Source organism: Oryctolagus cuniculus, chromosome 8 (assembly GCF_964237555.1).
Source record: "Oryctolagus cuniculus chromosome 8, mOryCun1.1, whole genome shotgun sequence".
Lineage (NCBI taxonomy): Eukaryota > Metazoa > Chordata > Mammalia > Lagomorpha > Leporidae > Oryctolagus > Oryctolagus cuniculus.
In genome coordinates this window covers 2,261,220-2,332,444 of record NC_091439.1, presented here as the reverse complement: position 1 = coordinate 2,332,444, position 71,225 = coordinate 2,261,220, and the positions used below count along the sequence as shown (strand labels likewise).

Genomic DNA, 71,225 nt, shown 5'->3' with positions numbered 1-71,225 from the left:
CAGGATTAATGCCCTCCTCCAGAGCCTGGGTTAGGTCTCCTGAAACTGGATGGAGTCCCGTGGGAATGCATTGAGTCTTGGGGAATGCATTAGTGACCGTGGGAAGCAGCTGTTAGAAAGCAAGCTTGGCCCTGCTGCCAGTCTCTTGTCCCCTCTCCCCTCCACCCCCACCCATCCCAGGGTTGCCCACCAGCGTGTCAGAGCAGAAAGGCTCTCGCTAGACTCCAGGCAAACGCCAGCGTCACGCTCTTCGGCACCCAGAACCGTGACCTAAACACACCTCTTGTCCTTGTAGTTTCTCAGTCTGTGCTATTCAGTTATAGCGAGAGAAGATGCACTCAGCCACAGCGCCTTGCACCTGTCCCTGGGACATCACAGGCAGGAGTCGGGGCTTCTGTGCCCTTCTCTCTCCACCACGTGCCAGATCAGGAGACTTAAACTTGCAAGGAATCCAGGTCGGTGCTCCCTCCCCAGCTGCCTCCTTACAACCATGCACCATTGTGGGGGTTCTGGGAGAATGGGCAGAGGAGGAGGAGGAGGAGGAGGAATGGCATGGAAAGCAGGGAGCACCCACAGCCCAGGAGCTGGGGGCTCCAGCGGGGTAGGATCAGAAAGAGTGCTACATTCAGAGCTGCATTCGGGGTGGCCTCTGTAGGCCTGCCTGTTGCAGGCCGAGTCCCACACACTCAGAGCTTGCTCTGTGCGTCCAGGAGGGCTCCCCGTTCTCCTTCAGCTCCCCCAGTCCGCTCTTGCTTCTTGTATCCAGTGTGGTTCACCTGCACTGGCCCCGTAGCCTGGGGGGAGCGCCCCAGCCTCACCTCCATGCCCATCTGCATCTTTTCCTCCCACGACGCAGGAAGCAGCTCCCCAAGAGAGCAATGGCAGAGAGGCTCTGCAGACAGCTGCGAGCAGGTGTAGGGAAACCAAAAAGGTGTGGCGAGCAGCTGCCACCAGCCATCCGGGAAGGTGGGGGCAGAAGGAGCAGGCGGTGGCACCAAGGAGAGCTGGGCTTGGGGAGGGAGATGGCCAGGGCCACAGCTGCCCCTGGTGCAGCCTCTGCACCCCAGGAGACAAGAGAACAGGCAGAAGAGCCATGGTCTCCCCAGGCAGAGCAACGGCCAGGAGCCTCAGGAGAAGTGGTCACAAATCCAGGCAGCAGGAGGAAGCGGATACATACATGCCTTACACATAAGGTAATTGGCCAAGAACCCAAGCTGAAAGGGATCCTGGAAAAGAGAGTTGCTGGGAAGATTTCTGGCCACCCCAATGGAAGGAGAACGGAGAGGATGGGAAACAAATTCGAAGTTATCACTGCAGGTGGATTAACAGGTCATCATGGCAGCGGCTTTGCTACGGAAGCCAGCCCTCTCCAGCTCACTTGCGTTGTCTTCCCATGGAAGATGCACACGCCGACCACCTGCTGGTGCCACGTGCATGGATGTCCCAGCCTCCAGAGCTGCACGAATGACAGTTCACCTGCCTCAGGGGCTCAGTTGTTAGCAACAGAAGTCAGGCTAAGCCAGGCAGCAAGGGGACACAGCTGCTCAGTGAGGGAGTGGGTCCACCTGTCCTTGGAGTGGCACCTGCTGCATGTGGGTTGCTTTGCCTGGCCCCTGAAGGGGTTGTGAGTGGCCTGGGGGGAGGGTGGGAGGCTCTGAGAGCGTGAAAGTCATGCCCTCGGTCCCCTGAGGAGCTGGCGATCTATTTGGGGAAATTAGTGTCAGTGGCATGCATGCAATATGTAGGGCACATTAAGCAGCACGGATTAGCACAGCAGGAGTGCAGGTCCCCAGGGCACTCTGCTGCGGGCACGTGGGCCCAGAGGACTTCCTGGAAGTAATGATGAGTGATGCACCAGCAGAAACTCCTGGGTAGCTGGAAAGGCAGGACACCTGCCTGGGGACCTCTGGCCGGTTGGGCAGGTGCAGCCTGGCCTGTGGGATGGGGTCAGATTCATTCTTTTCCATGCTTGTTGGATCAACAACTAAGAGTGGTGCATATCTGTCTTTCCCCCTGGCGACTCCCACTCCTCACTCAGCCGTTATTTGCTTCTGGAAGTTTCTCCTGACCCCTCGAGTCTTGTTTCCCCGTGCTTCTGTCACCCTTGTTGCGTTGTACTATTGCCACCTGCTTGATGGTCTATGTGACTCTCCAAAGACTGGGGCTGAGTTTTGCTCACTACCTGTTGTATTGGTAGTGCCAGATCTATACCAGGTATTCAGTACCTTTTTCCTGTATCAGTCTATGAATACACCCCTCCTATTTGTTTCTCCTGTCTATGCCTCTATAAAATCCATAAGCCTCAGGTCTATTCAGTGTCTTACTGACTTCCTGGTCTCCAACCTCTCTGCCTTTCACTCCCTTTATGCTGCTGCTCTTCTGTCCAAAGCCTTCAGACGTCATCCCAGGCCTTCCGTGAGTTTGCTGTTCGTTCCTGGGCCCTGTATTCCAGTCCAGAGAATCTCCTGGCCACTGCCATCCTGATCCTCCCTCCCCTTTATGGGTTTCCATCATGTTCCCATACAAGCTAGCTCCTTTGTTTTCTGTTTTTACTTTTTTTATCTAAGGGAGAGAGAGAGAGAGAGAGAGGTCTTCCACTCTCTAGTTGGCTGCAACAGCCAGATCTGCGCCAATCCGAAGCCAGGAGTCAGGAGCTTCTTCCGGGTCTCCCACATGGGTTCAGGGGCCCAAGGACTTGGGCCATCTTCCATTGCTTTCCCAGGCCATAACAGAGAGGTGGATCGGAAGTGGAGGAGCTGGGTCTCGAACCAGTGCCCATGTGAGATGCTGACACTGCAGGTGAAAGATTAACCTACTGCACCACGGCGCTGGCCCCGGAACTCAATTTGAATCTTCCGTGTGGGTGGCCGAGACCCAGATACATGAGCCATCACATGCTATCTCCCTGGATATTCCATAAGAAGAAGCTAGAATTTGGAGTGAAGCTGTGGCTGGACCCCAGACCCTTCCTATCTCGAGTGTGTGTGTCCCAGGTGGCATCTTAGCTGTTGTGCCCAATGTCTGCCCCTAGCGACTGGGACTGATAATATCTATGTCATCTTCACACTAGTCTAGTCATGATGTCTGTGGGTAGCCTTCGAAGCAATGTACACCTAAGAACTTAATCCTTACAACTGACTCCTGTTCAGAACAGGACCTGGAGCAGAGAGAAGTCACATGTCTTCCCCAGTGTTGCAGAGCTGGGGAGGGGCAGGGCCAGAGTTTGCCACCTGCAGGCTGGTTCCAGGTCTGGGCTCCCAGCCTTGCTGCTGTGCTGTGAGTGAAGGGGCTTGGCATGGGACGCAGCTGCCCGGGAGCTGAGCCTGGGGGTCAGGTGCACCAGAATGTGATTCTTCCATGGCGGAGCTGTTGACCTTGAGCGGGTCTCTCATCTATGAGTTAGCCATCGAAAACACTGGCCTTTGGCTAATACGCATCTCAGAGACTGGTGCTTTGTGCTGTACATTGGTTTACATGCTTACACACATTAGATGCTCAATGCTTGCTATGTAAATGAGCGGATGATCTTTTCCTGGTGACTCGTTTAAAGAATCAGGTCAAGACTGATGAGTTGAAATGGGCATGAGGATTTTGATGCTGGAAACAATGCCCTCAGCTGGAAGCACGGTGATGCCAATGGACAACGGACAAAGCCAACTACAAGCTGTCTCCACTGCTCTGTCTGCTGTTCCCACTGGGAGACTCATGAGGAACCCTCCTCATCCTGGTGAGGCAGGGTCCTCAGATCCATCAGAGAGCTGGGACTGAAGGGGTCAGAGTCTTTCCAGACTTTTCCAGACTCAGCAAGATCTTTGGGATCTTTGCTTAGCTAGATACAGCCTGACATGAGGGCTTTTCAGAAAGTCCTTGGAAAATGTAATTGAAAGTATGTGTTTATTGTGGTTCAAGAATTTTTTTAACATCTATGCATAGTTTTTGTATAATATGTATTTTGCACGTATTACAAAATATTTGCACAAAGACACTTTTGTGTACCAAAAGAGCTCCTGCATTTTCATTCTACTTTTCCATAAGTTTTCTGAAGTATCCTTAGGAAGTTCTGGAAAGATCCAGGGCTTTGGAGAAAGCTCGTTGGAGCCCTGACTCAGTGTTAACAGGATTATTCCGGGCAAAGCCCATGGAGGCAAGGGGGTCTTTTCTCCCCTCATTTGTGAAATGTCATGGGGGCCAGTGGGACATCTCACAGGAGTGTACCCGGGAAACCTTTTCAGCCCTCCGTGGCTTATCCCTATTGCCTCTGGATTAATAAGGGGGGTCTCTCAGGGGTGTAAGTCTCTCCTGCAGGGAACGGAGCTCCTACAGCAGTGGAGTGAAAGCCTTGTTCACATCCATGCTGGAAGGAGGCGTAGGTGTTGGCAAGCCCAGCCACTCTCTGGCTCCCACTGAGCCATGGTTCTTGTCCTATCTGCACTATTATTGGTGCCATGTTTTCATTTAGCCTTTTCGCTTGAACATGTATAGAAGGGAAATCTTGTATCCTTCCTGAAAATAGAAGGCAGGAGAGGACTAGGATGAAAACTCGTCACTGTTAGCAAACTCTGCTCAGCACTGCCACTCGCTAAGGTTCTGAGTCGACGCCTGTATGTCCTTCCTTGAACAGGGAGCTTTCTAAGCTCTTCTAGAAGCCAGAGTTGTTACTGAAAACTTGAACCAAGCCAGACCGGGAGACTTGAAAGATGACTGAACAGGAAGTAAACTTCTCAGGATTAAATGTCACTTAACACTATGCTAATGTCCCATGAGAAATGACCTTCACCGTCCAACATTTTGTAGAAAAAGTGGCATCCGTTCAACCTTCTCATTTTACGGATGATGGCAGGTTCCACTGGGCACACATGGGCTTTCCAAACCAGAATTCTTTCTGTTACATGGTGGTCACTCTGGGTCCAGTGGCTGCCACCAACACCCCGGAGGAGACATGTGTGGATTCCCTATGCACCTGAGGCCTTTGCCCTCTTAGTTTTCTTAACTCAATCCGCCCAGCAGTCTTTGAGATGCGTGGTCCTGATTTGGGCCATACAATAGACGTGGAGGTCGCCTTATATCTTCAGACCCCAGGGCTGGCAGGAGGCAGAACCAGGCCCTAGCACACACTCCTGGTCATACCTGCTTTGTGCTGGATTTCTCGGTGTCTGCTTTGGGATTGGAGTTTATTTTTACTTTTTTGTGTTTTTGACAGGCAGAGTGGACAGTGAGAGAGACAGAGAGGAAGGTCTTCCTTTGCTGTTGGTTCACCCTCCAACGGCTGCTGTGGCCAGCGCACCGCACTGATCTGAAGCCAGGAGCCAGGTGCTTCTCCTGGTCTCCCACGGGGTGCAGGGCCCAAGCACTTGGGCCATCCTCCACTGCACTCCCTGGCCACAGCAGAGAGCTGGCCTGGAAGAGGAGCAACCAGGACAGAATCCGGCGCCCTGACCGGGACTAGAACCCGGTGTGCCGGCGCCGCAGGCTGAGGATTAGCCTAGTGAGCTGCGGTGCCAGCCCATGATTGGAGTTTATATAACACACGTGGATGCTGCTCTCCAGGAACGGGATTCCATAGGCCCTTGACTTGGTTGTAATTTTCAAGTTCGCTGCTGCATTCTTCTGAGACGCGCAGGAACGGAGAAGAACTGTCGCAAGCACAAGCCAGTCTCTTCCATCTCCCTCCGTGCAGGAAGCAGGGAGATGGGTCTCAGCAACAAGGAGTCAGCAGATCTCGCCGTGGCCGGGCCGAGTGGTGCTGGACCAGTGCTGGGGAGTGGTGTGAGCGCAGGGTTGTGATGTGAGGAGGTCACAGCCACTCGCAGCCACGGCCCCACTGGGCCTCCCCATCGTCTCCTGCCCTCTGTGTGTGGACGCCTTTAACACTCTTTCAGTAATGTGCACCGTCTAGAAAATGAATTTACACACATCCCAGGCTACTTAATATGTAGGCAAGTAGGTGCAATCTGTCTTTAAGACTTGCCCTGAAAATGACCTGGTAAAGTCTAAACTAATTAGTCTGGCATCAGGGCCCTGTCTTGGCATGGCTGAGTGACTGTCCCTGTGTGCACGGGCTGCCTACCCTCTCCCCTTCCTCCTCAGGCTTTGCCCAGTCTTCCAGGGCAACCTGGCGCTCCCCAGAGCCAGAGCCAGAGCTAGAGCCAAAGCCCTAGTCCTTCCACATACTGGGTATGCGAGCCATCTGGTTGCCTGTAATTCATGCAGGGACTTCAAAAAAGTTTGTGGACATGGAATGAAAGTAACTTTAGGGACTGGTGCTGTGGCATAGGGGGTAAAGCCACTGCCTGCAGTGCCGGCATCCCATATGGGCATCGGTTTGAGTCCCGGCTGCTCCACTTCTGATCCAGCTCTCTGCTATGGCCTGGGAAAGCAGTAAAAGATGGCCAAAGTCCTTGGGCCCCTGCACCTACATGGGAGACCCAGAAGAAGCTCCTGGCTCCTGGCTTCGGATTGGTGCAGCTCTGGCCATTGTGGCCAACTGGGGAGTGAACCAGCGGATGGAGTATCTCTCTCTCTCTCTCTATCTCTACCTCTCCTTCTCTCTGTGTGTAACTTTGACTTTCAAATAAATAAATAAATAAATCTTTTAAAAAAAGAAACTAACTTCAATGCAAAAAAAGAAAGAAATTGATATCTGTGCATAATTTTTATGATACGTATTTGCCCTTAACTTTTTGAAGCCCCCGCTTCCTATGTGTGTATTTCAAGTATTTTTGGGCACCAAAATAAACTTATCTTTTCATTCCACATCTCCACGGACCATCTGAAGTACCCTTCTAATTCCCATCTTAGGAGGAGATTGGGCGGCATCTCTGGATTTTAATCTATTATTATTTATTATTTTTTTTTTACAGGCAGAGTGGAAAGTGAGAGAGAGAGACAGAGAGAAAGGTCTTCCTTTGCCGTTGGTTCACCCTCCAATGGCCGCCACGGCAGGCGCGCTGCGGCCGTTGCACAGCGCCTATCCAAAGGCAGGAGCCAGGAGCCAGGTGCTTCTCCTGGTCTCCCATGGGGTGCAGGGCCCAAGCACTTGGGCCATCCTCCACTGCCTTCCCGGGCCATAGCAGAGAGCTGGACTGGAAGAGGGGCCACCGGGACAGAATCTGGTGCCCCGACTGGGACTAGAACCTAGTGTGCCAGCGCCGCTAGGCAGAGGATTAGCCTACTGAGCCGCGGTGCTGGCTAATCTATTATTCACACAGTTTGGGACTACATGTTTCGTGTGGGGTACACCTGGTACCTGACCAACCAAGAGGATGGCTGCTTTTTCTGGGTGAAGGGGTGTTTCCTCCTTGGCATCCCACAGCTGAGTTGCGTCCAAAGTGGAGCTCAGTACACCTGCGGCCATCCAGGTACAGGAACAAGGTGTTAAGAGTCTTAGGTGTTTGGAGTTGGGTTCCTTTGTCCCTAGCAATGCGCTCGCTGCAGCATGGTTTCCTTCCTGGAGGGAACAGCCGCTTTCTGCGAGTGCTCCAGGATGGCTGCAGAGACACAGTCATGGACCCAGATCATCTCCCCAGCCTCTGCGGGTCCCCTTGGAGCCAACCTTTCGGTCCCAACCAGAGAGGACAGCAGCTGAGAGCTGCAGGCTCCCTCCCTTCTCCTCGGCCTCCCCCTCCCATCGGCTACAGAGTCTATTCCCTGTGGCCTCTTTGAAACAACAGTCAGGCGTGCGTTTGCTGCCTGGGCCATGGAAGCAGAGAGAAGATTCCAAGTGAGCGCTGGAGCCCCTGCGGGGAGGAGGCCCTGCTGCTGCTGCCAAGGTCCTGGGGACCCGTTGTCATGGTGACTCCAGGAGCTGGCCGAGGCAGCGAGAGAGGGCCAGAAGCAGGCCAGGGGAGGAGGAGGAGGAGAGAAGAAGGGAAGATGGGAGGTGAGTGCAGAGGTGCAGAGAGGAGGAGAGAAAGGCAGAGACAGAGGAGCTGGCTTTGGCTGCCCCCGGAAGACAGCAGGAGCCAGGCAGGGAGTGGTGATTGGTGAGGGAGGGTGAGAGGCAGGGAGGGCAGGGCAGAGGTGGGAGGGGAGGAGGAGGAGGAGGAGGAGGAGGAGGAGGCAGGCCAAGATGAAAGAGGGGCTGAGGAATGAGTGAGGCGGGCCGCTGGGCTCCCAGAGCAATCCTTAATTATCGCCTGATGTTTTCCATCTCTATCTGCTCTTTGATCTCCCGTGTTGCACATTAAATATGAGCAACCGAACGCCTGCCTCTCGCGTCTCCAAACTCGAGGAGGCAAGGACTTCAAAGGCAGGAGAGGAACAAAACCAGGCGGCAGCAGCCTTTCCGCACCGCCATAGGTTGGCTGGCCCAATTAGGTTAAATGGGGGCCCGACCGCCTGGGCGAGAGGCGCCACGGGGGCGACAAGCCCAGACACCCGCCACTGGCACAGGGCACGGTGTGTGCGTGGTGGGGAGTGCTGGGGGAGGGATGAGGCTCTCAACCTGGCTTGACCTTGGGAGGTTTTAGGGCTGAGGCCGCCCCACCTTGGCCTTGAAGTTCATGAGCAGGTTGATGAAGTCCTTGCCGGGTAGGTGGACGCCAACGTTTGTTGCTCAACGTGGGGGCCCCGGGGAAAAGCAGTGATGCTCCTGTGTCCCCTCAGAGGTCTCTTGCGAGGGAAAGCAGCAGGGACTTCCACCCCACATGACACTCAGGCCAGCGCCCTGGGCCATCATGGTGGTGGCGGTGGCGAAGTGGGTGGAGTCAGTGCCTGCAGTACAGCATCCCATATCGGGAGCACCGGTGGTTCAGGTCCTGGCTTCTCTGCTTCTGATTCAGCTTCCCACTAGTGCACCTGGGAAGCAGCAGAGGATGGCCCAAGAACTTGGGTCCCTGCCACCCACGTGGGTGAGCTGGATGCAGTTCCGGGCTCCTGGCTTTGACTTGTCCCAGGCCCAGCTATTGGGAGAGTGAACCAGTGGATGGGCGATCCCTCTGTCTCTTTCTCTCCCTCTCTCTGTCACCTGCTTTTCAAACAAAAAAAGGAATCTTAAAAAAGCACAGAGTTCATAAGCTGCTTGCGGCAAATTTCCCGGCACGTGCACTGCCCCTCGGCACAGCAGGACTTACTAACTGCCTTGGGCCCAGACTCCAAGGGCTACCCCTGGGTTTGTTGAGGGACCCGTTGTGCTACAGAATGCTCTGTGCCTCCGCGTCCTCAATGGTACATTGAGGGTAGTGAGTGGCCTACACCATAGCTCTGTCATGGAGACTTGGGTACCAGGACAGCGCCTACCATTCCGTATTCAGTGAGTGTTATCATCACTTGGAATTTTTATTTCGCTTGCAGCCCATCCATAAGAAGGAAAATGCATACCACAAAAAAAATCATATTTTTTTTCTTTTGCACCAAAATAAGCATCGTTTGGTCCCATTTCTCCCGGAATGGTTGGAAGTAGGCTTGTGATCTCGGGTGCAGGCTTTGCCAGAGCAGAGGAAGGGGAGACTTGGCTCTGCTCTCACTAGGTGGAGTCCTGCCCTTGCTGCATCTGCCATGACACCAGATAAGGAGGTGCCACCCATTGCGTGTGCTTCCTCCTCCAGTTCAAGTGCCAGAGGCTGGCTCCCCAGCGCCACCGTGTTGAAAGGCGACAGGACCGTTAAAAGACAAGCGCCTAGGGGGAGGTGACAGAGACACGACCCCCTCGTGACAGTAACGCTGGTCTCACAGGAGTGCTTGCAGTCCTCCAAGAGCGGGTGGCGGGGAGAAGACTGAGCCTGGCTCCTCCTTGCCCCGTTGCTCCTGCTCTTGTCATGTGAGCTCGTCCACACTCGCCACTTGCTGCTCCCGTGCGGGTTCCCGCTATGGGATGCCCTCTGCCATGTTACTCTGCAGCCGGAGCCCTCACCAGGATCTGGAGTCTGCTGCTTGGACTTCCGGCCACCAGAATTGCGAGCCACATAAGCCTCCTTTTTTATTATAAAGATTGATTTATTTGAGGCCAGTTCCGCGGCTCACTAGGCTAATCCTCCTCCTTGCGGCGCCGGCACACTGGGTTCTAGTCCCGGTTGGGGCGCCGGATTCTGTCCCGGTTGCCCCTCTTCCAGGCCAGCTCTCTGCTGTGGCCAGGGAGTGCAGTGGAGGATGGCCCAAGTGCTTGGGCCCTGCACCCCATGGGAGACCAGGATAAGTACCTGTTTCCTGCCATCGGATCAGCGTGGTGCACCAGCTGCAGCGGCCATTGTGGGGTGAACCAACGGCAAAGGAAGACCTTTCTCTCTGTCTCTCTCTCTCACTGTCCACTCTGCCTGTCAAAAAAAAAAAAAAGATTGATTTATTTGAAAGGTAGAGTTACAGACAGGGAGAGATAGAGGGAGGGAGAGGGAGTGATAGAGAGAGAAAGAGTGAGAGCGAGAGCGAGAGAGAGATCTTCCCTCTGCTGGTTCACTCTGCAAATGGTTGCAATGGGCCAGGCTGGAGCCAGGAGCCTAGAACTCCTTCCTGGTCTCCCACATGTGTGCGGGGCCTCAAGCACTTGGGCCATCATCTGCTTCTTTCCCAGGTGCGTTATCAGGGAGCTGGATCAGAAACAGGGTAGCCAGGACTTGAATCAGCCCTCCTATGAGAAGTTCACACTGTACATAGCAGCTTAACTTACTGCACCACAGCATCGCCCCCCACAAGTCTGCTTTATTTTTTTGTACATTCCCCAGCATCGAGTATTCTATCATAGCAGAATTAAAACAGGTTAAGGCAGTAGGGAAAAAGAATCTTCAGTGTCTTTTTTAAAAATTAAATTTAATTATTTCCAATTATTTGAAAGGGAGAGAGACAGGAGAAATTACCCGTCAGCTCTCCAAATGCCCTCCACGGATGGCCAAAGCCAGGAGCCAAGAACTCCACCCGGGTCTCCCATGGGGGTGGCAGGGGCCCAGGTACTTGAGCCATCCCCTGCTGCCTCTCAGGGAGCTGGGATCAGGAGTGAGGTTAGGGAGCTGAGACACCCTGGTATGGAATATGGGTGTCCCGACTGGCATCTTATCCTCTGGGTGACACCTGTCTCAGAATCTTCAATCCTGACACACGGGGTGGCGCTGATTTCTTCACCAGCTGTTTCCAGTTCTCTCCTGTTGGCCAGGCGCTGAAATTGCAGTAAAGTTAACCTTGGCCATTTTTTTTTTTGGACAGGCAGAGTGGACAGTGAGAGAGAGAGACAGAGAGAAAGGTCTTCCTTTGCCGTGGGTTCACCCTCCAATGGCCGCTGTGGCCAGCGTGCTACAGCTGGCGCACTGCGCTGATCCAATGGCAGGAGCCAGGTGCTTCTCCTGGTCTCCCATGGGGTGCAGGGCCCAAGCACTTGGGCCATCCTCCACTGCACTCCCTGGCCACAGCAGAGAGCTGGCCTGGAAGAGGGGCAACCGGGACAGAATCCGGTGCCCCGACCGGGACTAGAACCCGGTGTGCCGGCGCCACAGGCGGAGGATTAGCCTACTGAGCCGCGGTGCTGGCCAACCTTGGCCATTTGACTTGCTTTGAGCAGTGCCACGTGAGCAGAGCTGCCTGTGTCACTTCCGGGTGGACGCTCTAAGATCCAATTCCCCTTTCCCTACATAGGTGAGCCCGTGAGCCTGTAAGAGACGGAGCCTCGGTCAGCTGGGTCCCTGCCGGTCCGGGTTGAGCACAGCTGCACAGCCAGCCCTCACTGGACATAGCCTTGGCTGTGTGGATGTTCACAGTGAGTGTTTTTGGAGGCGCCAGTCAGGGGTGTCGCTTGTTACCACAGTACAACCAAGCGGATCCTGACTCGGAGAGGGAGCCTGCATCCCAGCTCCCAGAAGGGAGCGGCCAAACAGGAGAGTGGGAAAAAATAAACCACCGCCGTGTGCCTTCCTTCCTTCAGCCCTAAGCTGCTGGTTTTCCAGCGCCTCAGCAGGTGCAGCACAGTGAGAGGGAGAGGGATCCTGTCTGTGTTTGCTTCTGCTTTTCATTGGATTACCCTGGGATAAAGGGACCGGGATCCCCACCCACTAATTGACTCCCATGAGCTTCCCACTGAGAGATTCCTCCAAGCACCAGCAGGAAGGAGAGGGCTTGGCTCGCCCTTGTCTTGGGCTGCCTTCCCTCGAGCACTGATCTCCAGGTCTGAGAGGCTCAGCTGTAACTGGAATGGGAGATCTCGGGCCAGGCAGAAGTTTCAGAGAACAAACACTCATCAGAGTCAACGGGAGGGGAGAGGGGCTCTGGCAGGTGGCAGATGGCCCCGACTTCATCCTCTACACCCCCACAGGCAGGAGACAGCTGCAGGATTTCAGGCCCTGCTCAGGAGCGTGGAGGAATTGGAGATGGCGGCTGCAGGGTAAGACAGCAAGCAGGGACCTCCCTAAGCACAAGGCCCAGGGCTCGGGGTGGCCATCCGTGCAGCTGGCTCTGCAGAGTGAGCTGATTCCTTCCCAGGAAAAGGAAATCCACTCTAAGCCACGGTCGGTGCCCACCTCCCTTGAAACGCTTGACTGGATTTCCAGAGGAGCTCAGTGAAAAGCCAACCATGTGTTGGAGAGCAGCTCCAGACACACGTCTCTCAGCCTGGGGTGCTAGCTCGGCCGCAGGGCCAGGACCAGCTTCTCAACGCTCCCTCCTGCAGGGTGCACAGACGCACCCTGTCCCGTTGTTGAGAGGCAGTTCAAGGTGGTAACAAGGTAGGGCTCACCCTTGGCTTTGAACCCTAGAAAGCCACATACCAGTTCTCCTAGGCGTTCCTGGGAGCTGGAGAGGAAACTCAGTCTCTTGGGACACAGACACCAGGGTAGGGGGCTGATGAATCCTGTAATTGTTCCTCTTGTTCCCTTGCCTGTTTTCTGACCTCCCCAAGTGGGTGTTCGTGTTGTGAGACTTTGGCCTGGCTGCTTCCCCACCCTCTGTGCGCAGAACAAGGGAGCAAGTAGATCGGCCGTCAACACCTGCACGATGAATAAGGGTGCAGAGATGAATGGATCAGGCTGGTAGCAGGTGCAAGTCTGCAGAGGCCTATGGGTCCCTTTGCCTGTGTCCACCCAAACCTGCACCCCCTTCAAGCTGGGACACATTGAGTGACAGCTACAACACGGCAGGGGCTTCCTCCTCTTCAACCGGGGACAGACAACAGAATCCCTGCTTGACACAATCCATCATCAACTGCTGAATATGTTGTAATCAGATCAAATTCATTCAAATGGAATAAGCATTTGTCCTTGGCCTTGAGTTCCATGAGGACTCGGTCTGGGGGTCTCTTTGCCCACAGGAAAGACAGGGTTCCTGGAAGGGATGCAGGGAGGGCCAGGGGCAGAGGTGAAGGTGTTGCCCCTGCCCCTCGGAGAGGCCCAGTGTGTCTCCAGCCCCCCCAGGACGACTCCCAGGGGAGCCCACCGTGCACCCGAGTTAACCAGCGTGCCATCTTCCTCCTCGGTTCTCCCTGCCCCCCGTCTTTCACTGGAATGTTAATTTGAAGCCTCTAATAGCTCCTCAGGGCACTGAGGTGAAGCAAGGGGGTATGTATTTACGTTCACATTTGCCAGTCTGTCTTGCGGGGTGACAGCAGGGCTGATGGCATGGCTGATGAAGCCCCCCGGCGGGAGCAGAGGAGTTCACTGCGTCTCCCTGGTGACTGGTCCTGCCGGTGCTCTCCGCTTGCTCAGGCTGGCCCACCGCGTCCTCTTACCCGCTCCAGCCTACACGGCATCCCGAGGCGACAGCACCCTCCTGCCAAAGGTTGGCATCCTGAGATTTATTACTCGCTGTCTCCAGCACTCTGCACCGTCTCCAAACAGGATGCCTCCTGTGCTAGGAGGCTGGAGTGTCCCTGCCGACAAAGAGGCAGGTGGAGTGTTGAAGAACAGCACCCCATTAATGAGGAGGGGGCAGCTCTGGTGGCCGGGGCCCTGGGGGAGGGGTGGCCAGCATCTGGGGCTGACGCTGCTGGGATCGCTGTTGCCCAGGGCAACGGCAGCACCGGGCAGCCCTGGGCACGGCAGTGGCTGCCTCCTCTGCCCCGGCGGCCCGTGGAACATTCAATGAGGCACTGCTGGGCGCTCTCCCATTAGTAGCCTGCAGCTTGGAGAGTCAGGGATTCATCTGGATCCCACTTCGTCACTTTTGGGGAAGTAAAGGGACTGGCCCGAGGTCATGCAGCTTTTGCCAAGGTCATGGTGAGGTGGCTTTGTGCCCAATTCTCCTGACTCCCTGGTCTGCACACCCAGTGCCATCACACTGCCCCCTGCAGGGGAGGTGGTCACTGCACTGTTCTTATTGCTTAGTGCACACAAGAGTTCGCCAGCGCCGTGCTTTATACGGCTGCTCAGATGATGTGTAAGGACATGGGAGCTGAGAAGGGCACGGGAGATGCCCCCAGTCCAAACCACCTGCTGTCATAAATCAGGGAACCAAAATGACAGTCGGATCTCGAGCCCAGTTCTTCCGGCTTCTAGCTCTGGTGCAGGGTCTGATACCCTCACTCCCAGCCCTGGCTTTTTCACCACGAGCACCCTCTCAGGCTGGCTCCTGTGACCTTCAGCAGTCTGCATCCACCCAGCGAGGCCTGTCTTCTCCCTCTCCTACCCCCAACCTGGTTACCCCCTTCAGACCCCCAGGGATCAGGGATGAGCCACGGCCAGCCCTACCTTGGCGTCTCTGTGGAGCTCATTTTCTCATCTTCTCTGCCTACAGTGGCATTTTCACTTGGCCTCTGAACTTTTCTAGAATTCTTTTTAAAATGTTATTTTCACTTTTCTTGATAGGAAGAGAAAGGGAGAGGGAGAGAGAGAAAAAGAGAGAAGGAGGGGGAGGAAGGGAGAGAGGGAGAGAGGGAGAAATGTTCCATCCACTGGTTCCTTTGCCCACAGCATGGCTGGGCCAAGCTGAAACTAGGAGCCCAGTAGCCAAGGCAGTTCTCCCATAAGAGAGGCAGGAACTCAGATACTTGCCCCATCATCTGTTGTCTCCCAGAAAATGCATCAGTAGCAATCTGGATCAGAAGCAGAACTGGGATTGCACTCTGCTACTCTGATATAGGATGTGGGCTACCCAAGTGGTCTCTTAACTTGAGCCAAATGCCCATCTCTTCCATTATGTTTTATTTATTTGAAGGAGGGAGAGAGAGCAGAAGGGTGGGAGAGACAGAAAGAGGGAGGAAGAGAGAAAGAGAGATAAATGGAGAGAGAGAGAGAGAGAGAGAGAGAGAGAGAGAGGTGTCTTTCATCTACTACTTCATCCTCAAATGGCTGCAATGGCCAGGGCTGGGTCTGGAACTCCTTCAGGGTTTCCCAGGGGGTTTGCAAGGCCCCAAGCACTTGGGCCATCTCCCACTGCTTTCCTAGGCACATTAGCAGGGAGCTGGATCAGAAGTGGAACAGCTGGGACTTGAACTGGTGCTCTGATAGGGGCTGTCTGTGTTGCAGGCAGTGACTTAACCAGCTGCTCCACAACACAGTCTCTTGGTCTTTAATTCCTAATCCTTGATTCTGTCAAGGTGGTGGCTCTTAGGCCTTCTTCACTGTTCAACAAAGACCAGACGCATGGAAGTGCTTTTTATTTTTTTAAAGATTTACTTTATTGATTTGAAAGACAGAGTTACAGAGACAGGTGGAGACAGAGAGAGAGAGAGAGGTGTTCCATCTGCTGGCTCATTCCCCTGATGGCCACAATGGCCAGAGCTGAGCTGATATGAAGTCAGGAGCTTCTTTGGGGTCTCCTATGTGGGCGCAGGGGCCCAACAACTTGGGTCATTTTCCACTGTTTTCCCAGGCGCATTAGCAGGGAGATGAATCAAAAGTGGAGCAGCCGGGACTTGAACTGGTACCCACAAGGGATGCCTGTTTCATAGGTAGCGACTTAACCGCTGCTCTCTAACACTAGTCCCCTGGAGTCTAATTCAAGTCCTTGGTTCGATGGAGGTGGTGGCTCTTGGGTTTTCTTCACTGTTTGACAGAGACCAGAGCATGGCGGTTTTTCAAGGATTGGTGGATACAGGGCAGTTTTGCCCACTTCTAAACCTTACCTCTGACGTCACTGCCCCTGAGCCTTCATTCTCGAGGGAAAGACAAGTTCAATGATGGGATGAGGTGGAGCATGACGGACAAGCACACCCGCCCCTTAGGAGCCCACAGTCTAGGGGAGGAGACAGAAGAGACGGACTGCTGGGACTCACGGAGACAAGAGAACCAGCAGCTGAAAGATGAGGCAGCCCCCCTGGGCCAGCACCGTAATGGGGCCAAGGCCCTGAGCCCCTCCCACCCACCCCGGCCGCACCTGTCCCCTGCCGCCTGCTCGCAGGGAGCTGAGTATGCACCTCAGTCCCTGCGTCTCCTGGCCTTCTAGCTGGCTGTAACTCTCTCCTGTTGCCTATTAAATCTTCCCAGCCAGCTGTCCCATTTGTAGCCCTCCGTGTGGAATGACCAGCGCTGGGTAACCAAGTTGTACGCTATCCTTTGCAAACAGTGGCACAGGAACGGGGCTCCTGGGGGAACTCCAGGTGGTGGAGCTGAGGCACTGGGAGAGTCATCTGGGGCCGAACTCAGGGCTTCCCACACCCTTCTCAAGGATCCTCAGGGAGTTCCTGTAGCAACACGTGTTTTCCATTTCCCTCCACTCCTGCATAAGCCATGGACCAATGAGAGAGCTGGGGTTACTACTCAGCTGTAGCCAGGAACCCCCGAGCTGTGCACACGACACACAGAGACTCCGCTTTGGTAGCCAATCAGCAAGTTCTGGCCGCTAGACCAACAAGAAGCTGTGCAGAGTACATCCCTAGTGGAGTTCCCCTTGCTGGGAGCATTCCAGGGACGCGCAGTGAAAAGTGAGACGGAGGGGAGGCCCGGGTGTCGGGGAGGGGCTTGCAACTCGGGAAGAGCGCTTTGCACAGATGAGCTGCACGGTGAGACCCGTGCTGGGGAAGGGGTGTCTCCTACCCGGCCGCAGACCCAGCTCTGCAGCAGCGGCAGACCCAGCACTTCGTAAATGGCCCGTGAGTATTTTATATCGATTGTTTCTTTCATTGTTCTTTTCACCAATGCTTGTAATAAAAGGAATCGGTCGGCATGGCCTTGTTCATTCGAGTGTCGAGTGTCGTTTGCACAAAAGCATGATAATGCACCTACTACTCTAAGGCTGCCACTGGGCAAGCATTCTTTTTAAGATTTGTTTTTTATTTATTTGAAAGAGTTACAGAGACAGAAGGAGGAGGAAGTGGAGGGGGGTACCTTCCATCGGCTGGTTCAGTCCCCACATGGCTGCAATGGCTGGAGTCGGCCAAAGCCAGGAGCCAGGAGCTTCTTCCGGGTCTCTCATATGAGTGCAGGAGCCCAAGCACTTGGGTCATCTTCCACTGCTTTCCCCGGCCATGAGCAGAGAGTTGGATCAGAAGTGGAGTAGCTGAAACTTGAACCAGTGCCCGTATGGGATGCTGGCATTACAGGAAAAAGCCTAACTCACTACATCACAACACAAGCCCCAAGCATTTTTAAAATTTTTTTTATAGATTTACTTATTTATTTGAACGTCATAGTTACAGAGAGAGGTAGAGCCAGACACAGAGAGAGAGGTCTTCCATCCGCTGGTTCACTCCCCAGATGACTGCAACAGCAGGAGCTGCACCGATCCGAAGCCAGGAGCCAGGAGCTTCTTCTGGGTCTCCCACATGGGTGCAGGGACCCAAGCACTTGGGCCACCTTCCACTGCTTTCCCAGGCCACAGCAGAGAGCTGACTGGAATAGGAGTGGCTGAGACTTGAACCGGTGCCCATGTGGGATGCCGGCACAGCAGGAGGAGGCTTAGCCCACTGTGCCATGATGCCAGCACTACATTTATTTTTCACTCATTCCTTTTTTTATTTTTTAATACAGAGATCGGGGATTGGTATAAGTGGAAGAGAGAGCACTCCCATTTATTAGTTCCTTTCTCAGGGGCCTGCGAAAGCCAGGGTTGGGCCAGAACCTGAGCCAGGAGACAGGAACTCAATCCAGGTCTCCCCTATTGGAGGGAAGAAGTCAGCGCCTCCAGGGTTCGCATTGACAGGAAGCTGGAGTCGAGCTGGAGCTGAACTCAAGCCCAGGCACGCCTGTGGGGGACGCTATGCTAAAAGAGTATTGCTGACCACTCGTCGTTACTGAAATGTATTATTAAGCACGTGTGTGTATCACACCCCCTGTTAGACCCAGCGATCCCAGCAGAACATCTGCCCCATAGAGTAAATAAGCAGACGAGGGTTGAGAGTAGCGTTGCTCTGAAGGGTAAACACTGGGCAAGACTGACTGGGATTAATGGCACCAATATGGGGAGCATGGTCACGAGAGGCCCCTCTGAAGGGGTGACACGTGGGTGACCCCTAAAATACGAAGGCTCTGTGCGTGGAGGGCTGGAGAGAAGGAGTGAAGGCAGCAATGCTTTCAGAAGTGGTGGGGAGGGGCCGGCGCTGTGGCGCAGCGGGTTAAAGCCCTGGCCCAAAGTGCTGCCATCCCACACGGGCGTCGGTTCCAGACCTGGCTGCTCCACTTCCGATCCAGCTCTCTGCTATGGCCTGGGAAAGCAGTAGAGGATGGCCCATGTCCTTGGGCCCCTGTACCCACGTGGGAGACCTGGAAGAAGCTCCTGGCTTCAGATTGGTGCAGCTCTGGTCATTGCAGCCATCTAGGGAGTGAACCATCAAATGGAAGACCTTTCTCTCTGTCTCTGTCTCTGTCTCTCTGCTCTCTCTGTGTAACTCTGACTTTCAAATAAATAAGTCTAAAAAAGAAAAGAAAAAGAAGCAGCAGTGGTGAGAAACTCGATGATGAGAACACATGAGTGAGTGGAAAACACAGCAGATGACCCCTAAGACGGTCCCCAGGGTTAGATTTCACCAGAGATGTAGCAGGTAGCAGGGTCAGTGTAAGCTGATGGTGCTTCTCACGCAAGGGCAGATGTAACAGCATCACAGAGAATACTGGAAGACCTGTTGGAAAGACAATGCTACCATCTTAGCCAATGACAAGAACGACATGGGACTGGATCAGACCTGTGGGAGTCTCTCCTGGTCTCTCCCTCTCCTTACATTATCGCCAGGACTTGACCAGGCTCCAGCCTGATGATCTTGTCTAACCCTCCCCCCACCATGGAAAGCACCCCTCCAAACAGCACAGTCCCTTCCCCCACAGCCCTGAATGCCAGTGGTGCTGGGGGGGGAGGGATTGACGGGTGGTGTGTGGTCAGGTGGAGAAGTAGTCTCCAGCGGCAAAAGCAGTGATCGAGACTGGGCACACCGACAGTTTTGCAGAGCAGAACCAAAGGAGGCAGAATGTTGGGGTACCGCAATCAGCTGGGGGGTGAACCTGCAGTTGGGGGTGGCCATTGATTGGCCTGGAGCCATAAACCTTCAGAGGCAGAAGGCCTCTTACCGTCAGAAGTCCCAGCAACACCTACCTGCCTATTGGTCCCCCTGGAGGTGGCCAGCTGCGGCCAGGGAAGTGACAAAAGGAGTCCACCACACCCAGCCTCGCGCGCCACCAAGGACGTCAAACAGGACGCAGCACCCCAAAGCGTCCCATCCCTGCCTGCCTTCTTCCAAAGCCTCAGGGCCAAATCATCTGGGATCAGAATCAGAGCAGCAGAGAGCTACTGCAGCGCTTGGATCATCTGGTCTACACCGGCCCGTGGTCTACGAGGTTTTCCCACCCTCCTCACTTAATTCTCGCAACAGCTGTTTGGGGTGAAGTGCTGTCAGTGCTCTTGTTTTCAACGTGGGGAAACTGAGGCACGGTGGGATTTGTGAGTGGATGGTCAGATGCAGAGGCGGGGCACAGACGCGGGCAGCATCCTTTGGGTGCGCAGCGGCAGGTGCTGTGCCTTGAAGCTTGCTCTGCCATCATCTACCTCTCCTCTGCTCCTTGGCAGGCTGTCCCTTAGGCTGCCTCTGCGGAGGTCAACGGGATTGATTGATTGATTGATTTCAATGAAAGTCAAGTTGATCGGCATTCAAAGCTCACAAATGGACCCTTTTCTTGTGCCTGGACCACTGCGGGCAGCCGTGTGACCGCCGCCCGGTCAAGACCAAGAACATTTCTGCTTCCCTTTTGTTATCACAACCCCTTCCTCCGACAGCATCCCTGGCAAACCCCGCGTCTGTTGTCGGTTCCTGTTGTTTGGCCATCCCCAGAGTGCCCTCTGAACGGACTCGCGCAGTATTTAGCCGGTTGAGGATGGCTTCTTCCACCTAGCAAGACGCATTTGCATTTCACCCCTGCCGTGGTGTGCATCCCTGCTTTGTTCATTTTCGTGGCCGGGGATGAGTCATCTGTGTGCATCTGTCAGAGCCGATACATTCAGCGGCCGGCAGACGCTGGACTCTTTCCAGCCTGAGGCATTTGGATAAAACCTCTGTAAGCGTTCACACACAATTTCTGGTGGAAACACAGGTTTTCATTTCTCTTGGGTAAATGTCTAGGGGGTTTGTTGGGCCACAGGGGATAAGTGGAGGCTTGTGCCTTTTCTAAGAAACTCCCAGAATCTATTCCACAGCGGCTGCACCCTTCTCCGACCCTGCCTCAGTTCTCTGCCTTGTTGGCATGCGTTAGGCTTCTGTGTTCGTTTGCTTGTTTTTAGTGTTAGCTGTTCTTGTAAATGTGTAGCAGCATCTCACTGAGGTCTCCATTTGTATTTCCCCAGCAACTTGTGCGGCTGAGCACGGTTTCAAGTGCCTCTTTGACATCTGTATATTTTACCTGGTGCAATTGTTCAAGTCTTTTACCCAATTCTTAAGTTAGGTTATTTCTAGTCTTATTATTGAGTTTCAAGGATTCCTTCTGTATTCTGGATGGAAGGCTATTACCAGTCAGGCGTTTCGCAAGTGCTTTCTCCACACTTGTTTATTGTAATGCAGCCTCTCTTCCTCTCTCCATTCTGAACATCATATCCCTTCGCAGCATCACGAGGCAGGGTTATAAAAGCACAAAGACCACTTTTGTGTCCCTTTCCTGGAGGAGAGGAGCCAAGACACACACACTTTCACCAATGCCATGGTGAGCCCGAGCTGCTATGAGACTTGATGCCTGTGGAGGAAGCCTGGGAACGTTCTAGAATGTTCTGGGTGGCCATTTCTGCTGGGTGGGAGCCAGCACTCCAGAGTCATCATTCAGTTTAGGGAAAGGGAAGCAGGTATTTGTGCAGTCTTTGTTATGCGCCAGGAAATGACTTGGGCCAGAGCCTGCAAACCACAGCCAGGGGCCAGATCTGTCCCTCAGCTTGTCTGCAGCTGCTGGACTGCGAGAGGTTTTTCCAGAGGTGACCGCAGAGAAAACTAACATTGAACCCCAGCATGCGACCTCCTTAAAAAAAGGAATTCTGTTTTCTTACTATACTCAGTTATTATTACTTCTATTTTATTGTGTTTTGAATGTTGTCAACAATAAGCCCATTGTTTTCTCTTTTCTATAAGGACCTACGCCCTAGCTTCAGTGGTACCTGACAGTCTGTAGAAGCCAGGGTGGGGGGCATCCGGTCCAGGGGCCGCAGGAGGCCCGTGACACCGTTTTCTATGGCCTGTGAATGACGTACGCATCCACACGTCTCCCCACCCTGCTGTAGAGCCCGTGCGACTGACCATCTGGCCCTTTATGGCAAAACTTTGCCAACTTCTGACTTAGACGGCCGTGCATTAGCGCTTCTTCAACCGTTACAACTGCGACAGCCCATTTCACAGATGAGAGGAGTGAGGCTCTTTGCAAAGGGTAAACAAGCCGCTGAAAGGCACCCGGCTGTGGGCCGTGAGACAGGGACTTTGGAGGACGCACCTGCTCTTCGAACTTCACACTCTTCCCCGAAGCACACTCAGCACAGGGCAGCAGAAAGCAGGAAAGAACAAAAAGCAGTCTCGAGGCGGGGGGTGGGGGTAGGCTTTGTGGCTCGGCGCACATCCTGCTCTTGGCTGATCCACAAGCTTGTACCAGACGGGGGACTCATCAGACCAGGGATCTGCTGTGATTCTCAAACTGCCCCAGGGAAGTTTTATTCTCTCTCCTCCACTAGCTGAAGGGCATATATGCAAATGAGCTAACTTTTCAGTAGCAAGGTTTTGTACTGAATCAAAGCACTCAGGCACGCAAAGCCTGGTGAAGCCGTTGAGCACAAGGACCTGGAGCCAACCTCTTATATCCATGTCCAGCTTACACCTTGGGGCAGGGGAACTGAACAGAAGGACCTCAATAGACTCATTTTTTGAAAGATTTTCTTTATTTATTTGAGAGGCAGAGTTACAGACAGAGAGAGGGAAAGACAGAGACAAAGGTCTTCCATTCGCTGGTTCACTCTCCAAATGGCCACAGTGATTGAAGCTGCGCCTATCCAAAGCCAGGAGCCAGGAGCTTCTTCCAGCTCTCTCACATGGGTGCAGGACCCCAAGCACATCTTCTACTGCTTTCCCAGCTGCATTAGCAGGGAGCTGGATTGGAAGAGGAGTAGCCGGGACATGAACTGGCGTCCATATGGGATGTCAGCACCGCAGGCAGAGGCTTAGCCTACTACACCACAGCGCCTGCTTGAGTGATCGACTCATTTTTAACTGGGATCCCCTTGGACGGCCCACAGGTCTTCTGGGAGGCTTACATGAGTTAATATCTGCAGAGGATCCATGCCAGGGGCAGTGCAAGCACTGTGTGTGCGCATATTTGCACAATAACTGCTCGACAACTCAGATGGTGTATCTCCAGAAAACATGTGCCTTTGCGTTCTGATAATCAAACTTTCCCTGTTCGAGGAGGGTCCTGGGAGACAGAACGAAAGGAAGGGAACTCACAGCACTGCCTCGGCTTTCCCTGTGCGGTCATTCCCTGGTGGGAACAGAAGCACAGCTCAGGCTCCCAGGAGGATGACCCGGCTCTCACCTAACTGCAGGCATTGTTTAAAAAAAAAAAGACTTATTTATTTATTGGAGAGGCAGAGTTACAGACACAGAAAGGGAGCGACAGAGAGCAAGGTCTTCCATCTGCTGGTTCACTTCCCAAAGGACTGCAATGGCCAGAGCTGGGCTGATCCAAAGCCAGGAGCCAGGAGCCAGGAGCTTCTTCTGGGTCTTCCACGGGGGTGCAGGGGCCCAAGCACTTGGGCCACCTTCTACTGCTTTCCCAGGCTATCAGCAGGGAGCTGGATCAGAAGTGGAGCAGCTGGGACTAGAACCGGCATCCACATGGGATGCCAGTGCAGTAGGCAAAGGCTTAACCTACTACTCCACAACGCTGGCCTCAGTCCCAGGCGTTTGTAACATCACTGTGAGTCCAGAAAGAACTCTTTCCTTGGTGACGCCCTGCCCCTCAATGTGTGTTTCCACACTCCTCTCTCTGGGTTCAGAGAGCCACGCCCAGGCGTACTCCCTGCTGCCACCTGATTGAAAGTCTTCACCATCCAGCCTTGCCATCCCACATACAGGGTCCTCGCCCAGTGGTGCCAAGGGCTGACAGACAGGGACACTCTCAAAGGCCACCAGTCGGGACACCCAATCGCCAGGTCTCTGCCTGACATATATTGTCAACCCGACACGCCCCTTCTGAGCAGTTAACTCAGATACCTCAAGGTGTGGCGGGTGGGTGGCTGCGAGCTGTAGACCCCTAAGGAGAAGAACTTAGCATGACCCACACACGTGTCATCTGGCACGTGTGCGGTTGTCTGAAAGCAACAGGCAGCAGACAGGGGTTGCCTTGGAGCGTACCTGCTGGACAGCAGCAGTCTGCACATGCCCAGACACGGGCAGGATGGAGCACTCCCCCCCCACCCCCACCCCCGCTCCACCGCCGCAGGGCCCCCTGGGCAGTCCCTCAGTCGGCCCCACATGGGAGCCAACATCCACCTGTGCTCCACCCCGGCTTGGGCACATTCTGCTGCCTTGGGACCCTGGCAGGGGTGTGGTCAGCGCCCCAGCCTCTCCACGCTCACAGTGGGTCTTGGGGACCTACTATGTGAGCCACTTGCTTCAGAGTCAAATTTCCGTACACTTCTCCGGGATGGTTATCTACATCAACGGGATTTCAGACCCCTTTAATCTTCTTAGGCTAGATTCTCCGGTGCCCCAGGGTGTCTTTAAGTTTTTGTCAGCATTCAAGATAATTCATCTTTAATCGCTTTAATTTAAATAAATAACTGGAAAGCTACCCTTTTAAGGGGAACTGTGGAAATCAGGTAGGGGACCTCAGGTCGGGCTTGTTAACAGTCAGAGTCAGGACACCCACGTACTTAACGTGCAAGAGAGACTTGCGTTTGCAAAGAGGCTATCAGTGGATCGATCCACAGGACCCAGCTGGGCAGTGTGTAAGGTGGGGCCAGGTAGAAGCACAGCACCCAGGTCACCTGGCCTGGAGCCAGACAGCTTCTCCAGCACACAGCTGGCTCGTGGGCAGTCTAGAGCTTGTGAGCTACACACGCATTCCGCGTCACACGTGAGGGCAATCCGTCTGCTCTCTGATCCTCGGAACTCCGTGGGGAAATGCAGGCGGGACCACCGAGGTGTGTTACCCCAAGTCAGTGGGCAAGCTGTTAAGAGAGTTTGTGCTACTGCTGTTAGTTATGTGTTTGTCCAAGGAAGAAGCATTTGTGGACATGTCAGAGTAGCAGAACACCTCCCCTCTGTCCCCCCGCCCCCCCGCCATGGCTGCTTCCTCCTTGGGACCTGCATCTGTGGGCCAGAGGCTGGGCTTGGCAGGGTGTGAGCGTGTGTGTGTGTGTGAACAAGTAATAGCAAACTATATAGATAAGTAGACTGAAGTGATAGATAATATACGATAGATAAATAGGTAGATAGATGGTAGATGGATGACAGATAGAGAAACGATAGATTAAGATGGACAAAAGGAAAGAGAGCTATAGATGACATGTACATATGCGATAGAAAGATAGATAGATGATGGGTACAGGCAGATGTTAGGTATGGATGACAGATACCTGGATGGATGATAGGACCATAGATAGATGATAGATGGATGACAGATGGATAAATGATAGGACATGGATGGAAGGAAAGATGGCTGTAGGTGATAGATAGGTATCTGATACGAAGATATGGATAATAGATAATAGGCATATGGATGATCAATGTGGATAGATACATAGATATTGATGATAGATAGATAAGGGGAAGCCACTGTGTGTGTTATTGAGAATGTGCTTCCTGGTAGTGTGGGTGTGGATTCTGTGACCCCGAGACCCCAAACGTCTCCATCTTCCCCCCACTCTCTTTTCGCTCGAGAAAGACAGGCACAGGGACCTGGAACTCCGTGTGGTCCTTGGATGCATCCTCCATGCGTGTGGCTGTGACACTCTGTCTCAGCAGAGAGAACTCCGCCCCTTCCTGGCACCCCTCCTGCCCTCCAGCGGCCCTCTCCCCCCTTCCCTCGGGGCTGAGAAGGGCACCAGCTGGCCCCCGCATGTGGCTGTGGACAAGCCCGTCCCACTCTGTGACACGTGTCACCCCTGGCACTCCCTGCCCCACCCTCTTCTCTGGAAGTCCGTGGCTGCTGCGGTTGGGGTATAGTCTGATGCCAACAGAAGTGTGATCCTGGTTGTGAGACTGAGAAGGTACAGAGAGGAAGGGATTGTGCTGTTTGGAGGGGGTACTTTTTTGGGGGGGAGTAATTAGGCTTAGATCATCAGGCTGGAGCCTGGTCAAGTGCTGGCGACCTTGTAAGAAGAGGGAGAGACCAGGAGAGACCACACACACGTTCCTGACCCACACACGTTCCTGTCTCTGGCTCAGGTTTCCACCAGCAAGGGGGCCATTGCTCAATGGGGCCTGGGACTTTGGAGCTGCAGAATCGTGAGCCAACATCAGCTTCCTTTTATATACCATATGCAGCCCCGGGTATTGTGATATAGTAATGAATAGTGCACTAACATAGGGCAAGCATTTAGCCTTAGAGCCGAGGCATCCAGGTCTCATATCAGAGTACCCGGGTTCAATTCCCAGCTTCTTCTCTTGAATCCAGCTCCCTGTGAATGCAGAACCTGGTGGGCAGCAGTGATGGCTCAGGGGTTGAGGTCCTGCAGGCAGACCTAGACGGAGTTCCTTGCTCCTGGATTTGGCCTGGCCCAGTTCCAGATATTGTGGCTACCTGGGCAGTGAGCCAGGAGATCAGTCTGTCAAATGAGTGATTTTTTTTTTTTCAAAAAGTAAAAAGCAAACAAAAAAACTAATACAGAGGATGGACAATATGGAAATGAGCCCCACACAAATGGCCAAAGAGAGGGACTCTCATGAAGGAGTTTTAAACATTTGCATGTATTTATTTTTTATTTTAGTTTGAAAGGGAGAGAGAGAGAGGGAGAGGGAGAGACAGGGAGAGAAGAGAGATTTATTTATCTGCTGGTTCATGCCCTAAATGCCTGCAACAACTGGGATTGGACCGGGGAAATCCAGGAGCCAGGAGCTCCATCCAGGTCTCCCACAGGGGTGGCAGGGACCCAGGTACTTGAGCCATCGGCTGCTGCCCCTTGCCTCAGGGTGTGCAGCAGCAGAGAGCTGGGTTTGCAACTGAGAAGCTGGGGCTGGAACCCAAGCCCTGTGGTGTGGGATGCTGTGGGTGTCGCCTGCAGCATGCTAACTGCTGAGCCCATTGCCCGCCCCTCACGAGGGATCTGGAATCAGACTCTGGAAGGGTCGCCTTCAGAGACCCCGACTCTGTCTTTGAGCTGGAGGCAGAAGCGAGTGTGGCTGCTTTCACTGACGGTGATCAGAGATTCAAGGCGAAGACTCCAAGGGGTGCAAGACATGGCAGTCATCCTAGGGGCTCGAGTAGCTGGCCGAGGAAGAGAGCCACTAGGAACAATCCAATAGCAACCAGACAATAATAAATAGCTTCTGTCCAACTGTGCTGCACCTCAGGTGTAAGGGACTCAGAGTAAGGGGCTGTATGTCTCTCTTGCTCATGCTGTGGTAGCAGCTATTTCTATGCTTGGAGTAGAGGAGACACTAAATACACCTGTTTTTACAAAAAGAGGGGCTGGCACTGTGGCCTAGTGGATAAAGCCACCGCCTGCAACGTCGGCATCCCCTACTGGCGCTGGTTCGAGTCCTGGCTGCTCCACTTACAAACCAGCTCCCTGCTAATGTGCCCGGGAAAGCAGTAGAAGATGACCCAAGTACTTTGTCCCCTGCCATCCATGTGGGAGACCTGAAAGAAGCTCCTGGATCCTGGCTTTGGTCTGGTGCAGCCATCTGGGGAATGAACCAGCAGGTGGAAGATCTCTGTCTCTCCCTCTCTCTCTGTAACTCTGCCCTTTGAATAAATAAACAAATCTTTAAAAAAGAAAAAAAAGAATTAATGAACCTAGAATTCTACAGCACAGACACACGGATCCTGTTGAAGCTGTGTTGAGCTCTTACTACCAGTACAATACTCTATTTTGGCCCTTTCTTGGATTTTCTCCTTCTAAAAAGAATTTGGGGCAAATATTTTAGGGAGCAAAAAAAGAAATCAAGTAACGGCCAAAGGCACACGCAGCACCTGCGGGGTAGAGGTGGGAATTGAACCCTGGGCTCTGTTTTTCATTCCATTTTCCTTTCCTGCCTTCATTGCTGGGTTTTCCACTCTCTCAGTCCTTTCCTTGGGGGCGGGGCGGGATAGCAGTCATCTCCTGAGAGCCTGGGGGCTCTGCCTTCAACTTTCTGGACCACCCAGGAGGGTCACTGCCTCCCAGCTCCAGAGCCAAGTGCATCACTGCTGCACACTCAGGGTTGAACCAACAGGAGCAGACCCCAGCTCAGTTGCTTTCCCCTTGCCAAGAAAAAAAAACAAACAACAAACAAGAATGCACTCATCAAGGTCATCAGCACTGACCGGAAGGAAACTCCTCACTCGCTCACCTCCTGCCATCAGCAGCCAATGCTGTGAAGTTCAAGGGATGAAAATCCCAGTACCGCTCTCCCCGCAGGGCACTGCCTCGGGTGCAGAGGGAGCCGAGGGCTCTGGTCTCCCCAGGGCTCACTGCCTGCGCTGTCTCACCTGGGACGCTGAGGGTGAGGTGGGCTGGGCCCCAGGTAGGAGACAGTTAGATAGATAGAAGCCTCTGAAGGCAGGCTTGAGAATGGACGCTTGTTTGCACGTCTGGGGTGATGATGGATATCAAATCCATTTTTTTAAATTCATGACAATTTTATTACATCTCAATTTACAGCTGGAGTTTGGTATAGAGTTCAGTACCGCCTTTTTCTTCTCTTTCTCCTTCTCCTCCTCTTCCTCCTCCTTCTCCTTCTCCATCTTTTTTTTTTTTAAGATTTATTTATTTATTTATTTGAAAGAGAGAGAGACAGAGAGATCTTCCATCCGCTGGTTCATACCTCAAATGGCCACAACAGCTGGAGCTGAGCCAGGCTGAAGCCTGGAGCCAGGAGCTTCTTCCAGGTCTCCCATGCAGGTGCAGGGGCCCAAGGACTCGGGCCATCTTCTACTGCTTTCCCAGGCCACAGCAGAGAGCTGGATGGGAAGTGGAGCAGCCGGGACTCGAACCAGCGTCCATATGAGATGCCTGCACTGCAGGCGGCAGCTTTACCCACTGCACCACAGTGCTGGCCCCAAGTGCAGTGCACTCTGCACGTTCAGATCTAATGCCTTAAACTCTGATTTCTGAAATTCCCCAAACCTACCTTTAACATTTTTTATTGTTTTTGTTGTTATAATTTTAATTCATTCTTACAGATTCGGTGTGATTCGTAGATAAAGAAAATGACATTCTCTTCCTTCCTTCCTCCCTCCCCCCCCCTTTTTTGTTTTGTTTTTGAGGTAACATATTTTAAAGTTACATTACAGGAAAAAAGCTGAATATTTCACCGAATAAGAAGTTTAACAGCTAAAAAGCAGAAAGACCCTAGTTTAATGGGAATATAGGCAATGGCCATAAGTAATCACTGAATGGGAAAATGACCATTTCAGCCATATCTAGTACATTTTAAAGTCATCACAGACCATTAGAAGCCTTGCAGTATAACATTCTGACAAAGTTTCACCAAACTCTTCAGCAAAACTGACGCACACAGACATTTCTTTCTCTTTTGCTTTTTCGTTTAGGAACGGATCCATGACCTCAGCAGGAAGGGCCGAGGTGTGGTGCGAGTCTGCAGCCTCCAGGGAGCCACACGGGCTGCCAGACTCGGGGTGCAGGTGATCCTCAAGGCAGCAACTCCCCAGCTGGAACAACCACACTCCCGGGGCACTCCACGGCGGGGCCTGGTAGAAACCTGGCCTGTGGCCGGAGGGGTAAGTGGCCAGGGTGCCCGACTGCTTCCTCCGCCCGAGCTGGCTCAGACAACCATGAGGGCGTGCAAGGCTCCGGGGTCCCAGGCGCTGAGTTTCCCTACCCTGCCCCCACGTTTCCAAGGATCTGCTTCTGCTATTGAATTCCTGTGCTGTGCCAGGCATCGGGGATCGAGGACGTACCCAAGACCCCGCGCTTGCTCACTGGTGGTCCTCAGTCTGGTAGGATTGGGTAAGCAGCCCACGGGAGCTCTGCCCCTTCTTAGGTGCCCCCCACCCTGGTTCACCACGCTTCTGTGTGACATCTGAGGGAACACGCCACTTGGGTCTTGGGACTTCCTATTCCCACCCCACCCCTTCATCTCTGCAACCCCTTGTCCCCTTCCTAAGGGCAGGGGTGGGAGGAGCCATGGGGCCTGGATGCTTCCTTCTGTTCCCACTGGAACTCACCACTCCAGTAGCATGACTTTGTTCTCAATCTCACCCAGGAATGAGACAAGGGGCCAGCATTGTGGCGTAATGGGTAAGCCAGCTCCTGCAACGTTGGTATCCCCTATAGGTGCCACTCAGAGCCCCTGCTGCTCCACTTCCAATCCAGCTCCCTGCTGATGTGCCTGGGAAATCAATGGAAGATGGCCCAAGTCCTTGGGTCCCTGTACCCCAGATGAAGGTCTCAACTCCTGACTTCGGCCTGGCCTAGCCTTGGGCCATTGTGGCCATTGTGGGAGAGTGGATCAATGGAAGGAAGACCTCTCTCTCTCCCTCTCTGTACTCTGCCTTTCATATAAATAAAATAAAACTTAAAAAAAGAGAACGAGGCACGATTCCCAGCGTGCATGGGAGTTGCTAGTTTGCCTGTCTGTCTGGGATTCTGGGCCACAGGCTTTTGAGATCCTGTAGATACTAATCTTATGGTATCAATAGCAGACATTGACTATGCAATTACATCACTTTGCAAGCAGCCTCTTACGTAGTCTGTAAAGGTGGGTACTGTCGCTGGCTCTGTGACCAGAGGGAAGCCCACGTAGCCACGATGATAAGAGCCAGCAAGGAGCTGATGTGACTTGACTTCTTAGCTGTGTGCTTGAACCCTGAGCTGGTGTCGGGTCTTTGGAACTGGCAAAGCTCGTGGCAGATCCTCCGCCACTGTTTGCAGACTGACAAGGGAGACGATGGGAGTGGGGGAGGGGCAGAAGAAGGAGCAAACTCTGGACAGAGGAGCCCTTGTGAGTGCATGGGTAGAAGACCAGGCACTTGCATGCTTTTTCTGTCTCCTCTTTGACCAGCAGCTGACCTTGGAGGAGGCAGCCTGCAGAGGGGTTGCCCCAGGGACACAGGGGTAGTCCCCCCTCCCCTGCCCCCCACACCTCCCTCAGCTGCTCGATGGTGCCTGAAATTGTACCATTACACTCTAATTCCTGCAGCTCAGACCACTATTCCCCTGTCAGAATGCAAATACTCCTGAGAGAGGCAAGTTATTAAACTTTATTAGTCTTTTTATTTCTCGGGGTGAGTTTATTGATCAGACTCTTCTCCCAGGACATGGCTGGGATGGGGGAGAAGGATGGAAGCCGCATAAATGTCCCAGGCTCCGGGGAATGAGGCCGCTTGGAAGGTCAGAGTGGAGGAGTGGCGGTTGCGAGAGGACTCATGAGAGCTCGGGAACCAGAGAGCAAGCATTCCCCGTGCGTACTTTGCATGGGGCCATCCCTGACTGGTAGTGTGTGGTTGGGAGTGGACAGGCTGGGGAAGGGCTGTGGGCCCCCAACGCTGTAAGACCAAGTTCCTGGGTGAAGATGGTACCCTGGGGGCCAGCATCATGGTGGAGGGGGTTAAGCTGTGGCCTGCTGGCATCCCATATGAACAAGTGTTCAAGTCCCGGCTGCTCCACTTCCGATCCAGCCCCCAGTCCCCTGATAATGAGCCTGGAAAAGCAGCAAAAGATGTTCCTAGTGCTTGGGTCCCTGTCACCCACATGGGAGACCCGGATGAAGCTCCTGGTTCCTGGCTTTGGCCTGGCCCAGCTGTGGCTGTTGTGGTCCTTTGGGGAGCAAACCAGCAGATCTTGCTCTGACTTCCAAATAAATAAATCTTATCTTGTTTTAATTTTTTTGAAAGGTTTACTTATTTGTTTGAAAGGCAGAGTTACAGAGAGGCAAGCAGGCAGAGAGGGAAAGAGAGAAAGAGAGAGAGAGAGAGAGAGAGTCTTCCATCTGCTGGTTCATTCTGGCCGCAATGGCCAGAGCTGACCTGATCTGAAGTCAGGAGCCAGGAGCTTCTTCCAGGTCTCCCAGATCCCTGGGCCATCTTCCACTGCTTCCCCAGGCCATAGCAGAGAGCTGGATCAGAACTGGAGCAGCCAGGACTTGAACCGACATCCATATGGGATACTGGCACCATGGGCGGTGGCTTTACCCTCTGTGCCACAGCTCCAGTCCAGAGCAATGTGTTGTTATGTGTTTTTGAAGCACTCTGTTCTGCCTTCAGATGGATGGGATGGCCTTTATTGCTTCAATTTAAAGCAGAAATGAGAGAGGGAGTCTGAGATTTTCAGCCTCTTTTCTCTGGAGCTGGCCCATGCAGAAACACCCCCGGTCTTCATGCAACTCTTACCCCCCCCACCCCCACCCCACCCCCAGGCCCTAGCGGCCTCCATGGCATGCAATGCTGATGCTCAAAAAGTACATCAGAGGCCTGCGGCACCGGCATCCCATATGGTCACTGGTTCAAGTCCCGGTTGCTCCACTTCCAATCCAGCTCCCTGCTAATGCTCCCGGGAAAACAGCAGAGGATGTCCCAAGCGCTTGGGGCCCTGCACCCACATGGGAGACCTGGAAGAAGCTCCTGGCTCTTGGCTTCAGATTGGCCCAGCTCTGGCCATTGCAGCCATTTGGGGAGTGAATCAGCAGCTGGAAGATAACTCTCTCTCTGCCTCTTTTTGTGTGTGACTCTGCCTTTCAAGTAAATAAATAAATCTTTAAAAAAAAAAAAGTACAGCAAGGCTGCACTTGGGACTGTGACTGTATTCCAGTAGTGGAGTTTGTCTACCCAGTGGAGAATAAGTTTGGGATTCCACCACATGGGGCGTACTGGCTTTTTTTGTAGAGTATATGCGCCTGAGTTTTGAAATTGAAATTGCTACACGGTGACTTTTTAAACGGGAAGGAATGTGGTTGCTAACTGAGAGGTTGCAATGGCACCGCGGTTGCCAAGAGAACTGGGTGTGTGACAAGGCACACCTCACAAGGACCAGGGGTCCTGTGCCATGGAGCGTGGGAGACCCGCCCTGCTCCCTGGCCTGAGTTCCTCCCATTCTTTCCCACATCCATTCATTCCACTGTGGACTGGAAGCCACGCCCCTCTGGGGAGGGAGGCGGGGCCTTACCTTACCTCTTCCGACCTCAGATTTCTTGGAACAGCTGGATTGCAGAAGGGTGTGAACCCCTGTGGGTGTTCACTAAGACACAGCATGGTGGACACAGATGTCCCCCCTCGCTTCTCACGGCTCTAACGGATTCTCTGATCGGGGAGGCCAGGAGAACCCAAAACCAGCGGCAGGTGGCAAATCCCACCCTCTTCATTCCCAGCATGGGTGTGCCAGCGGTGCCAGGGCATTTATAATTCAGCTGGTGGAGTCGAATAAATTGCACTTCCCTCCCGGTGGGTTTTATTTACCCACATTAAAGGCACATAGCTCTGCCACAGGGATGGTTAGCGACAAGACGGTGAGAAAAATCCAGGTGGCTGCTGTCCAAGCTCATTCTTCCAAACCATTTCATCCCCTCCCTCCATGCTCGCTCCCTGGAAAGCTCTAGAATTCAGGCCTTGCGGGCAGCCCCACTCGGCTTGGGCTCATGGATTCTCCTAAGCTCATAGCTTAAGGAGCGGTCATTGGAGATTCACAAATGATATGCAGGCAGAGAGCGTGGAGAGGGACTTCCCAGCTCGAATCAATCCAAGAGGGCTTCCCACAGGAGGCAGCACTGGAGTTTAACCCCAGGCAAGCAGTGGTGCAATGGCGCTCCAGGCAGGAGGAGGTAGCAGGCTTTGAGGTAAGCAGGTGTGTTTGGAGGGAAGCCAGATGCATGGGGTGGGACACTCCCCGATGAAGCTAGAAGCTCTGGCCAGGGTGAGGCGCCCTTGAAACAGGCCAAGCACAGCTGTGGTATGGTCTTCACGTTCTTCTCCCCGAATTTTCTGCTCATTCCAAGCAGCTGCCCATAGAGGAATCTTGCTTCTCATTGGCTCGCTATCAGGTCCTATGGGAGTTCCATCTGCATGCCCCCTTTGTTGCTTTTCCCATGGTGAACTCATTAATTCCACCTGATAATAGTTTTAATGAATAATTTTTCCCGTGGAATAAATAGAAAGCCGAAGAACTTTTGGGGGATAATTTGAGAAGAATTGATGTTAGCTCTTCCATAACAGTTGGATGGAATTCAGCAGGTACGCCATCTGGCCCTGGGATTTTCTTTGTTGGAAGACTTTTTATTATTGACTCAATCAAGCTTGTTACTGGTTGTGTGTCTGTGCACGTTTTCTGTCTTTACAACATGATCTTTGTAAGCCATATGGATCCAGAAATCTCCAATTCTTCTAGGTTTTCCAATTCATTGTCAAATAGTTGGTTACGACAGTCCCCTGATGAGCGTTTGTGCTTCTGTGAGATCTGTTCTAATATTTCCTTGTTCACCTCTAATGTTATTTATCTGACGCTTCCTTTTTTCACCAAATTAGGGAAAAAAAATCCCAAAATTCATATGGAGGCACAAAAGACCCCAAATAGCCAAAGCAATCTTAGTCAGAAAGGTGCAAAGCTGGAGGCATCATACCATCAGATTTCAAGGCATGATACAGAGCTATTGAAACCAAAACAGCACGGTCCTGGCACACAAACAGACACGCACAATTCATTGGAACAGAAAAGAGATTCCAGAAATGAATCTATGCATCGCCAGCAGCCGATCTTTGGCAGAGATGCCAAAAACACCCCGCGGAGGAAAACAGTCTCTGCAGGAAGGAGTGCCGGGGGAGTCGGCTGTCCACACGCAGTTGATTGAACCTGGATCCCTACCTGTCACCCCGAACAGAAAATCAACTCAACATGGATAAAAGATCCAAATGGAAGGCCTGAAACTCTGAAGCTGCTGGAAGACTGATACAGAGAAAACACTCCAAGATGTTGTCATAGGCAACGATTCTTTGAAAAAGACGCCCCCCCCCCAAAGCACAAGCAGCAAAAGCAAACGTCGGCTAATGGGATTATAACCACCAAAAAGCTTGAGCACATCAAGAGGAACAATAGAATGGAGAGGCAACCGACAAAATGGGAGAAAATGCTTCCACACTACTCATCTAATAGAGGGCTAATATACCGACTCTACGGGAACTCAGCACAGCAGCAACAAACCCTCCAAATGACCCATTTACAAAATGGGCGAAGGATCTAAATGGAAACCTCTCAAAAGGAGATACGCAAATGGTCAAGAACTACATGACAGACATTCAGTATCACCAGCATCCAGGAAGTGCACCCTGAAAAGCCGACGCGCGATCGTGTCACTCTAGTTAGAATGACCAACATCAAAAAGCCACACAGCAACAATTCTGGGTAGGATGTAGAAGAGAGGGAACCCTGGTACGCTGTTGGTGGGAATGCAAATTAGTACAGCCATTGTGGAGAACAGGGCACTGATTCCTCAAAAAACTGAAATAGATATATCATATGACCCAGCTAACCTACTTCTGGGAATATATCCAAAGGAAACGAATCAGCATATGAAAGAGATCCCTGCGCTGCGCAGTTATTGAAACAGCATTCGCAACAGCCAAGGAAGGGAATCAACTTAGATGGATAAATGTGTAAAGAAAATGTGTGTGTTGGGGGCCTCTGTGGCAGAGTAGGCTAAGCCTCCACCTGCGGTGCCAGCATCCCGTACGGGTTCCAGTTTGCGTCCCGGCTGCTCCTCTTCTGATCCAGCTCTCTGCTAATGGCCTGGGGAAGCAGTAGTAGATGGCCCAAGCGCTTGGACCTCTGCACCCACACGGGAGACCTGGAAGAAGCATCTGGCTGCTGGCTTTAGATCGGTGCAGCTCCGGCTGTTAAGGCCATTTGGGGAGAGAACCAGCAGATGGAAGACCTTTCTCTCTGGCTGTAACTGTACCTCTCAAATAAATAAATCTTAAAAAATGAAAAAGAAAATGTGGGATAGATACCCAATGGAATAGTATTAAGCCCTGAAAAACTTGAAATGCTGTTAATTGTTAATTATAATGTTAATACTGGAGATCATTAGGTGAAATAAGCCAGACACAGAAAGGCAAATACTGCATATATTTACTCTTCTATGAGAAGTTTAAGAAATGTACATCTGAACTAAAGCAGTGCTTACTAGAGACTGGGAAGACTGACCATGACAGCAAAGCACAATCAGATAGGAGTAACAAGATCCGTCGTTCCATGGTGCAGTGGGGTAACCCTCTACAGTAGTCCACGGTAGTGTATTATATTCCATACAAGGAAGTGGGAATGAGGCACTCGTAGACTTCAAACACTAAGAAATAAAAGGAGATGAAGGCGGGTTGCGTGGTTGAATCAGTGGATGCTGTGTTTTGGGTTGAAAACTTGTACTGTAGCCCACAGCAATGTGGAAGTATTACCTGCTACTCAGAAATTTTAAATCACAAAGGGCAGGGGCTGCCCACATTCCCTAGCAGAGTGCTGGGACTGAGTCCCACCACCACTTCCTATCCAGCTTCCTGCTCATGCACACCCTGGGAGGCAGCAGAGGCGGCTCAAGTAGTTGGGTCCCTGTCACCCACGTGGGAGGCCCTAGATGGAGTCCTTGGCTCCTGGTTTTGGCCATGCCTATCTCCATGTGCTGGATGCATTCGGGGAGTGAACCAATGAACGGAAGATTCTCTGTCTCTGCCTCTTTCTATGCCTTTCTAACAAGTAAATATCAACTTTTTAAAAAATACATATTTATGAAAATTTTTTTAAAGATTTATTTATTTATTTGAAAGTCAGAGTTACACAGAGATAGGAGAGGCAGAGAGAGAGAGAGAGAGAGAGAGGTCTTCCATCCGCTGGTTCACTCAATTGGCGGCAAAGGCAGGAACTGCGCCGATCTGAAGCCAGGAGCCAGGAGCTTCCTCTGGGTCTCCCATTTGGGTGCAGGGGCCCAAGGACTTGGGCCATCTTCCACTGCTTTCCCAGGCCACAGCAGAGAGCTGGATCAGAAGAGGAGCAGCTGGGACTAGAACTGGTTCCCATACGGGGTGCCGGCACTGCAGGCCAGGGCTTTAACCCACTGCGTCACTGCGTGGGACTGAATAGTGGACTTTTAGGCAGTGAGATGTTTTAGGAAAAGCGATTTTTTTTTGGAGGTGGGGGAGGCAGATCTTCCCTCTCCACGTGGAATGCACCACCTTTCCTAAGAACGCAGAATAGGTCAGCAGCGGTGGCCACCACCCCCTACCCCTGCGGGAAGCCTTGGAGAGCAGTGGCCTGATTCAGCATCTCAGGTGCTGTTGGGCCTGAAGCTGCCATGGAGGGGAAGTGTCTTCAGGCCTCTGCGTTCCCCCACCATCCACTCCCTGGACCTCTTCCGTGCCATTCTCTGACTGTGCCTCTGTTAACCTAAAACTCCCCTTGCCCACCAGCCACTGTCCACCCCAACAGCCACTAGTGCAACCCACAGAAACAAGCACCCCCCCCCCCCATTCAAACGCCGGAGGATTTAAAATGTCAGAGCGGGAGACGCTTCAGCTATGGCTTGCGTCTCATGCCACAGGGACTTAGGGAGTTTCAGCAGTGCCCAGGACTGCGGACATGGCCAGTGCTTCAGGTTCAAGGCTGGCTGACCGCGGGTGGGGCTGATTCTGCGTGTCGTAGGCGGTGTCAGCGCTGAGAGGACTGAAGAGCCACTAGGATGGTTGCCCTGGAGGAATCTCGCCTCCACTGACTTATCGCTTTATCCACATCCGCATGCATTTCTGGGGAGTGGCTGGACCGCACCTGCTTCCTCTTTTCCCACAGCTGCCGAGGCCAGTTTTGGCACACGAGCGTTTTGGAGTAGTGTATGCCTAGCCCCACATGGCCTTGGGCAAACCACACAAGCCTCTAGACCTACCTTTTGCAGAAAATGAGAACTGCAAAATATCAAATGTCATCCCCCCCCTTTTTTTTTTGCCTCCTGTGAACGTGACAAAGAGCTCCAAGCTTTGCTAATGAACCTGCCCCCGCCCCCCAAGCCGCCAGCCACAGGGTCTCGATCTTTCTCCAGAACGCACCGGTCTTCATTGAAGGTGCTGCATAAGCCACGATTCTAAGATCCTGCTTGCAGGCGCTTCCAGAGAAGTTTCTCTCTTGTGATGTGCACCCGGGCAGCAATAAGCTTGCTGGGATTTCTCTTGTTGATCTGTCTTCCGTGACGGGGGTCTGTCCCAACTACACACTCCCGAGAGCTGAGGAGGACTTGCATTTCCTCTCAACAGTGGCCCCGTGGCAACACGTGCGTCCTGAGTGGTGGGCATCCATTTCCCGTCTGCCCCTGCCTCGGTTGCTTGGTTCTCTTTGTTTCTTCCTGTCCCCACCGTCTGCAGCCACTAGGACGCCCGCCCTCTGCTGGGGACGACCTCATTCTCTATGAGAAAGACAACACAAATACCCAGATGGCCACTGTCTCCATGTCCATTCCCAGAGACTAAGCCCTCAGGTCTGCCTCCTCCAGACTTCCAGGCATCACTCATTCCCCGTGGAACACTGGAGCATCCACTTCCGGCCCCCACTCCAGGAAACGAAACCGGCTTCCTGAAAAGTTGCTTGCCAAGTTCAAGCACATCATCTCCGCTATTCATCACCAACACCCTTGGAGACAAGGGTCGGTCACCCCTGGTTTTGTGGATGAAAAATGGACCCCATGAAAGATGGGGTGACTCCCTCACATCCAGATGACAAAGGGCAGGACTGAGGGGCTCAGCCTGAAATATACACGTGTTGCAGCAACTGACGAAGTGTCAGATTTTGAATTCTACAAATACGCAGGCCCATCAGCCCTTAGGGGAGAAGGTGGGCGATCAGCACCTACACGGATAGACGTGTGGGTTACTGTCTTATCAGCGTGCATGATGCATAGGCATCTCTCTTCCTGGTCGCTTCCCACCGTTGCACCCATGGATGTCTCTTAGCGAGAATTGGCCTTTCCTAAGCAATATGTCTCCCAATTTGGGCAGGAGTCGCTGTGAGGGGGATTCTACCACGCAAGATGGCACTGACCTGCAACTCCCTTGAAATCGGTTGTTCCAGGAGCTCTCGGACACTCCTGGCTGCCCCCCCACCCCCACCCCCCACCTCCAGCCCTTCCACTCCCTCACCCCGCCCCCACCCCATCCTCTGCTCTGCCTCAGATGAAGTGGCTTCTTCGGTGCTTCCTTGTGATTGTCCTTGCCCCAGAGCCGAGCTCACAGGTCCTTTTACATGAAAAGGCTTTTAAAAAATTTTCTTAAAAGGTTTTATTTACTTATTTGAGACGTAGAGTTACAGACAGTGAGAGGCAGATACAGAAAGGTCTTCCATCCACTGGTTCATTCCCCAAATGGCAGCAATAACCAGAGCTGAGCGGATCTGAAGCCAGGAGCCAGGAGCTTCCTCTGGGTCTCCCATGTGGGTGCAGGGGCCCAAGGACCTGGGCCATCTTCTACTGCTTTGCCAGGTGCATTAGCAGGGAGCTGGATCAGAAGAGGAGCAGCTGGGACTCAAACCAGTGCCTACATAGGCCACTGGTGCTGCAGGTGGAGGATTAACCTACTGTGTCACAACGCTGGTCCCAAAAAGGCTTTTAAAAGATCTCTGAGCAGCAAGTGCTTGAGCCCTCATGTGGGGAGTGGGGGTGTCCTATTGGGGATACAGGCAGACTCTAGCTCTGCCCTGTAGCTGGAGGTGCAGTCATAGCCAGTGTCTGCGGCGAACCCAGACAATGCTGCAGAGAAAGTCAAGCGTCCTTGTTCCTTGTGGCTCCTGAAGCACACTCCCAATGTGGCAGGGAGTGAGATAGGCTGCGGGGCACGCTAACGCATGGGCTACCCTAGGCGCAATCTCATTCCCAACCCCAACTACCTCACGGCGTCAGAGTCAGGAGACACCAGAAACTTGAGCAGGACGCATTGCTTCCACAAGAACGGGGAAGGAAGCAGGAGGAGGGACACAGACGGCTTGAATTGCTGGCTCCACCCCGCCCCCTCCCGGGAGCCACGCCCTCATCACGGCCTTGTGATGCGGCCAAGTTGTACTTCCGCATCCCTCGGCTGCAGGGGTCGCTTACGGGATTCGCTTTGCTTGAGGAGGTGTTCATGCACGTGACGCTAGCAGGGTCTCGCGCAGTGGGGCCTCCCTCCCACAGCCCAGCTATCCCACTAGGTGCAGGAGAAGGGTGAGAAACACAAGGGGCGGAGCCACCCAAGCCCGCCCACCATAGAGCAGAGCCACCCCCAGTGAGCCCATGAGCTTCTCAGTGGGAAGTTGCGTGTGGATTTCTATCCACCGCTGCTGCTTCGTGGCTGCTTGTTACGTGGCACGCTTGTGGCAACGACTTACCATTACGAAGGTCTCCGTGTGTGGCTATGAAATCCCCTTGCCATGGTTCTGTCTCACCCACAAGGCTCTTCAGCCCAGCCCAGCGCTCAACCATGCATGCCCATGGGATAAGCCAAAGACTCGCTCTTGCCCTTAGATAGAGTTAAATAAACAAGAGCTACTCTAAAGACAGCTCTCAGCATGGTTAAATCATGGCAAAGGCACACAGGAAGGGCTGCGCCAGCTCCTAACTGGTCTGGTTGGAGTCTGAGAGCTGTAGGCTGGTCTCCTGTGGATTCGCGTCCGTGTGCACGCTGATTCTGAAAAGCTGCCTTCCATAATACTTTGGCTGGATATTTGCTAAGGTTCTCACTCCCATCCTATGCACATGTTTGCCACATAAAATGATGGAAATGAGGGCTGGCCAGCTGTAACTTTGTTTTAAAAATATTTATTTGTAAGGCCGAGAGAGAGAGAGAGAGAGAGAGAGAGAGAGAGAGATCGGTCTTCCTTCTGCTGGTTCACTTCCTAAATGGCCACAACAGCCAGGGCTGGGCCAGGCCAAAGACAGCAACCAGGAACTCCATCTGGGTCTCCCACGTGGGTGCAGGGGCCCAAGGACTTGGGCTTTCCCAGGCCATAGCAGAGAGCTGGAGCAGAAGTGGGGCAGCAGGGACTCTAACTGGAGCTCATAGGGGAGGCTGGTGTTGCAGGCTGTGGCTCACCCTGCTGCTACTCACAACGTCCACACTGCCAGCCATGACTTTTTATGCAGGTCTTGTGTTCATTTTAAAGATGTGCATCCCGCTGCACGTGGCCAGGCGGTACTGAAGGAGCTGGGGTTGGTGTGGTCCTTTCTCTTCCACTCGCTGTCCCCTTCCTTCTTCCGACAACAGCATGGTGTGGCCGCAACAACCCAGCTTTGGAGAGGGCTGGGCCTGGAGCTCGTCCCTTCTCTGTGGGGCTCCAGCTCAGCGCTGTGGGGTGCTCTGTCTACTCGCTTGTGTGCCTCTACTCTCCAGTCTTTGAAACGGAGAGAACGATTCCTGTTTCTGAAAGTATCCGAGACGACATGACTGTTAGGTGTGGACTGTGTCTCCCTCAAAAAGTCTCTGTTGAGGTCCTGCCTCTCAGAGCCTCAACATGAGCCTGCGCTCAGAGGTAGCCTTGTTACAAAGGCGAGGAATTAAAATGAGGCCAGCAGGGCGGACCCTAATCCACTGCAGCTGGAGCCATGAGGACGCTGATCCACACGGATGCGTGACACACGAGGAAGACAGCCAGTGGCCAGCCAAGGAGAGAGGTCCCAGAAAGAACCAACCCTGTGGACGCTGAGCTCAAACATGCAGCCTTGGGTACAGAAGGGAGCAGTGTCTGTGCGGTCAGGACCCTGGCCATGTGCAGGGTGGATACCATAGCTGGGCCTCCTGTTGTAGACTCACAAGGGATGCTCGCCGGGTACAGCCGACACCTGTCCTGCTCTCACTCCGATCTCTGTGTACGTCCCCACTCCTCGCCCCTCCTCCTCTCCCTCCCTCTCCCTCTCCTCCACTTCTCATCCAGCCCTCTCATCACTCAGCAACAGGGGACCCATCTCTGTCTTGCCCATTCAGGAGACCAAGAAAGATGGGGGCATTCTGGGGGAGGGGACTGGCTAGGGGGTTACAGAAGAGGGACAGTTAGGGAAGGCTGAGCTGCATCTGAGACAGAGCACCATTTTCAGAATGACGGAATAGACCGGGATAGGGCTTGGGGGCCAGCTGGGCTTTGGCGCGCACTGCCAAGCCGTGAGCACGTGGGGAGGTGCCTTGTCTTACCACGGGTCTCATCTCATCCAAAGATGTGCAGAGGGCAGGGCTGGCAGGAGGCAGTCCCTGGGCACCTGGGCCGAGCCCGCAGCTCCTCCCCTCCCCGTGTGGTTAGAGCAGTCTCTGGCAGTTGACTTCTTTCCAGAAAACACACTTCCCTCCACGAGAAAAATGAGTGTAATCAGAATGGCTGGCAAAGCGGTGTGCGATTTCCTGGCTGAGGGGTTCTGTGTAAACCCAGGGCACTGCTGTTTTCATACCTGGCTGCTGGGCCGGGAGAGAAGCGAAATAGGAAAGCAAAGCTCGAATGCTTTCTTGGCAGCTGGCCCCCAGCCTCTCCATCACCCTCTGATGCTGGGAAAACACTCAGACGGCGGCAGCCTTGGGAACATGGGGAGCGAGGGCCGGGCGGGCCCGGGGGAGGCAAGGGTGCAGGCAGCACGCAGCTGGGCAGGAATTGGAGGTCGGCAGGGAACGCGTCCACACCACAGGGGAGCACCTGGCAGAGTGCCTGGAAGCTCCAGGGCTCTGTGGCTTCACCTTTCCGACGAGCCATTCGGATCCTCCTGTCGCTCCTGGAACTGGTGATCGAATGTGCAGAATTCCTTGTTAGCAAGTGCACGGGGAGTACAGGTCAGGGGTCAAGGAGAGGGAGCGGGGGAGAGAAAGGAATTCTGTATTCCCGGTGTGAGGTTAGCAAAGGGCCGCCTTCCTGATGGAGGCCTCATTACCCAGCAGATGGCTTTAGTCAGAAAGTAATAACCGTTTCCCTTCCAGGGGCGCGGGCGCCACCGCGGCCAACAGCAGGGCGGGGATTAGGCTGGAAAGCAAAGCTGACCTTTCTAGGTAATACGCAGCCCAGGGCTTTCTTGGGGGAACAAGCGACTTCAGCGGCTGAGCAGCTGGCGATGCCTATGCAGAGCCCGCAAGGCGTCTGTCTGTGACCAAGCCCTTTCTTCCTTCTGGATTCTTCCCCCTGACAACAGTACTACAGCTTTGAGAGGGGGGGAGAATCCTAGTGGTGTCCCACGGCATCATGCAGAAGACCCTTTTCTGTTTCTCATTTCTCCAGTTGAGGCTGCTGGCTTGTGCCAGCCACCATGAGGAGGGGCCCGTGTCGGCTGCTCCATATGCAGATGGAAGGAGCCATAAACTCCAGTTTATAATGGGGACGACAGAGGAAGAGGTGCACCCTGAGCAAATACCAGGTGCAGCTGCCATGCGGGCACAGGTGCATGTGGGTTAGGGAGGCATGTGCCCAGGGTTCAGGTACATTCACGTGTATACACACACACACACACACACACACCCCACAGAGGCGATGGCTTCCAGGGAGTGCATTGTCTTGCAAAGGTAACTCATAGGGCTGCATCAACCCAAGGACACCCTTCCTCTGAGAAACCCACTCATTCGGGACCCAAGAAACCTTGAGAAGAACTGTAGAATTACCTGTTTGAATAGAAGACCCTGGAAGACCCCGAACAGCGCTCCAGGTCACCAGCTCCTGTCCGTCCTCTGATGCTGAGTGTTCACGGGACACTCCCTTGGCTGCTGTGGTGGCTTCAGGCCCCAGCGAGTGCTTGGGCACACCTGGCCCCCATCCCATCGAGCATACCAGGGCCAGCTCACACAGAACACACCTGCTCCAGGTCATGTTGAACATAACTGACCTCCAGCATATTGCGTATCCCTGGCTGCCATCGCATTGAGAAAAACTGGCTCTCCTCATAACGGTCCAGTTAACAGTGAGCATGTCTGAGCCCTGTACGTTGAGCATACGTGGTCTGTGTTACACTGAACGCATCTCATCCCTGGCATGTTGAACATACCTGATTCAAGTCACATGGAGCACACCTGCTTCCCATCGCATTGAGCATAGCAGGCTCCCATCGTGTTGAGCGTACCTGGTCCAGGTAATATTGGACATATGTGATCCCTACCACATACTGCACACCTGGTCCCCATCACACTGAGTGCACCTGCTCTCCATCACACTGAGCAAAAGCAGTCCCCGTCATACTGAACACACCTGCTCCAGGTCACGTGGACCACACCTGATCCCCTTGACACGGAGGACACCTAGTCCCATCATGTTGAACTCACCCCATCGAGGTCACCTTGAGCACACCAGGCTCTTGTCCTGGGCCCCATCACATTGATCATACCTTGGTCCCATCACGTCAAACATGCCAGGTCTAGGTCCTACTGAGCATGCCTGGTCCCTGTCACATCAAACATACCTGATTCATGTCATGTGGGCAGATCTGGTTCAGGACATGTGGAGTCCACCTGGTCGCCGTCACATTGGGAGTGACTGGTTCAGGTGACATTAAACTTACCTGTTACGGGTCACTTTGAACATCCTCGATTCTCATCCAGTTAGGGATAGCTGGGCCCCATTTGCTGGACATACCTGGTCCAGGTTGCATTGGGCATAGTTGTTATGCATCACCCTCATCAAATTCACAGACCTGCTGCCGGTCACACTGCATACACCCGGTCCCTACCAGATGGAACTACCTGGCCCAGTTCACACCGAGTGTACCTGGCTCCCATTGCAGTGAGCGTGCTGGTCCACAACACACTTGCTCCAGGTCACACCCAGCACAACAGGCTCCCATCACCTTAAATACATCTAGCAAAGCTAGCCCCATGCTATTGAGCATACCTGGTCACCACCACACTGAGCACATCTGGTCCACATCAGGCTGAAGCTAACTGGCCCGGGCAACGTGGAACATACCTGCTCCCCATCACATGGGACTTGCCTGGCCCAGGTCACATGGAGCATGCCTGGTCCAGGTCACATTGAACATGCAGGTCCCCTGATACCTCTGACACAGAGCATACCTGGTATCCATCACACCGAGCCTTCTTGCTTCTTGTCATATTAAACATACCTGGTTCAGGTCACACGGAACGTATCTGGTCCAGGTGTCATGTCACTGAGCACAGCTGGTCCTCCTCAGATTGCACTTACCATACAATGAACATGGCACACACCTGGGTCCCTCACACTGAAAAAACCTGGGCCCCATCACATGGAGCATATCTCTTCCAGGTCACATTGATCATACCACATCCCATCATCGGAATGAAAATACCTTATCTCCATCACATGACCAATACCCAGTACCCACTACATTGAACATACCTGGTTCCGGTCACACTGAGCGTGTCTGGTCCAGGTGTCATGTCACTGAGCACAGTAGGTCAACGTCACATAGAACTTACAAGGTCACCATTAAACGTAGACATCACTACCCCATCCCATCAAAGAAAGCAGGTCTGAGCAGTAAACGGAGCACACCTGGTCCCGCAGAGTTAACATGTCCAGTCCAAACCACACTGAGCTCACATGGTGCCCTCAGAGTTAACATGTCCAGGACACACCACACTGAGCTCACCTGAGGTAACATGTTCAGGACACGAAACTGAGCTCACATGTTGCCCTCAGAGATAACATGTCCAGGACACACCACACTCAGCTCACAGGGTCCCCTAAGAGATAACCAGTACAGGATACACCACACTGAGCTCACTAGGACCCTCCGAGTTAACACGTCCAGGCCTGGTCACACTGAGCTCACCTGGTCCTTCAGAGTTAACATCTCAGGACACAAAACACTGAGCTCACAAGTTCCCCTCTGATATAACATGTCCAGGACACAATACACTTAGTTCACATGTTCCACTCAGAGATAACATGTCCAGGAACAAAACACTGAGCTCACGTGGTCTCCTCAGAGATAACCTGTACAGGACACAGCACACTGAGCTCACTAGGACCCTCCGAGTTAACATGTCCAGGCCTGGCCACAGTAGGCTCACTTGTTCCCCTCAGAGTCAACATGTCTACGACAGGTCACACTGAGCTCAGCTGGTCCTTAGAGTTACCATGTCCAGGCCTGGTCACACTGAACTCACCTGATCCTTCAGAGTCAACATGTCCAGGACACACCACACTGACTCACCTGGTCCCCTCAGAGTTAACATGTCCAGGACACACCAACTGAGCACACGTGGTGCCTCAGAGTTACCAAGTCCAGAACACACCACATTGAGCAGAACTGATCCCCTCAGAGTTCACATGTCCAAACACAACACACTGAGCTCACCTTGTCCTTCAGAGTTAACATGTCAGGACACACAACACTGAGCTCACTTGGTCCCATCAGAGTTAACATGTCCAGGACACACCACACTGAGCTCATCTGGTCCCTCAGAGTTAACTTGCCAGGCCTGGTCACAATGAGATCACCTGGTCCCATAGAGTTAACATGTCCAGGACACAACACACTGATCTCACCTGGTCCTTCGAGTTAAAATGTCCAGGACACCACACTGAGCTCACCTGGTCCTTCAGAGTTAACATGTCCAGGACACAAAACACTGAGCTCACATGGTCCTCTCAGAGTTAACATGTCCAGGCCTAGGCACACTGAGCTCACCTGATCCCTCAGAGTTAACATGTCTTGACACACCACTCTGAGCTCACCTGTTCCCCTCAGAGTTAACGTGTCCAGGACACACCACACTGAGCTCAGCTACTTCCTCAGAGTTAACATTTCCAGGAAAAACTACATTGAGCAGAACTGTTCTCCTTAGAGTTAACATGTCAGGACACACCACACTGAGCTCATCTGGTCCTTCAGAGTTAACATGTCTAGGCCTGGTCACCCTGAGCTCACTTGGTCCCCTCAGAGTTAACATGTCCAGGCCTGGTCACAAGGAGCACACCTGGTCCCCTCAGAGTGAACATGTCCTGGACACACCACACTGAGCTCACCTGATCCCTCAGAATTAACATGTCCAGGCTATTTCACACTGAGCTCACCTGGTCCTGTTAGAGTTAACATGTCCAGGCATAGGCACACTGAGCTCACCTGGTCCCCTCAGAGATAACATGTCCAGTATATATCACAGTGAGCTCACCTGGTCCCCTCAGAGTTAACATGTCTTGACACACCACACTGAGCTCACCTGGTTCCTTCAGAGTTAACATGTCCAGGCCTGGTCACACTGAGCACACCTAGTCCCCTCCGAGTTAACATCTATAGGACACACCAACTGAGTTCACCTGGTCTTTCAGAGTTAACACCAGGCCTGGTCACACTGGGCTCACCTGTTCCCCTCAGAGTTAACATATACAGGACACACCAACTGACCTCACCTGGTCCCTCAGAGTTAACATGTCTTGACGCACCACACTGAGCTCCCCTGGTCCTTCAGAGTTAACATGTCCAGGCCTGGTCACACTGAGCACAGCTGGTCCCTCAGAGATAACATGTCTAGGACACACCACTCTGAGCTCACCTGGTCCCCTCAGAGTTAACATGTCCAGGCCTGTTCACACTGAGCACACCTGTTCCCCTCAGAGTTAACATATACAGGACACACCAACTGACCTCACCTGGTCCCTCAGAGTTAACATGTCTTGACACATCACACTGAGCACACCTGGTCCCCTCAGAGTTAACATGTCCTGGACACACCACACTAAGCTCACCTGGTCCTTCCCAGTTAACATGTCAGTCATTCCACACTGAACGCACTTGGTCCCTCAGAGTTAACATGTCCAGGACACACCACATTGAGCAGAACTGATCCCCTCAGAGTTCACATGTCCAGGACACACCACACTGAGCTCACCTGGTCCTTCAGAGTTAACATGTCCAGAACAAAAACAGAGCTCACATGGTCCCCTCAGAGTTAACATGTCCAGGCCTAGGCACACTGAGCTCACCTGGTCCCTCAGAGTTAACATGTCCAGGACACACCACTCTGAGCACACCTGGTCCCCTCAGAGTGAACATGTCAGGACACACCACACTGAGCTCATCTGGTCCTTCAGAGTTAACATGTCTAGGTCTGGTCACACTGAGCTCACTTGGTCCCCTCAGAGGTAACATGTCCAGGCCTGGTCACAAGGAGCACACCTGGTCCCCTCAGAGTGAACATGTCCCGGACACACCACATTGAGCTTACCTGGTTCCCTCAGAGCCAACATGTCCTGGACACACCACACTGAGCTCACCTTGTCCCTCAGAATTAACATGTCCAGGCCTGGTCACAATGAGCACACCTGGTCCCCTTAGAATTAACATGTCCAGGCCATCTCACTCTGAGCTCACCTGGTCCCTCAGAGTTAACATGTTCAGGACACACCACACTGAGCTCACCTGGTCCCCCAGAGTTAATATGTCCAGGCCTGGTCACAAGGAGCTCACCTGGTCCCCTCAGAGTTAACATGTCCCGGACACACCACACTGAGTTCACCTGGTCCCCTCAGAGTTAACATGTCCCGGACACACCACACTGAGTTCACCTGGTCCCCTCAGAGTTATCATGTCCAGGACACACCACACTGAGTTTCCCTGGTCCCCTCAGAGTCAACATGTACAGGACACACCACACTGAGCTCACCTGGTCCCCAGAGTTTACATGTCGAGGCTTGGTCACAAGAAGCACACCTGGTCCCCTCAGAATTAACATGTCCAGTCCATCTCACACTGAACTCACCTGATCCCTCAGAGTGAACTTGTCCCGGACACACCACACTGAGCTTACCTGGTCCCCTCAGAACCAATATGTCCTGGACACACCACACTGAGCTCACCTGATCCCTCAGAATTAACATGTCCAGGCTATTTCACACTGAGCTCACCTGGTCCTGTTAGAGTTGACATGTCCAGGCATAGGCACACTGAGCTCACCTGGTCCCCTCAGAGATAACATGTCCAGTGTACACCACACTGAGCTCACCTGGTCCCTCAGAGTTAACATTTCCAGGCTAGGTCACACAGACCACACTTGGTCCCCTCAGAGTCAACATGTCCAGGACACACCACACTGAACTCACCTGGTCCCTCAGAGTTTACATGTCCAGGTCAGGTCACACTGACCACACCTGATGTCCTTGACATTGAGTATTCCTGGTGCAGATCACAATGATTGTATTTGGCCTCCATCATATTGAGTAAACTTGGTGCATATCACATTGATTATACTTGGTCCAGGTCACATGGTGCTCACCTGGTTGCTATTAGTTGAGTGTATGTCATCCAGGTCCCGTTGATCATAACTCATCCCATCATCGGAATGAAAATACCTTATCCCCATCATATCAACAATACCCAGTCCCCATTACATTGAACATACCTGGTTCAGGTCACATTGAGCCTACCTGATCATTGAGACAGCGTCATCATAGCCTTAGCAACGAGAGGAAATCAGTCTCTACCTGTTACTGTTTGTCCTCTCTTCAGAGACGCCATTCTCTGTTGTCAAGTTGGTTCCTCTTGTCCTGAAAATTTAGAACATGCTGTCTTGTGCAGGGTCAGATATAGTTTAGATGACACGGCAGCAGCGTACTCGCATCCAGGTGAGTTACCTGCGGAGCTGGACTGTGCTGTATGTGGGGCTCAGACGCAGTGCCTCAGGTACCACCTGTCAACTACAAAGTCTTCTCTGCTCTCCCAAGGTCATAACCCACCTTCAATTAGATCTACCCGCCTGTGGCTTGCACTGGCATGCCGGTGTCTCCTCTGCAAGTAGATGGGAGAACTCGGGTTCTCTTCACTCCCTCCCTATTTGCTGGATTTGTTAGTAGGAAAAATCACCCTTTTAGACACTATCACTAAAAATATACTTTGTGATCTCCAAGAGACACCCAGGCTGTGCGGCGTTGCCTCTGCTCATCCAATCTGACCTTGGAATGTTTGATTATGATGCAACACTGCTCTGACCTCGGTAGGGTCGAGGGAGGTGGGGGGCGGGGAGGGGCAATAGTGTCCTGTAGCTGCAGTGCAGCATATGCTGGGCTCAAACCAAGATGCCCTATAGCACAGTTGCAATCAGACTGAACATTTATACACGACTTGGCTACAAGGTGCAGGAAAACAGAAAGTGAAGGAGCACCCAAAGCACTTTGGATCCAGGTGCTTTGGACATGTTAACTCTGGTTTCCAGAGTTGGCCCAACCCTAGGAAATAATACAATCTCATTACACAGGAGACTTTGAAAGAAGAAAAAGGTCACCCAGGGACTTCTCACCTTTGCCTGCTGTTTTCCTTCCTTCCACCTGTGGTACACATGAGGACAGCCAGTCATCTTAGCTTTGAGGACCATCATCTATTTCCTCATGTGCTGTCTGCACATACAATGCAGGGCTGGAAGGGAATTCAGACACCAGCCAGTAGAGGGGTCTGCCTACCTTTAAGGCTCAACAAATCACCCAGGGAATTTGTTAGACTCTGGGATTCCGGGGCCACAGCCCCAGATATTTTGTCTCTGTATGTCTCAGGAGGGCACTGGGACTGTTCCTCTGAATGTATTGGGTGATATGCCCTCCCAGCATTTCAAAGAGATGGGAACTAAGGACCCAGATGGAGCTTTCTGGAGGTTATGTAAATGTTTGGTGTTGGTTCGTATTTCTCCCCATCCACTAACCTCATACCCCAATGGCAGCCCTTGGAGGGAGAGCAGGAAGCATCAAGTTCCAAGGGAGAATTGGGCTGGATGGCTCTCTCCTGCAGGGTTCACCTCCAGGCTCACAGGAGCAGACCCAGTGGAAAAGGAGGGGCCCACATCCCCCACGCTCAGCTGTCAGACCCCTTGAAATCCCAACTGCTTCTCAGTATTCTAGGAAGTCCTCCACCTGCTCTCTAGGTGTTGGGAAAATGACAGGACAAAGGACAAAGAATGGAGTTAGAGAACCTGAGTTCTGAGTGTAGCTCTCTCCTCTCTCTCTCTCTCTCTCTCATACACACATACACATGCACACTCTCCACCACTTTTCTCGGTTATATGAATCGCAGGTACAGGAGATAATACATGGGGGAGAGAAGCAGAAATTAATTTTTCCTAATGCTCCTGGCTTTATTTCCCTCGGTCCCTTCATATTCTGCTAGGAAGACAGCCCCAGAGCTATGTTCACCAAGAGATGTTGATTCATTTCTCACTCTATAGTGGGTTCTTTATCACTGCTAAGTCTTACCTGTAGATCAGCATTAAAAAAAATTTCGAGGTCTCTTTTCCTTTAAAACAATTTCCCACTCTCACCACCACCCGGACCATTCAAAAGGAGATTGTGGAAGTTGGTTCTGGCCCAACATCCCTCTGCACAGGGATATTCACTGCACAGCTTCTATGCATAAGTAGTCAAAGGCAAAGACCCGTTGTCACCAAGAGCTGTATCCAAGCAACCTGGGTGCTACGCAACAGATTGGCGCTCAGAGTGTTCTGGTCCACTCCAGTGAGACAGGGCCGCAGGGAACTTGGCCTTGACTGGGGAAAGGCTTGCTTTGTGTGGAGGATCCAGAGGAGGAGAGGAGGGCAGAGAAGTGGGGCGGGGGCAGGAGAGGGGAGTGGAAGCAGGCGGCAGGGAGCTGGGAAAGGATGGGAATGAATGGAAATGGTTGGGCTCCCACTGCACAGACCGCCATTTCTGTCTTCAAGGCCAATGTCGAGAGATTGGGCTGAGGTCGATTTCCGTGTAAGCGACCATGGCTAGCTTCCTGGAATTTTTGTGGCATGTGCTATTTGGCTGCTGGGTGTGTCTTCACAGTGCCAAAACATTCCTTCTCAGAAACCTTCGTGGGGCTGGCATTGTATTGTAGTCAGTTAAGCCACTACCTGCAATGCTGGCATCTCATATGGGTGCTGGTGCATGTCCCGGTTGCTCCTTTGCTGACCCAGCTCCCTGATAACAGGCCGAGGAAAAGCAGCAGAAGGTGGCCCAAGGGTTTGAACCCCTGCTACCCATGTGAGAGAGCTGAATGAAGCTCCTGGCTCTTAGCTCCTGCATGGCCTAACCCTTGCTGTTGTGGCCATCTGGGGAGTGAACCAGTGCATGGAAGATCTCTCTCTCTCTCTCTCTCTCTCTCTCTCTCTCTGTTTCTCCATCTCTCTGTAACTCTGCCTCTCAAATTAATAAATAACTATTTAAAAACATAGATACAAAGGAACCTTTGTGCCTTGGGTCCCCCAAGGCTCAGCTGTCGGTTGCACCTGCTTCCGGGCTGCTCCCAGAGAAGTGAGGGCAGCCTGCGCTGGGACATGCATGCCTGAGAGGGGGGGAGCAGGTGTGGGGATGCAGATAGAACAGCATCATGGGGAGCGAGTAGGAGGAGAGGAGGGGATGAACAGTGGGTTCAGACCAGCAAGTCCAACCTGGCGACGAGGCTGAGCCGGCCAGCCACTACAGTCAGTACACACTCCCCTCCTGCTTGCCATTTGGCTGCAAGTAGTCCTAGGGATCGGGCCAGGAACTGCCCATAAATTTCCTGTCCATGGATGAGACACCCTGGCACTTGGGTGATCCAGCCAAGCCTACTTGGGGTGGCACACGTCAGGGAAAACAGCTTGGTGGCCAGATTATAATTAGGCTGGAAACTCCTCAATGGCGGAGTGCAACTTCATGAGGCCCTGAGCGTGCCAGGCAACACCTGGTCCAATCCAGCGTCTTGCCTGCTGCCCACTCAACCCCGCCCACTCCGCCACACGCTTTTCTTGGGCACCGTCTGCTCTGCCTGCATCTCCACCTCCACCTCCACCTCCTCCTGCTGGCTGCAAGCCATCGTAGCATGATCGGTGTGGTGAGTGCCACTCATCAAATCCCTCTGCACACACCCCAGCAGCGTGATTACATGCCATTCCAACAAGGCCCGGGAATAAGGTCATTACAAGCTGTCAGTCCCTTTCTCTAAACCAATCTGTCTGTATCAGCTGTTGTCGGCCGGCAGAATCTCCCAGGCTCTGAGAGAGGCATCTGAGCCTGGGAATTGCTTGGTGCATGGCTGGCGTGGCCCACGCGTACAGGCTGTGGTTCAGCCCTGATGGAGAGCAGTCCTTAGCAGCCAAGCCCCCCAACTGGGCAATCTACACAGCCCAGGCTGGCCTGGGCCTCTCCCTTCCCCAGGGCCACCCCCAGACCCAGCTTGGCCTGGAAAGCATCAGGTGCCTTTGGACTTGGAGTTGATGAGATGTCACTTTTGGTTTGGCTTTTACAAGTCCAACAAGTGCCCTGGGGACATCAAGTGCATTGTAGTGTCAGGTGAGTGTGGTCTGAAATGGCCAGCTCTGTGTGTGTGTGTGTGTGTGTATTCTAGAAACTATTCAATGATAGGCTTCCTGGGATTTTACAAAACACACACACACACACACACACACACACATACTCACAGGTAAAGACACAGACTTTTGGTCCAATATTGTGCTATCTGAGCTCACACAAATAACCAGATGAAATGATTTCTTTCTGTCAGTGTCATCCCCACTTCAGTTAAATGAGCATTTGTTTTGGACTGCATAATAACTGACCCCTTTTCTAAGTCAGCAGAATCTCCTACCTTCTTTTTTTTAAAGATTTATTTTATTTATTTGAAAGATTTACACACAGAGAGAAGGATAGGCAGAGAGAGAGAGAGAGAAAGGTCTTCCATCCGCTGGTTCACTCCCCAGTTGGTTATGCTGATCTGAAGCCAGGAGCCAGGAGCTTCCTCCCTGTCTTTCCACGCAAGTGCAGTGGACAAGGATTTGGGCCATCTTCCACTGCTTTCCCAAACCATAGCAGAGAGCTGGATAGGAAGAGGAGCAGCCGGGACTGGAACCAGAGCCCATCTGGGATGCCGGCACTGCAGGTGGCATCCTTACCTGCTACGCCACAACGCCGGCCCCTCTCATATCTCCTAAGATAGAAACTGCCTGCTATAAATCCGTGATCTTCATATTATGTATAACCAGAAACTGTTTTAGAGGGGCATGGCATTGTGGGTAAAGCTACACTTGGGTGCCTGCATCCTCTATAGAGCGCCGGTTCAAGTCTTTGATCCCCTGCTAATTCATGCTGGGAAGGTGGTGTTTGAAGGCTCAAGTGCTTGGGTCCCTGCCAGCCGCATGGAAAACCAGATGGAGTTCCTGGCCCATGTCTTGAGCCTGGCTCAACCCCAGCTGCCATGAGCAATTGGGGAGTGAACGAATGGATAGAAGATATCTCTCTCTGTCTCTTTGTCTCTCTCTGTCTCTCTCTATCTCTCTCCCCCTCTCTCCCTCTCTCTGCATTTCAAGTAAATAAAAAACTGAGCATTTTAAAAAATGATTCTGTAATCATGATCTCAGACTACCTTTCAAGTAGAGATGTATGTTCTGAACCATCAGTCAGTTACACACACTGAATTGGGTACGAAGAAGGGCTCTCTTTTGGTAGACAGCAGCGATACTAGCAGGAGCAACAGCAGCCACATGCATGTCCAAGGGTATCATGGCGGTTAGGATTTGTGTTTAACTTCTGAGACAAGAAACAAGTACAGCATCCAGAGATGACAGCAAGGGGGTATTCTCCTGTTTAGTGCTTTGGTGGAATTGGGGGCTATGATTTTTTTCTTTTAATTCATAGTCATCAATTCTGGTGCTTTGGTCCCCCTGGAGATTTTGTGATCTACCCAATTTTTCTGTTAAACAATAGAAGTTGGTTTCTGCTGCTTGCAACTAAGAACCAGGACTGATGCAAAAATTGGCATTGGGGGTGATCCAAGGAAGCAGTACCTCGGGGAGATGAAGGGGCTTCTGGACTGGATCATCAGGGCTTGTCAATTTTGAGGGCAGTCAATACCCACACACCATTACAGGCGAGAATTCTGCAGTAGCCGGCAGTAGCACTGCTTACCAAATCTTCGTCCATGGTCTTGTGCAATCGTTGGTCCATGGAAGGCAAAATCTTGGGGGATCAAGTGGCCAGTTACACGCAACGTGATGGAGAGCAAGAGGAAATCAGTTACTACTGGGAGGGGAAGGGTCTTCAAACAGTGTGAAAAATAGCAAGAAGAGGGGTCAGCGCCATGGCACACTAGGTTAATTGTCTGCCTGCAGCACCAGCATCCCATATGGGTGCCAGTTCTAGTCCTGGTTGCTCTGCTTCCAGTCCAGCTCTCTGCTGTGGCCTGGGAAAGCAGTGGAGGATGGCGCAAGTCCTTGGGCCCCTGTACCCACGTGGGAGACCTGGAAGAAGCTCCTGGCTCCTGGCTTTGGATTGGTGCAGCTCCAGCCATTTGTGGCCATTTGGGGAGTGAACCAATGGAAGGAAGACCTTTCTCTCTGTCTCTCTCTCTCACTGTCTGTAACTCTACCTGTCAAGTAAATAAATAAAAAAAATCTTAAAAAATTAGCAAGAAGAGAAATAGGATCAAATACTGGGGTTCTAAGCTCAAGCCATGGACTGAAAACCAGAAACATTTTGTGAATGTGGTAAACGACTCTGATCTACATATTTAGGGTTAGGACAACCAACACCATGCTCAAGATTGGATCCTGTCATTATCAAGTAGCCATAGCTTCAGTGTTTCTTGGATAAAGGCTATGATACCTACTGGACAACAATCTGAAACTTGCAATAGGATATAAAGAATGGGATTCAGGAAACGTGTTTGACCTAGCAGTCAAGGGTGCCCTAAGTGGGTGTCCATGTCCCACATCAGAGTGCCTGGATTCAACTTCTGGCTCCAACTCCTGCCTCCAGCTTCCTGCTAGTGCAGACCGTGGGAGGCAGCAGTGCTGGTGCATATAACTGACTTCTTGTCATCCAAGTGGGAGGCCTCGATTGAGTTCCCAGCCCTTGACCTTGGCCTGACCCAGCCCCTGGCTTCAGCCTAGCTCAGCTGCAGCCATTGTGGACCTTTGGGGAGTCAATGAGTGATGGTCTCCCCCAAATAAATAAATAGAAATTTAAACATTCAATAAGAAGATTCAGATAACCCAAAGTGCTCTGGCCACTAATTCCCTGTAAATATTTCACAGTCAAAGCAGTAACCCCCCTTTTTCTTGTCTGATTTTCCTGCATCAGTGGGAGACCCCGTATGACCTCACTTGAGCAAACTACCTTGCACGAGGAAGCTAATTCTTACAATTGCCCACCGTCACCTTTGCTGCTCATCTCATCCCACCTGTGATCTGAGTCACTTGTCAGCAAGTCCTTAGGACCTCACAAACTAAAGGTCAACACGTTGGGGAAGCTTTGTACTTTCGCATGCAGTGAACAGTACCACACAGCCACAGATGTAATTCACCCAGCAGAGGCCTCGACCCAGGTGGCTTCTGGTTCAAGGAAATGCGGGGACTTGAAGGGTAACCCGGAGCAGTCATGGGTGGAGCTGGAGATCACAGGCCCAAGCACAGATACTGGACCCTTAAGCCTGGAGACTAAGCGTGGCCACTGAGTGTCCTTCAGCCCACCCTTGGGGCAATGGATTACCTAGCATCATCACAGCATGGTTGACTAACGTAGATATTGCTTCCTCTCATGTCCCCACCTTGTGCTTATACAGCGTGAAAGGGTGATGGGTGGACAGCTGTATGCTTAGTCAGGCGGTGGTTCCAACGGAAGCCACTGTCGCAGGTGTCTCCACGTAGAAGATTCTCACCAACTTCACCCGTGGTATGAGCCTACAGATGTGAACAGTGCTTTTCCCCTATTGTAGTAAGTAAGAAAGAAGCACACAGCAGCTGCAGTTTGATTTCGTCCAGCAGGGACGTGTGCTCCTTTCTCAGGGTCTCAGGGGCTCCTGGTTCAATCTAATAATTTAGTCCACAGCCCCATGACTTACCTCTGCAAGCCACATAGCATCTCTCTGGTCTGCTCCTTTGATGACGTCATGGTGATGGAAGCTGCCGAAGTAGAGGAAGCATGTAACTGGGAAAGACACATTTCAGCCGGAGCGAAAGAAGCAAACCCCTCCATGATGGGGTGGGGGCACCTTGCCGCTCAATCAGGTTGTTTTCACTTCTTCCAAAGAAAAGAACGTGCTGTTGTCGTCTTTGCTTCTCCTGCTGTACTGAGAGATACACAAAGCTTAGAAGGTGTGAGACAATATGAAAAACATTTGGCTAAATGGCTGTCGTTTGTACGTTAGTGGGCAATCTTAGATCGTCCCCAGGGTTATCAACTTTGAGTTACAATGTAAGTGATGTTTCCACTTGACTGTCACGATCCTGTAGATCCAGGAAGACGAAAGTGCCATTCATACATTAAGATGCTCTAGAGATTCTACGGCTGGCCAGCGCCGCGGCTCACTAGGCTAATTCTTCGCCTTGCGGTGCCGGCACACCGGGTTCTAATCCTGGTCGGGGTGCTGGATTCTGTCCCGGTTGCCCCTCTTCCAGGCCAGCTCTCTGCTGTGGCCAGGGAGTGCAGTGGAGGATGGCCCAGGTGCTTGGGCCCTGCACCCCATGGGAGACCAGGAGAAGCACCTGGCTCCTGCCATCGGATCAATGCGGTGCGCCAGCCGCAGCGCGCCAGCCGCGGCGGCCACTGGAGGGTGAACCAACAGCAAAGGAAGAATTCTACGGCAAACCTTGAAAGCAAAGCCCCAAACTGGAACCTAGAATCCTGGAGCAATGCCATGAGTTCTTCAGTAAAGAACTTCTCCTCCTTTAGGGAAAGAGTTCTTGGCTCATTGCAAGACCTTAGTAAACTCTGGCCTGAGCTGCCCGTGGTTTGCTACTTATCTGACCCATCAAACCATGTGTTTGCCTATGCCCTTGTGAGTCCAGCATCAGGTAGATGTAGCATATAAGACATCTTGATCAGGGCTGGTGCTGTGGCTCAATGGGTTAAATTCCCGGCCTGTAGCACCATGGTGCAGCCCATATGGGTGCCAGTTCGAGTCCCAGCTGCTCCACTTCTGATCCAGCTCCCTGCTGATGCACAAAGGAAAGCAGCAGAAGATGGCCCAAATCCACATGAGAGATCCAGAAGAAGCTCCTGGCTCCTGGCTCCTGGCTTTGGGTGGGCTCAGCTGCAGCCTTTGTGGCCATTTGGGGAGTGAACCTTTAGATTGAAGATCTCTCTCTCTCTCTCTCTCTCTCTCTGCCTCTACCTCTCTCTGTAACTCTTCCAAATAAATAAAAGAAATCTTGATAAAATAGAACAGATCTTGACCGAGTAATTCTGTGCACCTGCTCCCGTTGTGCCACCACCCTTCTCTGAACCCACATCTATAGCCTCATGGTCACTAAGTGAGCAGGAAACACTGCTGGTCAGTTTGCATAGGCCTTCAAGAAATGGTCTGCTGTCAGCCCTAACAAGGGACTGGCTCCAATAAGGGCAAGAAGTGGAGAAATGGCCCCAGCTGCTTCACTTCACAGCTCTGGGAGCAGAAGGGATGCTACCAGGAAAAACCCAGGGTGCATGGTGCCATGGGTTCAGGAGCTCCTGGCAATAGCCAAATAATACAGCAAGACCCACGAAGCTTATGCTTTGTGATGAGTCAGATTCATATAGGCATGGAGACTGAATGGCCTACGTTTGTCTCCAAGCTACTCGCTGTCCCCACTGTGTGGCTGAAGTTCTAGCCAATGATTGCCCTGAGAGAAGTGGCATCAAATTTGGTTGTATATGGAAAGAAATGAATTTCTGGGTTTTGGAGGGGATAGGATAAGGAAATACAGTGGTTATAGTAGTCATTGCTACACAGAGGGAAAAAATGGCTGTCCCTTGCTTGCAATGGCTTTGGCTCTGCAAGTCTCGTATTGTATTGTATTGTATTGTATTGTATTGTATTGTATTGTATTATATTATATTATATTATATTATATTACATTATATTCTGTGGCTGGGTTTGTCATCCTTTGGGGATTAGACTACATGGTTGTTGTAAATAAAGGGAAAAAGAAAACACTTTTAAGTTTTATGATTTAGTTCAATTCTACAAATATTTAAGATTAAAATCCAGTCATGCCCTCAGGGGATTTAGGACTTGGGCTGGGAGACAAAATAGCAATTAGTGAACAAAAGCATGTTGCGTGTGCTTATGAGAGGGAACGCACCACGAAAAGTAATGCACAGAGCGTGACCACTCACGTACGTGTGAATCTTGTATCAGCTTTTTCGCTATACCTACTTCGTGGTTAGGAAAAGGTCTGTGTTGTCCTACAGTCTGGAGATTCGCATTCAAGACCGGGAAATTAATTTGTCTGGTGTCTGGGGGAGATTGGTTCTGTCAGAGAGTAGGGGGGAGGGGTGAGTTCTCCGTGAGCCAGGAGCCAGAGAGACACACAGAAGTCCTCTCCTGGGACTACCTTCCCAAGGTAAGCCCCCAGTGACCTAAAGACTTACCATGAGTCCCAGCCAGCAGAGGGTGCCACTAGACCAATCTCTACCCCTTATCACCTGTTCTCAGGAGACTTCATGGTTACTACATCTGCAGGGGAGGAGAGCCAGAGCCTGTTGAATTTGAAACATGTTACATATGTGTGTATGTGTGTATCCACACACTCTTAACCTAGACAAGATGTAAGGTCACTCCATGACTATATGCACACAAAAGTGAAATAAAATGTGAAATACCCAAGTTAGAAGAAAGGAAATACCAGAAGAGCAAAGATAAGGTATCACAGGGTTTAGCGCCCACAGTTCATGGTGCCTGTCAGGCTAAGAGAAAGAAATGTGGCTCCAAGCTATTCAGCTCCCAGCCCAAGAGGAAAAACAAAGTAAAGCTGCCATGTTTTTTAAAGGGAAAAATCTAAGGACAGCCTGGAGGAACTGAAGAATAGGCCACGTAGCTGTATTTACTCTGCAATGATCTCATTTAATCCCAACATAAAGTCTGTGGAAAAGGTGTTGCTCTGTATTTTAGAAATTGGGGAACTGAGCGTCTGAGATGTTTAAGAAGCACTTTAATATTTTCTCAGCTCTTAAGTTTAAAGCCTAAGTCTCCAGGGCCAAGGACCATCCTGTTTGCATTGCACCACCTACTGCCAAGGCCCCTCCAGACAGCCCTCGCTGGGCAGCATTAGGCAAACAGTGTTTGGTGTTTAGAGCAGGGTATCCATCCCTATTTCTCCTCCTGGTGGATTGCTCTCCAAAGCAGACTGGACATACTCAGGACCCCATGGGGTTGGCCGCCCTAAGACCCCCAAAGGCCACCTGGGTTCCCCAGGGAGAACTGAAAGCACACTGTTCTCCAGCTGCTGCTTCTCCACAAATGATCAACCTTGCTTTTGAAACAAAACGTCATGCACTTATTTTATTTTATTTGGAAAGGAGAGAGAGAGAAAGAGAGAGAGAGAGAATCTTTCGTCCACTGGTTCTCTTCCCAAAGACGCCCCTAATAGCCAGGGCTGGACCAGGCCAAAGCCAGGAGCCCTGCACTCAAGCTGGGTCTCCCATGTTAGTGGCAGGGACCCAAGTACATGAGCCACACCCGCTGCCTCCCAGGGTGTGCATGAGCAGGAAGCTGGAATTAGAAGCACAGTCAGGACTCCAGTATGGGATGTGAGTATCTGGGTGGCACCATAACAATGCCCTGGACGTCCACCCCATGAGCAGCCATATTGGTAGAAGAAAGCAAAGGATGCAGACAGTAGAACAGAGGGCCTTTCTTCACCACGCTGGGGCCAATCAGATAAAGGAGAGCAACTTCTCCTTTTCGTCCTAATGGTATCATGATGAGGCTTCCTTTTCAATTTCCTGGTAATTGCCAACCTTCCTGGCAATGCATCACCTTAAATTAATTAGCATTATTTATTGCTGTTGGCAGAGTCACTATACAGTAAATCAAGCAATTAACAGACTCCCATATTAAGTTCAAAAGACAGGTAACAACATGCCAAACAGATTAGCTTTCTGCTTTATGTCTCACTCAACATTTCTCTCTTGGGGGTTGTAGTCTTTGCACTGGTTTAGGAGTTGGGTCAGCACTGGAGGAACTCTAGGGTCCTTCTGTGGGTGGGACTTGGACCTAGGAGCTGGGAGGTCCAAGGTGTCAGGCAGGAGGAGGTGAATCCGTCCAGAACTTGGGCACTGGGGGTAAGATACATGAAGCTCCAGGGTGAAACAGGAAATGGGAAAATGATCTTGACTTATCTTGCATCTTTTGTTTAGAACCTCAACCCTTTGTTGTCAGTAGAAATCTCTGGCAGGAGGACCCTCCTGCTTCTACCTGTTTGCATTGCTGATAAAAGTTAGGGTGCTCAGAAATTCTTTGTTGGCTTTCATAAGAGCTATGACTAAGCCCTGTTTGGAGGTGTATGCGACTTGAAGAAGGAAGGAATTGCCCATCTTTGGGAAAGCCTGCCCCCAGGATGTGTGCACAGTTCTAATAGTCTGATCCCAGCCAGCGGAGGTCCTGAGTCAGCTAGTGAGGTCTTCCTCTCTCCTAACTCTGCTTAAACGCCCGTCACTGCACTCTAGGTACTTGTGGTATTTTAACGGAAGGCCTTTGCGATGAGTCAGCTTTTTGTCACTGTAACAAATGCCTGAGAGAAGGTGCTTATGAAGGAAGAGGGTTTATTTCAGCTTACAGTTTTGGAGATTCACAGTCCGAGGTCGGGTGGGCACACGGGTTTCGACATCTGGTGAGATCAGAGGCTGGCGGTGGTGGAGTGTGCACACAGGTAGGATCACTTGGTGAGCCAGGCGCAGAGAGGGGGTGGGGAGAGGCACAGCTTGCTCATTGTCGACATCTCTCATTATCACAGGCATAATGATTCAATCACAGAGACTCCACCTTAACAACTCAATCCAATCGAATCCCTTCCCAAAGGCCCCACCTCCAGACACAACAGTTGGCTTAGGTTCCATCTCTAACCTATTGATATAAGACCCTGGAGATCAAGCTCTTAACACATGGCCCTTCCGGGGACACCCAAACCACGACACTGTTTAAGCTTCTCCTGCCTTGCCCAAAAGACAGTCTGCATACTTCTTCCATAGCCTCAGAATGACAAACCCGTTCTGCCATTATTTGTTGGTCACAGATGAGGAGCTAAATCTTCTTGACTGTGTCACCTGCACATTGTCTTCACAGCTCACAAACAGTAGAGCTGGGATCCAAAATTGATCCTCCTCTTATGTCGCCACTGTGTCACTCTTGAGTTTGTCTGCCACTGCCCCCTATCAGTTTCCAAGGAGGCTCAGGCATTGCCTGGCCGAGCCTTGGACTTACCCTTTGAGTCCCTAAAGCCAACATTCTTCATTGCCTTGCTTTTGGTCACCGTCTTTGTCCTGCCATTTCTTGGGCAGCAAGTACTTATCCAGAGCTCAGTTTCGGTTAGCCACTTCTGCCTTGAAAGTCTACTCCCCTTGTACCCAGTTGCTCTGGGATCCTGCAACCCACACCTGACTCTTATGTGGAACCTTTATTTTTGTCCAACTGTGCATCTCCCTGCTCTTTGAAGTGCCTTTCCTTTATCTTTCTTTCCTTTCCCTGGCATATCCCTACCAGACCACCTACAGCAGTCCCCTTGCTACCCTGCTAAGCATGCCCACTGCAAGGCGTATGAGTTTCCTGGAGAGAGAGATCCTGTCCACCTCCATCTGATTCTACCTGGTTATTTATGTCTTCTAAAGTACAGGGTGCATGGCATGGATTTGTGAGCCGTCTTCTCCTTGGCCGGGTATTTGTTCCTGAATCTTTTGTTGCTTCTTTACCAAATATATATCCAGTCCTTTCCATGCGTCCAGAAGAGGGGGAGCTGTTGGAGCCTCCGCAATTTAGAGATCACCTTTGTGTTAGTGCAACATGCTCCGCCTCCGAACTTAATGAAGCCGAATCCTTGAATTTCCATCTGGGCCAAGTGCTGCGAACTGGATTTGTGCTGTGGCTGCCGGCCCTAGCTCTTCTTGCCTGCTCAATTTCTAACTTCAGACAAGAGAGCTCAGCTGCTCCCAGAGGTCTGATGCTGTGCGTCTCATTAATCCCACTAGTGTTCTCACGGCCGCGGAAGATAATACTCTCGGAAAGATGTAGATGAAACGCTGAGCAGCTGTCTTTGGCTCCAAATCTTTGCAACCTGCACAGAATAATGTGCTTGCCTCGCAAGGCCTTTGATGATGGCTCTTGGGACAGGGACTAAGACAGACTTCTCCCCGCTAGTGGTGTGAGTGCTTCACCCCCTGTAGAGCATTGGTCTCTGAACTTGGAAGCATGCTTCCCCGCATGGACCATTCAGCTCTTCAGTGTTGTGGTATTTCCTGTATCTGCTGTAGACATCACCACAAACTTGGTGCTTACGGAGCTAGACATCTACTGTTGGACAAGTCAAGAGGCCACCAGTCAGAAACCAATGACACAGGGCCAAAATCAAGATGCCAGAGGCTCAAGTTCCCACCAAAGACGCTAAGTAATGGCTGCTGGCACTCCTGATCACAGCCCCACCAGGCCAATCCCTGCATGCCTGGTCACACAGGCGCCTCCTCCTTGGTCTGGGTCACATCTCCTTCTGTCTCTCTTACAGGGACACTGGCAACTGATTGTACCCAGGTGCTCCCTTTGTGTTAAAGTGAGGTGAGGACGTGTTGTTCTGAATAGGAATCTTCCAAAATTCATGTCCACCTGGAACCTTCCCTTGTGATCTTTTTTTGGAAACAGGATATTTACAGATGCAATTAAGTTAAGATGAGGTCACACTGGATTTTTTTTAAAAAAAGATTTACTTATTTATTTGAAAGACAGAGTTACAGAGAGAGACAGAGAGAGAGAGACAGAGAGACAGAGACAGAGAGACACACAGAGAGAGACAGAGAGACAGAGAGATCATCCATCTGCTGGTTCATTCCCCACATTCCCTGCATGGCCCCATGGGTTACAGATTACCAAACATTTGGGCCACCTTCCATTGCTTTTCCTTAGTCATTAGCAGGGAGCTGGATTGCAAGTGGAGCATCTGGGATATGAACTGGTGTCCATATATGATGCCAGAGTCATAGGCAGTGGATTTACCCGCTATGCAACAATGCTGGTCCCATCATGTTGGACTGAAATGGGCATTCATACATAACTGGTGGTCTTATGACAAGGCCAGGTGGAGACATGCAGGGAGTCGGTGATGTGCAGACAGAGGCAGAGACGGGGGTGATCCATCCACAAGCTGAGCATTGCCCAGGATTGATGGGAGCCACTGGAGGCTTGGCAGGGGGGCAAGGAAGGGGTTTTCCCTAGAATCTTCAGAGGTGGTAGGGACCTTGTCAGCACCTGGAGATTGGACTCTTGGTCCCCAGGACTGTGGGAAAATTGATTTCTGTTGCTACAAGCCACACAGTTTGTGGCAGCATGCTATGGCAGCCCCGGTAAATTAATGCAGAGTAAAAACATAGCCAAGAAAGGGTTGTCGTGAAGGTTGGGGCAGTGGCACAGTGTGGGGTCTGCCCCCAGGAAGACATGCAAGAAGACTTTGGGGACTTTTGGCTCTTGACACGGCTACTATTGACAGCTACCAATAATTATTGGTTAAACTCCACAGTTCCCTTTGTGTCCTTTTCTCTTTCTGTTTTCCACTTTTCAGTATACAGTTCTATTTTCTTAAGGGCCTCTGAGCCTTCTTATAGGGAGACGTGTCTATGGCAAATAGTAGTCCATTGGCCAAGTCTGTAGAACAGGGCTGTAGCTTTAGTGAACTTAACTTTGGGGATTTAGTTGTGTCTATCCATTACAGAGATTCAGACATGCAAGAGCCAATTAGAAATCTGTTTTTCCCCCTAGAAGAAAATGGAACCTTAGAGAAAAGGCACCTAGCCGGCAAGCTTGGTTAAGGAAGAATTCCAGGTAAATCTTGAAATTTGTCAACCTGCCCAGTCTGTTTCCTAGCATCCATTTTCTATGCCTTTCTTTTTTGTAAAGATCCATTTAGCCATTAGACAAAGCAGAAAGAGAGAGAGAGAAATCTTCCATCTGCTGCTTCACTCCCCAAGTGGCCACAACAGACATGGCTGGGCCAGGCTGAAGTCAGGAACACCTCCATCTGGGTCTTCAACATGAGTGGCGGGGCCCAAGTATTTGGGCCATCTTCCACTACCATCCCAGGTGCATTAGCAGGGGCTGGATCAGAAGAGGAGCAGCTGGGACTTGAACTGGTGCCCATATGGGATGCTGGCACTGTAGGTGGCAGCTTAACCCACTGTGTCACAACACAGGTTCCCTGCATGCTTTTCTGAATCTATGGGCATGATGAATTAACAGAGTTGGAAGTAGAAAATTGATTCTTTCACTAAACATCCTCTAAGACTTTTTGTTGCAGGAAGTATCTTTCAGATATTTTTAGTAGCCAGCAATATTCTTAACTATTCTTAAGTTCTCCCCCTGCCTCCCCCTCCTCCTCCTCTTCAGGGGCTTAATGGATTAAGCTGTGTTCTGGCATCCCATAACAAAGAAAATAAATAAAATATCAGTGAACTGAAGAGGCTTCCATAGCCTTGGAAACTCATGACTAGAGCCTAGGGAGATTACTGATGCCATAAACAAGAGTGTCAATTGTTAAGTCAACAACAGGAGTCACTGTGCACTTACTCCTCATGTGGGATCTCTGTCCTTAATGTGTTGTCCAATGTGAAGTAATGCTATGACTAGTACTGAAACAGTATTTTACACTTTGTGTTTCTGTGTGGGTGCAAACTGATGAAATCTTTACTTAATATATACTAAATCGATCTTCTGTATATAAAGAATTGAAAATGAATCTTGATGTGAATGGGATGGGAGAGGGAGCGGGAGATTGGAGGGGTACAAGTGGGAGGAAAGTTATGGGAGGGAAAAAGCCATTGTAATCCATAAACCGTACTTTGGAAAATTATATTTACTAAATAAAAGTTAAAAAAATAAAATAAATCTAAAAATGAAAAAAAGAATAAAGTCCTCATCTTGAAAAGCACTGAATGATTTTTTAAAAAATATTAATGTGTTTATTTGAAAGGCAGAGCTGCAGAGAGGGCAGGGGGCTGGGAGGGGATCCTCTACTCCCCAAATGGCTGCAATGGCAGGGGCTGGGCTAGGTTGAAGCCAGCAGCCAGGAGCTTCTTCCAGATCTCCCACTTGGGTGCAGGGGCCCAAGGAGTTGGGCCATCCTCCACCGCTTTCCCAGGTGCATTAGCAGGGAGCTGGATCTGAAGTGGAGCAGCCTGGACTTGAACCAGCATCTATATGGGATGTCAGCACTGCAGGCGGAGGCTTAACCTGCTGGGGCACAGTGCCAACCTCCCACTGTATGACTTTCAACTGAAGGGGTGGACCTGCTGAATGGGTCCAAGCTGGTTATGAGACCGTTGCTGCTTGTGGTGGTGTGAGCAAGCAGCAGGCAGGAGTTTTGTGTTGTTAGCTGGGGTGGGAGGCAGAAACTGAGGGGTGGGATGGAACTGTCCCTGATAATGGGGGTTATTTGGATTCCAAAGCTTTTCTCTCACCAGAATTTGCTAAGAGTCAAACCTTGGCTAGGTTGCTAGGGTTGACCACCACAGGAAAGGGAAGAGGAGGTGAGGGAAGAGGCAGGGGTGGGGAGCTGTTCTCGGTTCTCTTGGGAATCTCAAGGCAGATGTAGAAGTCCTTGTCGTCCCAGCCTCCTCTGTTCAGGGAGCAAGGAACTCTGTGGTGACTGCAAGAAGGGACATGAGCACACACTGAGTTCTCGCTCGGAACCACAGCGCTTTCCAGCCCTATCTCACTTGAGTCTCACAAGATCCCAATTGAGAACGTCAAACCACAGGCCCTAGTTTATGAAGAGGAAGCATCGCCAAGGCGCACAACATGAGATTGGCAGACCTAGGACTTGAAGCCAAGCACTGCAGCTCCAGACACCATCGTGTTCCCAATCCTTAACCCTAGTGGGACAGGAAACCCTAGCAGGAGTGCCCAGGGATGCCCATCGGATGTCCTGGGAACCGAAACTGAATTTCACTAGATAGCGAAATAAGTAGGAAAAAGCCACAGAAAAATCTACTGCTTCCTTTACTAACTCTTCTGTCCAACTCCTCAACAACAATTGATTCTGGGTGCTCTTTGCTTCCTGTTGCTCTGGGCATATTCTCTCTCTCTTTGGACAACCCAGTATTGCATGTAACAGTGAGTATAAAATAATCACTGGCAAAATTATTTTATAATGATTGCTACACTATAGGTAATTGCAATATTATCTGTGTTTGAGAAGCTTGCTTGATAAGACCAAGTAGCAGACACGTGGGGTTTTGCAGGGACAGCAGGCACATGGGACTGGGTGACTCCATTGCACCACCTATAACACAGTGAACCTGCAATTCTTCTCTTCTGCTCCTTGGGGGAAGCCCCACTGCTTCCCATCAGCCAACTTGCCATCAAGGTGTAATTGAAGACTTGACAGGAGAACAGAGCCTTATATTGTGTTGAAAATGCAAATGCCACAAAATTGAAAACCAGTGCGAATCCATTATCTCCATAATACGAGTGTTAGTAGGGGAAGCAGGCATTTAAGCCTAGCTGTTCAGATGCCAGTTAAGGCACCTGCATCCCACATCAGAGTGCCTGGGTTCAATATCTAGCTCTAAAGGCTGACTCCAGTTCCCTACCAAAGCACACCCTGGGTGTACTGGGGTCACTACCATCCATGTTGCAGACCTGGGCTGAGTTCCTGGCTCCTGACTTCAGCCCAGCTCTGGCTGTTGCAGGAAGGGCTGGGAGTGAACCAGCAGATCAGAGCTGTTTCTCTCTGTGTCTTTCTTTCTTTCTGTTTCACTGCCTCTTAAATAAATACATGTTTTTCTTAAAAACAAGTTATGTACATGGAATTGCTTTTTTAATTGAATTCAGTAACTTTTAAAAAGCTTTATAAATTTCTCCCCAATTTTCACTTGAAAATGTCTTTTCCTCAACTTCTTTGGTTGATGTTCAGTTAATTTATTTACATCATGTCCAAGCTAAAAAATGCATACATTATGGCCAAGATGGCAATGCACTGTGGGTGATAGCATGCATGGTATGAAAATCTTACTTTGCTGCTGCCTCACCGAGGGGGTTAGTGCCTTGCAGCTGTAGTGCCGAGGTTAAAAGGCCAGTGTTCCCTGCGCGATCCCATTCCACAGAGTTTCCCCCGTCTCTCTTCTGCTAATGCCTTCCAGTAGACAGACTGTGTGCAGCCCACTTAAAATTACTTCACTTGCCAATGATTTCTCTGAAGTTTGTCTACAGCAGACTCCATATCCATGTATCCGTGGTAATCAAGGTGACAAATGCATGGGGTTAAGTGTGTGGCCCCCTCAGGCCAGAGTTTGGTGCCACTTTTCTCCCTCTACTCCTTCCATCTTAGCTTGGCTGTCTTTGTTAATACCATGTTACGACCCTAATACAATTTGCTGATAAAACCATTGCTGCTTGGTTGGCTCCAAACTAGAACACCTATAGCCAGTCTTAACAACCTGGAGACTTATTTCTGCTTTTCTAGCCGTCGAACTCATTGTCATTCCCCGTAGACTCGAGTTGTTCCATGCTTGAGCCCTAACTTTGGCTTAGCATAGTAATCTTATGTACAAGTAATGCTTTTGCCAGAAGTGTACACGGCTGTTCCACTTGCTGTTACATTTCCCGGGCACTTGAGTAGCTGCCAAGGAAATTGCAATGGCCATCAATTGTTGCGTAATAAACTCCTTCCCCTTAACATTGTGTCAAGTTGCTCCACTAACTTGTGGCTTTCCCTGTTACAGAGAAGAGTCCTGAGCCCAGCGAGACTCAGTTCTTTCATAACTGAATTCATTAAAGATGTTTTGGCTGCAAGACAAAGAGAATGGCTCCGATGAACTCCGATGGAAAAAAACGAGATTTGTTGACAGGATGACTTTACAGAATGGGAAGAAAGAGCAAGCTGTGGGAGGAGAGTCAGGAACCAAGCACATCCGAACAACTTGAGGTTTGTATCCAGGCTTTTCCATTTCCGGGAGAGAGCCGGGCTACTTCAGCGTGAGCCAGGTCTCAATCACTCTATCAAACAGCTCTGGTCAGATGCTGAGCTGAGACAGGCAGAACACGGGCCCTTGTGCACTGCCCTCCCCCCACCCCCACCCCCGCCCCGCATCTCCTCTTCCTCCCTCAACCCCAACCCTTCCTCCGGCAGGAGGACCTTCATGGAGAGCTGAGAAGCCACGTTAACTGGTGGCAACCAAAGTCACCTGATTCTTTTCTGCAAGAAAATCTTAGTTTTTTTTTTCCCTTCATTGCTGTTATTAATTTTTTTAGGGTCGTCTGAATAGGGTTTAAAAGCCCAGATGTTTTCCTTTAGTCCAGAAATATTTTCTTCTGGCATAATGGGTGTGCTGTCTCTGTGTCCTTTGCTTTGCTCTTTTCTTCCAAAACAACAGTTAGGCAGAGGGGGTGTGAGTGCCCCCTGCCCTCTGCATGGGTGTCCTTGTGGGTGGCCATTCTTATGTGTTTTTCTCTTGTATTCTGAGAGACACGCTCCATTGTCCTCTATGCTAATTGAGTGATTTTCTGCAATGTCAATTTTTATTTTTCAAGGTCCTAAAGAAAGTGTGTTTAAATAAACGTCTAGAATAACTTTACAGTTAACAAAAACGCAGCAAAGACAGTGCCTAGGAGGGTGCTCCAACACGTCTGTGCGGAAAAATAAAAAACAGATGAAAAAATAAGCTTATTTTGGTGCAAAACATGTTTGCAGTCTATGCAAAGTTGCTTCCTCATATGCATTGTTCTATGAACCTTTGGAGGAGGGCCCCATTGCTCAGTTATCCATGAGGTCAGCATTTCAGTTACCACGGTACACCTGCCACACTGGCACACCGTTCTGTTTCCTATCCATTCTTCTGTCTGTCTGGGAGGCAAAGAGGAGATGAAGATCTTAGCAGGGCTGGCGCCGCGGCTCACTAGGCTAATCCTCCGCCTTGTGGTGCTGGCACACTGGGTTCTAGTCCCGGTCCGGGCGCCGGATTCTGTCCCAGTTGCCCCTCTTCCAGGCCAGCTCTCTGCTGTGGCCAGGGAGTGCAGTGGAGGATGGCCCAAGTGCTTGGGCCCTGCACCCCATGGGAGACCAGGAGAAGCTCCTGGCTCCTGCCATCGGATCAGCGTGGTGCGCCAGCCGCGGCGGCCATTGGAGAGTGAGGAAGACCTTTCTCTCTGTCTCTCTCTCTCTCACTGTCCACTCTGCCTGTCCAAAAAAAAAAAAAAAAAGATCTTGGCGGTTCTGGGTTCCTTCTAGAAGGTTCCAATTGGAAGGTGCCTCTTGTCTTCCAGCTACTCAAGGCCACTTGCTTTGGATATCCCTCCCACCTCTGCTTCCGTTATATCAACTCCTTCTTCCATTGTCTCTCTCGCCTTCCTCTGGGACAGACCTTTGTGACTACGCGGGTCCCACCCGGACCATCCAGGGTAGCCCCTCATTTCAAGAACTGTGATTTAATCACGGCTGCAGCGGCTTCCTGCCAGGTAAGGCAGCATAGCCACAGACTCCAGGATAAGCAGGTGGACATCCAAGACGATGGTGACGTCATCAGCCCATCACGGTGCATTGCCATGAGCAAAACTACAGCTACTCAGGTTTCGCTAACTTCCCACCCAGGTCCTTTCTGTCTCCCAGGATTCCGTGATGCATTTAGCCACCACGTGTCTCCACGTCCCCTTTGGTTTGTGGCAGTTCCTCTGTCCCAAAGAAGTATTTTTAAAATATACTTCACTATTTATTTGAGAGACAGAGCGAGCTGCCATCTGTTGATTTACTCTCCAAATGCCCCCAGCGGCAGAGGGCGGGGGCCGAAGCCAGGAGCCAGGAACTCAGCCCAGGTCCCCTGCCAGGGACCCACGTCCTTGGGCCATCACTGCTGCCGCCCAGGGTCTGCCTTAGCAGGAAGCTGGGGTCGGGAGCTGGGGCTGGAGGTTGACCCCCACCACTCCAGTGTGCAATGCACACATCTGAACTAGTGTCTTAACCACGAGGTCAAACATCCCCCTTACCAAAGAACGATTTTAATTTTGCTTTCTCATTTTTCATTTCACTTTCCCTATGCTTCTTCCCTACAGCCTCCCTTTCTCTTTCCAATTCATCTCACTCTATCTTTGCCCTTTTTGGCTCTTCTGCTTCTATTTCTAATGTGTCTCTCTGCTATTTGCTTTTTTTTTTTTTTTTTTGAGACCAGTTCTTTGGCTTTCTGTTGGAAATGCCAAGCTGTTTCCCGTGGTGCCCCTTCTACCCTGCAGCGCATGTGTATGGAGAGCTGTTGTTCCTCTGAGTCATCAGGAGGCATTTCTCCGACTTGCTTCCCAGGGCGGCTCTCACCCATGCCGGCTGCTGTCTGTACTCGATGTTTGCCAACACACGGGGCATGTGGGAAGCCTAATGCACTTCCGATTGCTGATGGAAGAATCACTTTCTTGGATCAAGACGTGGAAGAGTTGGGGCTCTGTGCACAGGATGATGCCAGAGAGGAGAAAAGTTTTCCTTTTTCCAATCCCAGGTTGTCTTCGAGGATGAGTCTGATGGCTTTTCCCATTGTCTACCCATCTGCTTTGGAGGACTGCCCGAATTCCTATGAATAGATTGTTTCTCAGTCTACATGCTCATTATTGTGAGGAGTATCCTCTGCTTTGTCTAAGTGCTAGGATACCCAAGCCTGGAACTCAGGCATAAAAGCACGGATTTGAAAGCTGTCACATCTAGGAATGGTATTTAGAGCTGCAGGGCTGGGGCTGGCTGAGACTGCCTGAGAATAGAATGGGGGGATTAACAGAGGCTGGGCTCCAAGCTCCAGTTACCTTTCCTGTCTGCAGCCGCAGCAGCCATATTTGGAATAACCAGATCCAAAGGCAGCATAGAGTAACTCAACCCACCCCTGGTGCAGAGGCAGCAGTCTGTGGGGGGAGGAATTTCCTGGTTTAGAGGGGAGAGTGGTAGTCAGATACGGTTGCGTTCAAGTGTTGGCTTAGCCACGTG

General features: G+C 51.6%; 1 long non-coding RNA gene across 8 annotated transcripts; it reads right to left on the bottom strand.

Moving 5' to 3' along the window:
* Positions 1-40,412: 40,412 nt before the first annotated feature.
* On the bottom strand, positions 40,413-49,278 carry LOC103350659 (uncharacterized). Of its 8 annotated transcripts, none has more exons than XR_518590.3 (5): positions 48,952-49,278; positions 42,397-48,864; positions 41,819-42,139; positions 41,568-41,716; positions 40,413-40,802 (listed from the first exon to the last, which is right to left on the bottom strand). It is a non-coding gene; the product is annotated as an uncharacterized lncRNA (long non-coding RNA). The 8 variants fall into 8 exon arrangements; XR_007909320.2 differs by having other exon boundaries at positions 41,568-41,825; positions 42,058-42,139; XR_011378002.1 differs by having other exon boundaries at positions 41,819-42,534; positions 43,008-48,864.
* Positions 49,279-71,225: the final 21,947 nt, after the last annotated feature.